The 72,089-nt window shown below is 45.2% G+C and overlaps 3 long non-coding RNA genes across 3 annotated transcripts; 2 read left to right on the forward strand and 1 right to left on the reverse strand.

Moving 5' to 3' along the window:
- Positions 1 to 33,701: 33,701 nt before the first annotated feature.
- On the forward strand, positions 33,702 to 38,370 carry LOC144123236 (uncharacterized). The gene is made up of 3 exons (XR_013313050.1): positions 33,702 to 33,746; positions 36,086 to 36,225; positions 38,321 to 38,370. It is a non-coding gene; the product is annotated as an uncharacterized LOC144123236 (long non-coding RNA).
- A 5,548-nt stretch (positions 38,371 to 43,918) lies between these two features.
- On the forward strand, positions 43,919 to 45,228 carry LOC144123237 (uncharacterized). The gene is made up of 2 exons (XR_013313051.1): positions 43,919 to 43,967; positions 45,046 to 45,228. It is a non-coding gene; the product is annotated as an uncharacterized LOC144123237 (long non-coding RNA).
- A 25,158-nt stretch (positions 45,229 to 70,386) lies between these two features.
- LOC144123238 (uncharacterized) lies at positions 70,387 to 71,027 on the reverse strand. The gene is made up of 3 exons (XR_013313052.1): positions 70,914 to 71,027; positions 70,687 to 70,740; positions 70,387 to 70,563 (listed from the first exon to the last, which is right to left on the reverse strand). It is a non-coding gene; the product is annotated as an uncharacterized LOC144123238 (long non-coding RNA).
- Positions 71,028 to 72,089: the final 1,062 nt, after the last annotated feature.

Raw genomic sequence — 72,089 nt, forward strand, 5'->3', positions numbered from 1 at the left:
GTGGGATGCGTCATTGACCATCTGCGGAGAATGTCGGAGGCAGCGAAGGGGTGAAGCTGTTGCAGTAGCGCACGCATACCTCTAACGATCCGCCAAATTTTGGTTCCTGGTTTGCGCGCATCCAGCGTAAAACAAAATCACGCCACCTTTGCCGAGTAAGATTATTAAGGTAGCGCCTTTTCTGACGTTGCGCCCGTTGGCAGCCACGAAGGTTTTCATGGTTTTTTGAGCGCCAAGATTTACTTTCAGCTTGCCGGCGAATAGCGTACAGTCTTTGATATTCCTCATCATTTGAAGGTTGCCTATCATCTTTAGCGGTAATTCGTTTACTCTCTCTCAAGCAACGAGCCATTGATGACACTAATTCCTCATTTCTGGTTGCGGCACAAATTCCTCTGCTTGCAGCCTAGTTGTATGCATCCCAATGTGCAAATTATACAAGGAATACTTTTGGCGCCGTCTCTTGCACAATACTAAGTGGTTGGTTTTTGTGGAAAGGAAAATTGCGCAGTAGTTTCTGTCTCACTTTTTAGTGAACGCCTCAACCGCGCCTTAAGGGAAGGCAGGAAGAGGGGAGGGAAAGAAAAAAGGGAGGAAGCGCTGCCATAGCGCAGAGCTCCGGAAAAAGTTCGACCACCAGTAAATCTTTAACGTGCAATGACATCACACAGCACACGGCCGCCTTATGGGCTTCACCTCCATTGGAACGCGGCCGCCGCGGTCGGGTTTGAGACCGGGTACTTGGTTATCTTTGAGTATTTGGTACTGCTGTGCGAAAAATTGGTTTCGACGGAAAAGAAAGGCGCAGTACGTAACTATCGCACTTTTATAATAATAATAATAATAATAATAATAATAATAATAATAATAATAATAATAATAATAATAATAATAATAATAATAATAATAATAATAATAATAATAATAATAATAATATAGATAATAATAATAATAATAATAATAATAATAATAATAATAATAATAATAATAATAATAGCTTTATTTCCATCAAAACGATGGAGGGGCCGTGGGTAAAAGCTGCTGAACAGCTTGACTAGAGCCCACGGTCCCCTCTACAAGGCAGTACAGGAGCATACATGAAACATACAGGAATACAAACATACAGAAACGCAAAATTGATTCGATTTAATGTATCACAAGGAAATCAATATTAGAATTGTTCAAAAACATGACATATCACGTGGCGCAGTTCACGAACTGTAGTGAGACCTAAATCAATTCCACATTTATTCAGATCATTAAGAAGTTTAGGCAAAATGTACGATAGTGTACCCATAGAATAGTTAGCACGGGGAGTGACCACCTTCCAGTATTCAGACTGACGTATAGTGTAGGATGTAGGCTTTATTTCTAGCTTGGCTAGGTTGCGAAAGAAATTTCGATTTTCTTTTAATTCGTACTTAAAGGCAACAATTAGTCTATAGCTAAACAATTTCCAGACAGGCATTATATCTGCTTTAATGAACAGAGCATGTGTATGAGAATTGTAGGGGACATCAAAAATAAGCCTAATTATCTTTTTTTGTAGGACGTACACCTTTGTTAAGTTTGTTACTGTGGTAGATCCCCATACCAAAAAGCAGTAAGAGGGGTGAGAGTAAAAAAGAGAATTATATATCAGCTTTTTTACGCTGAAAGGTAATATAGACCTACATCTGGATAAAATACCAACGACACTTGACAATTTAGTGCAAACAGAATCTACATGAATATCCCACAGCATATTTTGCGAAAACGTGACCCCAAGAATTTTAATACTACTTACTATTTCTATTTTTCTGGTGCCATAGATAAGATCTACGTTCATATTTACCTGCTTTGATTTCGGTCTAAATAGCACAGCCTTAGTTTTGTTGGTGTTAACTTCTAACTGATTTGCTACATACCATTCCAGAAGTTTTACAAGGGGGGAGTTTGCTATGTAGCTGATTTGCTCACAGTCTGTAGCGGAAAAAAATATGCTGGCATCGTCGGCGTACAATATATATTTGGCTTCAGCGCATGTATTTACCAGATCATTTATGTAGATATTAAAAAGAAAAGGTCCAAGAATGCTGCCTTGAGGCACTCCTCTTGCAATCGGTTTTTGGTCGGAACAGTGCTCACCTATTTGAACATACTGCCGCCGATAGCCAAGGTAAGATTTTATAAGATTCCAGCAATGGCCACGCACTCCATACAATTCAAGTTTTTTGAGTAAAATGGAATGAACAATGCAATCAAATGCTTTCGTGAAATCAATGTACAGGCCCAGTACAACCATCTTACTTGAAAACTGTAATAAAATAAACTCTTTTTGTTCTATCAAGGCTAGTTCCGTGGACCTATGCTTTCTAAATCCAAATTGAGGTGGGGTTAAAAGGTCATATTTCTGAAAAAAAAATTGAAAGGCGCTCATGAATAATCTTTTCTAAACCCTTTGAAAATATTGGCAACACTGAGATAGGGCGATAATTCTTGATGTCATTTCGATCACCTTTCTTGAACAATACCGTAACCTTAGCCACCTGCATTCTTTGTGGGAAAACGGCACTTGAAAAACAAAGATTAAATATATGGGTAAGAGTCGGTGCGATAAGATCCATAATATGTTTAAGCGGTCGAATTTGCATGCCTTCAACGTCACAACTAGAGCTGTTTTGAAGAGACATAAAAACAGACCGAACTTGTTCTTCGCTAACAGCCTCAAGAAAGAAAGTAGATTGGTTACTAGGGGGCATGAATCTTGAAAATTCAGACACTGGAAAATAATCACCACACTGCACAAAATAGTTGTTAAATAAGTTTGCCAGGGCGCAACCGGATATCTCGACTTCACCGATTTTAAGTTTATCTGTTTTTGGGGACGAGTTACTGCGATTTAAAACAGTGTTCAACCTTTTCCACAAAAGATCAGGCTTACGAGAGCAGGCGTCAAGTTCCGCATGAAAATAGTTTTGTCTGCTTAACTTTATTTCTTTATTTAGCTGATTTCGGTATATCTTAAACTCCTTAAGTTTTTGGGGATTTTTAGTTTTTATAAACTGATGGTACATAGTATTCTTCTCATTGATCTTTTTAATGAGCTCTGGCGTGATCCAAGGCTTGCGTATTTTCCTACCAAGTTTCAGTTGCTTAAGCGGAAAATGCCGTTTATATATTTCAGCGATGTGATCAACGAACATGTTACACGCCTTGTCAGCGCAATTAATCGCAAGAAGATATTCGAAATCAGAATTTAGCACGTCATTCCTGAAGGCATCTAGGCGAGTAGGATTTATTATTTGAACATTTATAAATTGTTTTTTACTATGATGATTGTGTCTATCTAATATTATGAAGGTGGGAAGGTGGTCACTCAAGTCGCAGGTCATCACAACCGCAATGTTATTTTCACTGACCGAGTTAGTAATAATTAGGTCTAACAAAGTTTCGCTATGTTCTGTGATCCTAGTAGGCAAACTGATTTGGTTTGAGCACCCGTTTGAAGTAATGAGCATATTCATAGTGGTTTTGGCTGCTGAATCTCCTAACAAATCAATATTAAAGTCGTCAGCAGATAGAACAAAGTAACCAGCCTCAGAAATAAACGATAAGAACTCTTCGTAGAACGCAAAAAAGTTTTCAACATTTCCATCGGGCGAGCGATAACATACAGAGAAAACAGAATTGTTCACTTTCGCAGTCAAAACCTCGTAATCACAGCAAGAAACAGAGAAACGAGAAAGCAGTTCACATTGCATCCCTTCCTTTAGAAGCATCATTACGCCTCCGCCACGACGATTTGGGCGATTTAAGGAGAATGACTGATAAGGTGTAAACCCGAAGTGACAATGATCATTTTTACACCACGTTTCAGTGAGCATTATCACATCAAACTGAAATGAAAAACTCGAAATAAAATGCTTGATAGAATCTTCTTTGTTACAAAGGGAACGAACATTTATGTGAAGGCATTTCAAAGCGCTTATTTGATAGCCCGAGACAACAGCATTCAATTCATGTGGCAGGAGAAAGTTGTGACGTGTTGATTCACACATAAAATATTAAAAGAAGCAATATGATCAAGATTGACTGTTCAGATAGATCATATCGGAAGGTCACGTTCACTGCGCACAATGACAAAAGAATCACCGTCTGCCTTACGCAGATAAATCTTGCCATTTCACTCCAATCTGCCTTACGCAGATAAATCTTGCCATTTCACTCCAATCGCTCCATGAGAGATGAACAAAATTGTTTTCTGAGGAAATCAAAGGCGCTGTAACTGTCCCATTTCTCCGTGGACACATCAAATGCGCCCTGAGGTAACGAAAGGAGGCTAGAGTGAATGAAGAAAGAGAGAAAGAGGCGCTCGTGCGGAGCGCTCCGGAATAGCTTAGACCAACGGTAGGGAGGATGATCTTCAACAGGCAATGACATTGGACAGCATACGCGCCCCCTCTGCGTTTCGCCGCCATCTCCTCTCAAACGCGGTAGCCGCGGTCAGATTCGAAGCGAGAAGAACATGTGCTCGAGAACAGATCGCTTTATCACGTGGTGCTCGGCCGTGGCGAAAGTCGTAGAGCTCGATGATCTTCGTTCTGGAGCTACACACCAAAAATGGGACGGGACACTTAACCTCCGCCTTAATGGTATGGTGCGGTAGCGTTGTTTTGTCAATGACGATATATACAGTATTGGTCATTCTCGACTTTGCATTCATAGATCTCTGGGAGTCCTCGTACCTCTGCAGGCGCAGTGGTGCAGCCGTTAAGCGATGCACCACTGCCCTGCGATGGAAGGGGCTGCCTCCGGTGGAGCTTGTGTTCTCCAGTTTTCTCTTCCCGAGCGACCTCTCGCGACCAATCATTAGTTTAATTTCTAACTGTCAGGGTGACCAGTTTGCTCGTTATCAGGTGGGAAGGTTGGGATGATGACACAAGGTTACGTGGCATGGGCGGCCCCCTTAAGTTGCATCACTGGGGATTTACAGCTCACGGTGAAAGACGCCGACAACAGCCGACGACGCAGCTTTTTTGCGACACGGGCTCCTTAACCCTAGCGTGCTAAAAAAGGAGATGGCCGAGCGTGCTGTTCAAATAAGAAAAGCGGCTGATGGCTTCACAAGACTAGTGAAGCTTTCAGCATTTTGTGAGAGGCCCTTTAATGAGGTACACCTTTCCTGCGAAGCATTTCATGCACATCAACTCCAATTGTCAGTAACCGAGTACCCTCTTTCGAACCCGACTGCAGCGGCCGCCTTTCGATGGAGGCAGAACGCAAAAGGCGCCCGTGTGCTATGCAATGTCAGTACAGGATGAAGATCCCCAGGTGGTCGAAATTATTCCAGAGCCCTCCACTACAGCAGCTCTTTCCCCTTTCACTCCTACCTTCCTCCCTTGCGTTAGGGCGCATCTGAGATGAACATACACCGAGAAGTGAGACATTTACTGCGCCATTTCCATTCTTCAAAAACAACTAATTTTATATTATGCGGCTGAGTAGCCCAGCTGCCTAAGCACTCACTCTTTTGTGTAACGCGCTAAATTGAGCAAAATTAGACCAGATGCTGCTGCACTGATGAAGCTGTTGACCGTCAGCAGATGCACGGCGATCTGCGGCTTCCTGTAACCATTTATCGCGCGAAGGTACGGCACATAGCCTTTGCGGTTCGTGCATGTAGCACGCGGCTCAAAAGGCGTTCAGATCCGCCATCGGGGAGCTCCGGTGCAAGTGTTCAAAGTACTCCGGTTGTAGGGGCACCAACTGCAGTACAAACATAGTTTCACACGCTGAGCACGATTGACCTAAGGTACTCGTATCCATTTCACGCTCGAACCTGCAGGTCGCATTGTCCCACATTGCACACCGTTGCTCACCGGCTGCGCCGGCGGCAGTGGCGCGTCGCTAGTGTCACTGACATGCGTCCACGGCGCTCCTTGTGAGCACTTTCGACGCTCTCACTGCTACAGAGCGTTGCGTACGCACTCACCGGCATCCGACGGCTTCCTACGCTTACCGTGGTACTTGGAAGCGGCTACCCATGGTGCGTGCACGGCAACTTGAAATCCAGGGAAGCCCCCAGCTACAGCGTTCGCCGCGCAGCGGCGGCTTACAACCAGCGGCGACATTCGCTCTGTTCCATACGTCAGTTAGCATCACGTTTGGCAGCGCGTTAGCTGGGACGTTTCCTACCGGCGCTCACAGCCTCTCTGCTCAGCGTTGCTGCGCGCGAGAGCTCGAAAAATAGTGACGGCTATACCGTTGGCCATTTATCGCGGATAACCTCAAATAGAAGGTTTGGTCTAAAAGGACAGTCATTGCCAACTACGCGGTCATTTTCCTTTTTTAGCAAAGAAGCAAAAGAACGTGCATGCCGTTGTGCAGGTTTCTCCAATCGGAAAGGGAACAAAGATTGAGCATGAAATTAATGATTGTTCCATACTACTGTGCATCAAGCACATGTTTTCCTGATTTTTGACTAGTTTTCTTCTCCTCGTACATTATCCAACAGTTTTAATCGTTAGTGCAACAAAATGTCGTTTTATGCTGACTCGTGTGTAAGAGTGAAGACAGTGCGAATTGGGGGCCGCAGGCATTGCCAAAGGTCCTTGCGTGGGGATGTTGCGTTTTTAGAGGAGTTTCTGCGCGTCTCTTCGGCTCAGTTCCAGTTTGGGGCTAAAAATGGCAGTTATCTCCATACCCAACAACCTAGGCATTCTAGATGCTTTAGATAACAGCTTTTCATTTTTTTGAAAAACCAGTAGGACATCAGCTTGTTATTTGCTACCAACTCGCAATTGGCACTAACCTCCACCTTGGTAATTAAAAGGATACCAGCAAAACGTTGGTAATTAACTCGATAATTAGCACTATTTATAATGTAAATGACGTCCGTCAGCCTTCTAGAACTTGTTCGCAGACACAGCCGGTCTATCTAGAAAATTAAATAGCCCCAGCTTAATTAACGGCAGAAAACGTATTTTGCAACAACGTATTTTTCAACAAAGAACCCGCCGCGGTGGATCAGTGGTTAGGGCGCTCGACTACTGATCCGGAGCTCCCGGGTTCGAACCCGACCGCGGCGGCTGCGTTTTTATGGAGGAGAAACGCTAAGGCGCCCCTGTGTTGTGCGATGTCAGCGCATGTTAAAAATCTCCAGGTGGTCAAAATTATTCCGCAGCCCACCACTACGGCACCGCTTTCTTCCTTTCTTCTTTCACTCCCTCCTTTATCTCTTCCCTTACGGTGAAGTTCAGGTGTCCATCGATATATGAGACAGATACTGCGCCATTTCCATTCCCCATAAAACCAATTATTATTATCAACAACAAAGAGTGATTTGATAAAGAAAGCGATGTTGGTACGAAATAAGGATAGTAGTAAGAAGCTCCTACATACAACCGTTATAAGATACGTGGGCGAGTTCCAGAACGGTGCAGTTGTTGTCGGAGTAGAGGGCCCTATACGCAGACTTGGGACGACCTGGTAAAATAAGATAATGTAAGATGGTGGCACAGTGCAGCTGTCGTAAACATAAAAACATGCAACGATATTCAGCATTGTAAACAAGAAACTATGCAAAAGAAATTTGCTGTTGTTACGGAACAAACAAATAAGTATGTCACTAAATACACAGGAACATAATGTGCCCGTAGACGTTCTCCGCAAAATATTACACCATATAACAACTCACACACGACCGACAATCTGCGAATAAAGAGCGGATATAGAGATTTCAGTGGTTTCACGAGGGCAGCATAAGCGTTACTAAAGCAACTGCGCTTAATGCTACGGTTTTTTCTAGCAGGATCGCTTAGTAAAAAATCAGCCTTAATGCGTGGTCAGAGATGCCTCACTACAGAACGTTTCGCCAAACAAGCGAGATATGCCGCGCGTTTCCGTAATGTAGCGCCTAATGAGATGATTTTTACACCAGATCAACGGAGCGCTGAAGCGGAACTCTGCACTATGCTCGACTATTATTCAATGGGAAATGGCCATGTTTACGGCCACTGCCAATATTGCTGGTATTTAGGAGAGAAAACTTTAAGAAATACGGCGCTGTGTTTTTTTAGAAATCTCACCTGGCATGTACTGCAGCTAAGGATGCTTTTTAAAGATTTTGTCGTCAGCACAAAGAAGTTAAATGACCCACTGACGGTATACACCTGTTCACGTTCAAATGGTGCTCCTGTCAGAAGGTCCGTTCGGGAACTCTTTTTTTCACTTTTGCACCACCATTAATTTCAGCGCTGGGCTTCTTACTAATATGACACTAACGCAACCTGAAGAGGACTTTTATGCGGTCAAAATATTCACGTAAATACAGAATGGCGTGCGGAAATTTCGTTGGCATTAATTCCCCCCCCCCCCTTTTCATTTCGCGGCATGTAAGAAAGGTGCGCCATACTGTACGTAATATGCGTACATTTTTCTTATAATTAACAGTGGTAGAAATTTTGTGGGCTCCGGATTTCAAAACACGGCAGTAAATGCGTTTGCATTCGAAAATATTTTCTTCCGTTAAGGTTGGTTTGTGGTCTATAGCTCATTATTACGTCCCTCCGCGTTTATCAATGAGAAAGCACCCACGCAGAAGGGGTTTATACATATCAGCACCACTGCTTAGGAAGGCGTTTGACCGGATAAGCGCTGCATGAAAAAGGTGCAGTAAATGTCATTCCACGCGTTCACCTGGGTTTTGTTCCTTATTATACAATATCTTTCTTTCTTTACAAATACGCAAATGACCGCTTCCTCCACCACCCACAAACCCCGCCCTTCGCACAATTTTTATCAGTAAGTTGCATAAAACGATTACGAACATATTACTTAACGTCAACGCGCAAAGGCTCTTAGCACAACGACGCTGGATCGCACGTGTCCACATGCAAATGCCCATAAAGTCCGCCAAAAGGAAGAGCATATACTTTTTTTAAGCACAAGGGACTTCGTATACAGTATGCCATTTATGCAACGCATCTCCCACCTCACTGTTCTAGGTAGTGGCGCTCAGCGGCAGTGCAAATGTGATTTATCTCGCAATAAAGCTGCAAACAACATGACTCACAAAAAAGTATTAACTTCTACCACAATATATAAAGCTGCACGAATGCTCTAAAAAACCTAAGAACAGCTTCTGAAGCAAAATTCGCTAAGTAATATTGGCAGTGGATCAACTAAACCTGTTTAAATGACAAAAATTAGTTCAGGCAAAAAGTTGGTGTTGCTCTTTGACAGCGCACTAACATTACGCATGTTATGAGGATAGTGCAGAAGAGAGTACTCTATTAACTGTGTGAACTAGTTAAGAGAGCAGCGCTGTTGCCGTCAAAATAACACATAAAGATTTCAAACCAGATTGCAAGTAATATGTTTCAATATAAAATCTTAATGTTACTGTCGCATGCACTTGCAGCTGCCTTCAGTAGTATTCATGAAGTTGTAACCATCACCGGTTTCTTTGTAGAATTGGAATGTTGAGTTGCACGTCATCCTGAGAAAAGAAAGAGTATTTATTTCGCCTGTATTTCCTACCTGAACGATCAATAGGAAAAAAGTGTCCTTTGCGTGACACCAGCATATACAGGTACGCAATCAAAAATTCATGAAAGCCTGAATTATGAATTTGTTGCTGGACTGATGGACCGATTCTTGGTGTTGTCTACTTCCATCAACGATTGTGAAAGCAAGGCAGAAGCTGCCACATCTCGCTTTTTTTTTCAAACTGTGAGGTATAGGTCACTGCAAAATGAAAGCGAACAACCAGTTCACACAAAAAGGCAAGTGTGTCATTATTTGCGCAGTAAATTTAAAAATGGCTTTCAGATATTGGTTGTGAATACAAAAACTGCTTTTAAAACACGACTAAGTGTTCTCGTCACGCATACTCATGAAATATTCATTGAATGAATGCAAAAATTGTGTTCCCTAACATACTAAAGCTACCTGTACCTGCAGCATGCAGTAGATGTAAAAGTAGAGACACGGGCGGCTCCTACAACGCGCGAAGCACGTAGCTAAGCACCGCCACATTCTTATTTTAAACGGGGAATTCACCTCTAGTGTAAGCCTATATGCGCAATAAGTACTCGCTTCATGTTAAAGGCACTGCAGAGGGTACATAAAATCAGATTACCTTTATTATTTTCTGAACGTAATAAGTGACGCCAGCCTAAAGGCTGCCTGTAAAAGTACCGTCCATACCTGATGATTCAATGGGAGTTATACAACCTGTTGCACTTTGCATGAGGGTTCTGCCTGTTCACGAAGTGGCGAAATAAGAATATGCACTTAGCAGCGCATGCCTCAGCCCTGCGCTAGTGCTCAAGCCCACAGCCTCATGCTCATAACCTAGAGGGCATTCAAGCGCTGCAGTCAAGCAATAATAATAGCCGATAGGTAGAACAGCAATCCTAACATATCTGGGTTCAAGTTTTCGTTGCGATTCGTGTGTTTCTAATTGATTTCTTTATCTTTGCGTACCACGGCGCTTCTGCGCGCCACGTTTATCCGTGCGTGCAACGCACGCACATACTCTTTTACACGTAATTAGCTTAATTATCAAAAAATTCTGTTTTGCCTCAAACGGCAGTAGGCAGTGAGCAGCTATTTTGCAAAACACTCTTTGTTAGGGCAGTGTTTCGAATTGTCCTGAAACCGAGGTTGCTTCTTAGTTTCTTCAAGCAGAAAGTATTATTTTTGTTGTTTTTTTGCTATAGAGAAGGAAACACCGCGCAGGAATTTAGTGACGCGAATTATTCATATATGTACTACTGCCCTCTATGGTTTGGTTAGTTTAGAATAAAAATCAGAAAAATAATTCCTAATAAGTATTTCCGTAAGAATTACAGTCGATTAAATGCAGTGCTGCAATTTTCAGAAAAGAGCGATAGACCCTCAAAATTGGGCTCAAAATCTCAGCCGACGGCCTATCAATAAAGGCACCACTCTCCCTCTTGTGCTCTTATTTCTGTGAAGTTGCACCTGCGTAGGAATATCATATACTTTGCACTCAACTTGTTCAAATATACAGGTATTCAGATTGAGTTTGAGGTAAAAACACGACTCGATAACATTCCTGCAAATCCAAGCATTAAAAAAGCAGAGTGGAATACAGGGCACAATCAACGGAAGAGATATCTTTTGGTATCCCATAGCAGAACATTCACTAGCAAGGCGAGGAAAATACTGCCATGATAAACAGAGGCAGAGCTGTGAAGGCCAGATTGGGAAACCCGCTGCGACAAATGCATTGCAGACGGCACATGACTACTAGGCGGTGATTTGTGGGGAAGCTTGCCTTTTTTAATCCATGAAAACTCGTCTGATAATGGTTGTTTTTAGCGCCACGCAGATATTTGACGCCAGCTGCACGTTCATATTTAAAGAAATCGGTGCGCTGTTTTCATGTCTTACCAGTGGCCTGAAGTTAGATCGTTGTAGTCGACATTTTCCGTCAACTGGTGGTTCCCACCATCCCGGTGCACAGTTGTAGCTCTCGGACAAGTTGTTGTGTGGTTGGTGTAGTCATAGTTTCGCCACATTTGTTGCAGTACAGTTCCATTTTGGAAGAACTTTAAAGTAAGCATAAAAATATCAAGCATTTTCAGTATTTGCTACCAGTAGGCGAGTCTTGAGGATGGAGTATGGTAATAGTGGGTGATTGTTATGAAGGGTAGAGGTGGATGGTTGCAGGCTCGTAGGTAGGGGTTGTATTTTAACCGGTGTTTGTAAAACACACACACACTTGTAAAAACACTTAAATCACATATTTTTGGAGGGGGTCTTTCCTGCTAATGCAGCAAAAGAGAAACCTAACAAGTAAAGCAAGAAATTGAGGCCACACATGCAAAAAACAAAATGCGACTTGATTTATAGATGGTATTCGTTCGTAAAAAACGCAAAAAAAATAGCGCTTCAAATTCCTCCGAATTTCTTCCTAACTAAAGAATATTCGCAAGCAGGGCGGCAATGCAGGCTAGTTGGTCGTACATTTGATGGAAATAAGGCGCTACACAAGGAAACAACGACAACTGAAACAACGGACACAGGACAAGCGTGTGTCGGTCGTTTCAGTTGTATTTTTCCTTGTGTAGCGCCTTATTCCTATCAAAAGAATATTCCTTGCCTGCTTTTGTGTGTTGACGGTTGCCCGTGACCAAAGACCCATTCATGGCTAGTAAAGGTATTTTAAAAATATCCCATCCCGCCATTCACTCTTGACGCCTCAATTGAAATGGGCTTTTTGCCACGGTTTTGAAGGAACACGTGGTACAAGTTCTCTGAGGTCCACGCCCAAAATCAGTGTCGACGGACGCGTTTAACTTGCTAAATCTACCCGCGATGGCGGCACCTCCATTTCGTTTTCTGGTCTTTTCGTACTTACAAAAGCTCCGTTCTTTGTAAGAGTGGATTCTTAGTGCTCTGAAAGGGATACTCCACAGGGATAGGCGAACTTTAAACTGTCTTCAGTCTTCCTTTAAAGAAGCAGTCGTTCGGCATACTCGCAAAATAAACTCTGCAAATGTTAACCCTCATTAACACTTCTTTTTGGGCGAGTTGGTGCATACTTGATTTGAAGAAAATAGCGCCAGAGCATGCAAACCACGAAAAGACAAGGACGAGTCTCGTCCTTGTCTTTTCGTGGTTTGCATGCTCTGGCGCTATTTTCTTCAAATCAAGTTAACCCTCGCATCCATTAGCACGCCTAATGTTCATAGTTTAGAATAGAGTTTGCAGGAAACTAGTGAGGAAGAGCAACGTAAACGTGTTAGCGCTAAAAGTGAAAGGAGAGGTTTCCACGATGTCACGCGGGAACACCTCTTCCACATTAACCGAGCGCGGTCACTTAAGCGTCGAGAGAACTGACGATAACTTTAGCAATAAAATAATTACCGGGGGCACTAAAGAAAGTTATTTCTGAGCAATGCGGGATCATGGCCACCGTATTCGAATTCCATTTTAATTGTATTCAAATTTTATGTCAAACCTATTCCAATAATATTCCAATCTTATTCTATTCATTAGAGGACGGTGCAGTTGTATTTCTACTTACCATTACTGGCTAAGATTTCATATTCTTTCGCCTTGAATGACGTCACAACGTTTCGACCAATCGCAAGTGCTGTAATGCCGCCACTTGCGTGACACCGGGTTTTTGTGCCTTTCATCCATTTATTTCTTTCGCATTAAAAACACGCATTGAGCAAAGAAGTAGTGGCCGTGGTAGCCAGGCAAGGCACTAGAAAGCTCTCCCTGGAGACAGATGTGGTTACTGAAGCCCAAGCGTGGAATTCAGGAATAGGTGTTCACACCAAACCCAGTAAGCTGACTTGATGCCGCGTGGCGAAGGCGTGGATTGAGGCGTGTGGCGCAAGTGCGCCGTTGGCCCTTATTGTGCACCCGAAGAAGTCGGAATGCTTCTGTGTGCTGTAGGTATAGGCGGCGGTGGTGGCTGTCCTCGTTGGTAATGGTTTGGAAACATGGCGTCGAACGCGGTCGTCGCTTCCTGGCCTTGTGCGACCTAAAAGGCGTTAGCGCACCGGTGTCCTGTTCTGCGCCGTTGAAGGCGAAGACGAAGTAATGGAGGACGATACCTTCAATCTTATGTTCTGATGATGATGGATTTTTATGGCGCCAGGGCATCTGTGGCCAAAGACCGCCTTTGCTCAAGGTTTTCTCTTTTTCTCAAGGTGGGGTCCCCCAAGACCCATTTCTAAAGCATTTCACCCTGAAAGCGAGCACCAGGCCAGTGGAAGCTTGTACCCAGTGTATCGCCGGTGGGTACCCGGTGGCACTGAGGATTGAACCCAGCACCTCCCGCATTTGAGACGGATGCTGACACGACTACGCATCGCTGCGGTTTTTGTGTTCTGAGTCGGCATACAAGGCAAGCATTTTTGCGACAACTTTGTTCGAGTGCTCTGTGACGCAGTTTTTCTGCGCATGATGCGCAGTTCTGCTCTGGTGGCTGGTCTCATTGTAGTGTAGGATGGCCCCCGTCAGCTCCGCCTTGACCGCTCTCTCCGGATTATGATCAGCATATCGGGGGAGCCGTGTCGCAGGAAGATATATGGCAAGAAAGATGCACAGCTACTTTTGCTGTGCCATCCGGCACGGTTTTCGCTTCGGCATAGTGGGTGAGCTAGTCGATCGTCACGATTATCCACTTGTTTCCAGATTTTGACATCGAAAAAAGGACAAGGTGGCCATCGCCGATCTGCTGGGAGAGCCTCGACGGAAGTACAGTTGAGTTCTGGAGTTAGGTCGGTGGCCTTTTTTGTCGCTGACAATCTCGGCAGGCTTACACATTACGTGCGAGAATGGTACATAATCCGCGGTAATATTATTTGTCTTCAATTGCGACTCTCGTTAATAATAATGATTCCTGGTACGAAGAGTTGTTGTTTGTGCGAAATCACCCCTCCGGGGGTTCAAAGCATAGCATAATCATCTATTGCTGATGCATATCCTCATAGAGAAACGTGGCACGAAAAACTAATCACATCAATATCCACGACTAGGAATCGAAACCAGGGCGGCACAAACAGAAAACTTCACAAACCGCTGCGCGTGCCCACTAGGCTATCGCCGCAGTTCTTTTTTTATTTAGTACATATAAATATTGCCGAGAAGAAAAATATGAGTGCGCTTATGCGACACCAGACTGCTGAATAATAGGAGCCCACCACACCCCCGGATGCCCCTAGCTGCAACCAGGGGCGCTGTGCATTTCAGAGTGCCGTATATATCAACTTCCATGCACTTCCTGCCTTTCATCGTCTTCCACGTGGTACAAATCCGTGTTTAGCACTGATTGGAATGTAGTAAACATTCTCTGTAGGTTTAATGCAGCTCCTGTTGAGAGCACACTTCATTACTTTCCGTGTTACGCTCGTATCATTGGTGTGCTGCTTGATTTCATTTGCGAAGCAGCGCTACTTAGCGATATAGATCAAATTATTCAGCAAATTTAGAGCCTTTACAGCATCCAAATAAAGCCGCCTTAAAACGGCCTTTTAATAAACTATACGCGTTGCTCTTGTGGTTGACAAATCATGAACTATCTTTGTTAACCAGTGCTTCCCGTAATAATTGGTCCTTTGTATTTCTTATAAGGTTCGCCTGGTCCTGTGTCGCCGCGATACATCTGAAGCAAGATTTTTATATTTTTATGTTCAGCTTCGGTTGGCCTGGTCAGATATACGTTCTTCCCTTGTTGTACCTTGAGGGAGCTGGAAATTTTGTCATAATTATAAAAAACCCGAGAACCTTACGACTTCGCAGCCGTTTTACAGAAGGTCACTAAAGCACCTATAGCTGACGGATCTCTGATATAACCTACGATTTTTCAGACCGCTACTTAAAAAGCGGGGTGGCTCAACAGCATAATATGATCCAAAAAGCTTTTTTGCATCAATTCCCGAGGTCGATTTTGCTGATTGCATTAGGCCGTGATGACCGAGTAAGTTGTAAGCGCTGTTTCTTCGATCACTTCCTGTGTCATCTATATTAACGTATCGAGCGTTATTCAGTTAATCGGTAAATTCCTGTACTTGCCAAGTAGATGTGCGATCTGGGCTAAGAAATGATCTTTATTGTGGGGTGATCTGTACATTACGCCTACTAAAGTTCTCGCTGTAATTTGGACCCAACGCTGTTCTTGGAGGATCGGCGGGAATTTCAATCAATAATGCTTCACACTATTCCACCGACACTTTGAAGTCCTGTGTAACCCAGTACTCCAGTGAAATTTTGGCAAAGTGCCACGCCTACATACGGGTTCCTATAAACTGTATCATTTGTTCATGCGTGGGATCGCTTCTTAATCTCGAGGTTATATCTTCGGGAGTCACTGTAGTGAAGCGTTGGGTTGATAAGCCATGTTTAGAATAAAGGGATAACACAGAAGTCATTTTCTTCAAATTAGCGCAAAGAAAAAAGAGCGTAACATAGTTTTTTCTGAGCTTTGATATTGAACCGCAGAACTGATAACTGGGATAATGTTCTCATTTCGCGGCCAGAGAGAACGGGCTCATAGGGCTTGAACATAGTGATGGGACCTAGATTATTGTAAAGAAGCATTATCAAGCATTATCAGAGTAGTATCAAGACTGAAGTTCTTGTACCTACTTTATCACGGACACCTCAGCATAAAAAAAGAAACATACCTTCAGGAACCATTCTACCACTCCTCAAGGACTAACAATACGAAAACACTTCGTCAACCCATAAGCCACATTAATGTTCACAAATATTCCTTGTTCCCTTCAGCAATCCATTACTGGAATAAACTACCATCCACTGTTGTGAACTGCAGCACAAGCGAATCTTTCTTAAAACATGTTAATCACCTTGATCCAACATTCTCACCGTGATGCTTCTGTAATGATGAAATTGTATTGTGTATTTATTTGTGCATTTACCTGTCTCTCTTCTTCGATCCGCCATTGTAATTTTTTTGTGATTTGTATCCACGCCTGCATGGGCTCGAGAAGGGCCAGCAGTATTCGGAAATAAATAAATAAATAAATAAATAAATAAATAAATAAATAAATTATCCGAAGATGCGTAGATCATCAAGGGTGGCTGTGTTTGAACAGCTCTTGGTGCGGTTTTCCCCGGCAATATTATTCGCTTACTTCAAGTTTCAGCCTTCCTTGAGAACGCGTGCATGGCGTGTGGACCAGTCCCTGCGGACGGCTTCCTGTCCGAGCACAAACAACTGCTCATGAAAGAAGCCCCGCAAAGTTTTTATCGGTTTTTATGCTGGGCAACGTCCAGTGGCAATGTCGTCACACTTGGTCGTTAACGAATTTTCAGTTCTCGACTCGACAAGGCTGATGGCGAGCTCAAAAAATCACCGCAAGGCCCCGCGCGCCCTCTTTATCCGCGGAGAGAAACTGCGCGAGACCAACACGCGACCAACGAGGTCACACAACGGTACTTCACGATGTTCAGTCCCTCAGGCCTGCCGTAGCCATGTAAATTTCCATGTACCCTTCACCAATCTACATACATATCGCTACGACCTCATGGCGCGCCCGAGCGGAATCAGTCAACAATATTCTTTGCACACAGGACGAATTGGGCATCCTCCATCGACGAGACGCCGTTGGCCACCAGAAAGCTGCTTAGATACGCACCATATTTCATTGCACACTAACATGACTAGCAGCTGCTACTTAAATGCAAGTTGAGTATAGAAATATTTTCTCAGGAGTTCTTATAATTAAACTCCACTCGCAAGCGCATTCATGCTATGCCGTGTGCTATCATGTTGCGAATTTATTCTTAAGTACCAAAGCTAAATTTGTTTTGGGGCGACATCGAGAAACGACTCACCATAAAGTTTAAGAGAGCTTGAAATTGGAGGGGACAAGTGGCTTAAGAAACCGGCTTCCCGGTCAACCACACCTAACAGCACAACTGTCCTTGGTGCGCCAAATGAGCAAACCAAGCGCTTCAAGAGCAATAATTCAGTGTTCGGATCAGGAGGTCTCTGCCTCTACGCATAGTCTGTATGCACGTAGAAAATCCCGTATTATCAGAAGATATACCAGAAAGAGGGCGCCAGACTGGTTTCTACAACAATGACAAACTCACAAACAAGGACAAGTTATTTCAAAGAGATGATCCGAGCGGCGCCAGTGCGGTAGGAAACGCTCACTGGTTTCTCGATTGTGAAACGTTTGTCCTAGTCTGTCCCCAGCTCTATTAAGAATACGTGTAGAGGGTAAACAGGACGTCGCTTTTAGGTTCAGTTCTATGAATATACGAAATCGCCGCGGTGTTAACTCTGCAGCGAACTAGGCTCTTCCCGTCCCAAGTGTAATCTCCAGTTCGTTTAAAAAATACAGCCGCTATTCAATTACCGGAAAAGCTGCAACGGTAAAGTCCGCGAGGCATCGGCGATTAAGAAATAAAAATTTTAATGCATCAGGGTATTTTGGCTATGAGCATCGTGAGGAAATTCGGCATTGCAGCCAGTGCAAATGTTATGCTATATCTTGGAATATTATGTGTTATTTACGCATAACTGCGAATGTTTCACTCAGCTGGTTTCTTTAATTGGGATACTCTGCATTCAAGCGGAAACAGGCGATATGTGCATTACTGCATGAAAATGGATACAATCCAGAATTTATTGATCGTCTAACATAGGTGCCTGAGGGTATAATAACACCTCCTTGAATAGTTTGCTCATTGCTTCTTAGAAACCAATATTTTGTATGTTATGGTGGATGAGAATCGTATATTTACTGCATATATACAGGAACCAAATATTTTAATTACGGGTTTATTGATTCGCGTAAGTATAATAATAGATGCTTCCTATCACCAATTTTACATTAACTGCGTCAAATTGCCTTATTTCCAATTGCTTTACTATTGTAGAGCCAACAGAACTGTTGTATAGTAAAGAGTGGTCCAACTTCAAACCCCTCACCCTAATTTCTGCATGTAAGTCTCAAATCATCAAAAACTCTTTCCTATTAGCATTTCAAGAGCATAGTAAAGTCATGCACAAACTCAGGTACAAACGCTGTGAGGCGATAACTACAAAAAGCGTAAACTCACAGTCCAAGCATCCATTTTTTCAGCAGAGGTCTCCGCTCCTCCGCCGAAAAAGAGCCAGGTCGAAATGAGAAGAGACGTGATAAGCTTGGCCATGCTGACAGTCAGTATACTGCTAAGAGCCTATAGGCAGGCGCATTTATAGCGCTGTTCCGCGAGTGTTCACGCCCCAAAAATAAAAGTTTCCTTTTCCTCCCTACATGTTGTTAACTGAGTTAAGAAACGAACTAGAGAAGAGTTTCCGTCGATCATTAATTAGCAGTCACTTGCAGAGAACACAAAGCTGTTTTAGGAATACTTCATGCACAAATCCTTTTGAGTGCATTGAGTGATTGCAAGCATAACATTCTTTTGCCGGTTATAAGGTGGTAGCTTTCTTGAAATCTATTTTAGCCATTGTACTCACATGTGGTTGGAACGCACTTCTTCTCTATTCTCATGCTGCAGTAGTCGTCTCATTGCGCGCTCTCAAACAAAACATAAAAAGTAGTCTGGAAACTACAGAATCTGCGCGAATGCTTTCTTGTCTCTTTTTTCTGCATGATATGAACAAATTTGTGGTCTCTTATCCTTTCCCTCAAGCGCAGTAATATTATTACCTCAATAACTAGCTTTATGTAGGAGGCACAGAACTGCTCGATCATACTTTATTCAAAAAATGTAAGCTCTCAGCATACATCATTAAGACAGATTCTGAAGCATGTAGCCGTGTATACCGCTTGAGCCTGCGATTTTCGATCTTTTTTAAGCAGTTATGCGTTTTACATGTTCTTGTTCTTTTCTGCGGAGCGGAAATTTTTCTCCACCCGACGCCTAATTCCACTAGGCTACCTCCGCAGAGATCGCGGTCACGTTTCTAACAACTTTCCCAAACCAGAAGGTGTTTACCACAATTTCTGCAGATGGAAGCACTACGCCTGTTGGACCAGGAATTTCGCTGGGGGTCTTTAAAAGGCGTAAAGTAGAACACACGCGACGCTCTCCTGCGCGTAGCAACGTGCGAACGCAACTATGGCGCCGAGGTGGATGCCTCTCCCGCCGAGGAGTTCACCTCCTGCAGGAAACGTTCGCTGCGGCGCGAGCTGCAAAGGCTGCCATCCGATCGCAGAGGCGGGTGCTGCTGTGTCCTCAGTTTGATAAGACGGTCGATTTTAAAAATAAATCGTTGCTTTGCCGACTGCACAGGCATACATGGGCGACATTTCAACACCTATTCGCTGACAGCGCCAGTCGTATGATCACGCTTGTCCCAGGGCAAACATTGCCTCACACTCTAGCGTTGCTCGGTTACTGGAGAGCGACTTATATGAATGGCAGTTCCCCATAGGTAACGCGGGATTATGAAGCAAGCGTTTTGTTGGCTTTGCGAAAGCAAATGAAGAAACAAACCTGTCTAGCTACCGCTCGACTGTGTTGTAAAAGCGGCACTTTGAGCTCTCCCTAGGTTATCGCTCTATTCGTACAAACTTTTCTTGAAGAAAATATTCCTTCGGAACTAGTTTGTTGTTGGATATCCAGGAAGTATAGGTAATAATATTATTTTAATGTGAATACTTATGCTTCAATGACACACCTCTGTAGGATACTTGATCACAGGCTTTCGCGAAATTAGTAAATACAGGATCAATCCTTAACACAGCATGGGCGGCAAAATGAAGATTAATTAATCACTAAAACAACAGTGTCATGATCACGATCAGTCCTACTGCAGGGCAAAGGCCTCTCAAATTACTTTAAGCCTCCCATTTAGCAGCTGCTGCCACCATATCAGCGCAAACCTCTTAAATTCATCCGCCCGCCAAATTTTCTGCCGCCCACTGCTAAGCTTGCCTTCTCTTGGAATCCACTCCCTTACCCTTAATGACCAATGGTTATTTTTCCTAAAAACATGGTAAGAAAGGAACAACCACGGAGAGAACTTTGTACGCTGACACGGAGAAAAAAAGGTGCTTGTTTGTGTATTTCTTTATAGCAGATGATATGATCAGATCTAGCAGTGCAGGGCACACTGGAAGAGAAGATAGCTCTGGTATTGGATAGTAGAGATGTGTTACTGAATTTAGAGTTAGGAGAAACATGGGCAAGTTTACACCACTCAAGCACGTACCTAGTGTCAAGAGATTGCTGAAAGACGGCAGAAAAAATGTGAGATATAAGCGCATTTGTTCATTCAGATAGTTTTGGGGTATATTCGCGGGACCAGGCGACGAGTTAATTGGCATGTACTCGGTCAAGCGCTTTTTATACCCCTTCATGACTGGATGATGGCACTAACAGAACTGGAGTTAAAATAAATAAGAATGGCATCTCCGCAGTAAATGCGGAAATAAAGAATAAATTAAATTCTGTGGCTCTTTGTCATCGCGAAATTCTGTCACCATCCTGAATAGTTGACGTGAAATTTACATAGGGAGGAACCGAAACCGAAGAGCTTAGAGGAATATTTCTGTTTTTGATTTGTGGTGTTCTCAACAGGAAAATAAATATCATTCAAGGCTAAAGGATAATTTGTTAGAAAGTAGAAGAAAAACAACCACATATTGCCGGTATGATACGATCCCCACCCTCCGATTTTCTCGCCCAGTGCTCTACCAACTGACTTACTGCGGCAGCTTTCGAATCTTATAATTTCGTGCCTATTCATGCTGCATGTAAGCTTGAGAAGGTTCTCCAGCGCCGCCGCTCTCCATAGCGGTGGACGTAGTGCGTTCTCTATTACCGAGTGTCATGTTGCATGTAGTCGAACGATGCGCAAGGTCGATTTACATAGGTCGCAGCGCCTGCGGCGCTAGTAAGGTTGCTGAATTGAACCGCCAAAATGAAGTGTGCCGAGAGACAAAAATGAAAGAAATCTAATTGCAGGCACAATTTTTAATGGTAACCATTGAAAACAATATAGCAGTCACTGGTTTTAAAAGTGCTTTTTGGTTGTGTAGAATTGGTTGGAAAGTAGACCGCTGTTTTTGTTTTAAAAAATTATTTTCTGCACCTTGGTTTCCGCTAGCTACCTGCGCCGGCCTTGGTTGACATGCTTCATCTCGTGAGCATCGCTGCGTGCAGATACTCGCATTTTATCAGCGTTGATTTCGAATGCTTGGTTACTTTTTGTCCTCGTGCTGCGTTTTCATGGCTATCTGAGGGGACTGTTTTTAGCAATACCAGCGAAAATTAGATATACTGCCACAATTAACATAACCGAGTGCCTTACCCTCATGAAAAGGGTCTATAGACTTCACAGACTTTAAAGCCATCGTTTAGACTTCTCCTTTCGTCTATAGACAGTCCATAGACTAAAGTCTGTAACTGTCCTAATTTCCTTTTGTGTATAGACAGTTTAGAGACTAATGTCTATGACATCTTTAATTTTCTTTTATTTATAGACAGTCTATAAGCCATATCGTCAGGTAGTAGTGACTGCAATCCGGAGAGCAGAAAAAAATCGAAAACGGCGTTTAAATACAGCTCTTCTATTTGGGCTGTGTTGCGCCCACAATGGACTGAATCACTTGGCGGCGGCCTAGCAACAAACGTGCTCGGCGGTCGTCGACTAGATTGCCCGCCGCTCTCAGCCGTGCTCAATTGAAAGGTGACAGCGAGCGTTCGAGACACGCCGTGCGAAGCTACTACAACACTCTGAAACAACGTAGAATCAGCTTCAACTGACTGTGATCAATGGAGATAAATGTGGTCGCGCAGTGTGCCGGAAGCTCTCAAGAATGAACTCATATTTTCTAGCGCTTTTCTAGCGCTAGAAAATATGAGTTCAAACAATATCCAACTAGCCCAAGTTTCTGCCTTACTCTCAAGAATGAACAAACACCGCAAAGATAATCGGCATTGCTCCCCACTCAAACGAAGCGTCGACCCGATGGTTTAAAACAAATAATGCGCTAGAAACAAATGAAACGAATCGTGCAAATATAAATACCTAGTGTTTAAGCATAGCCCCTATTAGCGCGCATAATATGGCTTTAGACGGACGATAAGGACAACTTCTGGTTGTATGCGTCATCGCTGGGATGCAATCATTTCGTCAGTGGCAACTTCGTAGTCCAGTTCACCTTGCCAACGAAAAACCTTGCACGGGCCGAAATAGCGCCGCAAAACCTTTTAACTAAATCCGCGGCAGCAAATGGGCGTCTAAACCCTAACTCGGTCTCCTGGCTTGTATTCCGCGCTGCATCTTCGTAAGTTGTAGCGTCTGGTGTAGCTTCACTGTTGGTCTTCGATCCGTAAACGGGGAAGTCTTAGGGCTTCTGCGCGCTGATGGTACTTGGCGACGGCTTTATCTTCTTCGGTAACGGTAGGTAGCATGGCGTCTAGCGTGTTCGTGACCTCCCTGCCATGGACGCGCCGATATGGCGTCATCTGGGAGGTATCCTGCACTGCTGTGCTTTAGCAGAAGGCGACGTAAGGCAGGATAACGACCCAGGTCTTGTGTTCGGCAACGACATACATGGCGAGCAGGTAAGCGATGGTTTTGTTCAGGCGTTCCTTGAGTTCGTTGTTGTGCGGATGGTATGCAGTTGTCCTCCGGAGGCTTGTTCGCCGGTACCGGAGAATGACTTTCGTCGCCATGAACGCTGTTCCTTTGCCCGTGATGAACTCATAGGGGGCGCCGTGTGAAAAATGCGACGAGTTCTGCTCCTGTTGCGTTCGGTTGCGCTTCTTCCTCGGAGTTGTGGGTCAGGTAGTCGCTATGATGACCCACTTATTTTCAGACGTTGACTTCGGGTACTTACATCGTAGTGCTCCCCACAGCCGGTAATGTGACTAGGGCGTTGACGATCTGTTGGAGGAGAATCGGGCGTGCTCAATCAACGACTTTTTTAGTGCTCGTCCCTGGCGCACGTCCGCGTCTTCAACTTTTGCCTTTCACTTGTTTTGCGCTGTAACACCCTCAAAGAATAAAACGTAACACACATAACCCGGACCATCACTGCTATGTGTGTTGCTTCTTCTTGTTCGCCCCCTTTTTTGCGCTGGTTTTCACGCTATAAGGCTGAATGAACTAAAAGTATCTGAAAGGCAGTAAATATTATATGCTGAGCTCATGGCTTCCACAATTAGTGGTTAAGGCTCACTAACTCTTCGCCACAGCCTATGAACACGGCAGAAGGCAGATCCTTCTTAACAGAGTCTCTCGAAATATTTTCAGTCTACTAAGATATTTTACTATGCGTTCTTTAATTAGTTGCGAAAGTGATTTCCTATGTAGAGATCTGCTTTGATTAACAGTGTCACTGCAACGATTTTAGCTACACAAGGCTACAGATTCATCACTTGCAATGAGGCTGCTTTGAAGGCAGAGCCATCGGGTATTGCATAGGTGATCAATATTTTGAAGAATAAGGTGAGACTAGCCATGTACCTTCGCAAACCGGCAGAGTTCAGAGAGGAATGCGGCCTTGTGATAACCATCAGTAATGTTCCTTGTCATGGCATGGTTTGACCCACGCCACAGTGATGTGCTCGCTAGAAAGGTTTGACTGACTGCCTGTCCTACGCTGAGAAAAAAAATTCCGTTTATCCACTCTACCAGATTTATACGTTTGCCGTCAGTACGTTTGTGTAGGGCGCTGGGCGCTGGAACCCTGTCGCACAAAACTAGCGACCTTTTTTAGGTAGCTACTTAGCCTCAGAGGCAATGGTTGAGCTGTAGCAAAGATGAAAATGCATGCACTTTGCCGTGGCTATAGCACTGTAGCATCAACAAGGCTAGAGAGCCAGAGTTTAACTTTCTCACTTGCAGAACCCACCACACCAGCGCTCTAGATAAGCGTGCTGAAATCTACTATCCTGCCCACCTCTAGACTTCTTTACTGACGCCTTTAAAGTTCAAATCGCACACAAGTATGTGAGGGCAAGCATCGGGAGGCATTGAGCGGTTTCTCATTGAAGATCAAACGATACGAGAACCAAAAAATCTAGAGCTTCAGTTATTTTCGAAGCAAGGTTCACGAGAATAAGCGCGGTTATGCTCGCTTTTACAAGTGACTACACAGATTGTTTATAAAACGATTCCTTTATTGCAAATCTGACGGCTTCTCTTCGTCAGTTGTAGGATTTCACCGACGGTTGTCTTCTTTGATAACCCGATTCGGCCCGACGATTGCGCTGAAGTACGGCCCAACCTGCGCACCACCCATGGAGAAATAAGGAGGGAGCGCCGCGATGCAGCTGTTATCCCCCCTAGAGCAAGTCACGTGGTAGCGTGGCGTGGCATCACTCACATCTGCGAGACTTTAAACTCCGAGCTTGCTCAAGGTCAGGGCGACGGAGATCTTAGGCTCTAAAAGTAGCAGATGGTTAAGCATGGCTACGCGTGGAATGTCGTGCAGTAGCATTAATTACGGTAGGCACATGAGGTCCTTAAGTCCAAAAGGCATTTCACCTAAACGCCTGCTACGTAAAGACATTTACTGAGAAGGCGTTAACCATGACGGTCCTCACCCTAAAACCTCAATACCATAAGATCTTTAGCCTAAAAACCTTTTACCTAAAGGCATTTACCACAAAGACGTTTGACCAAAAATCCTCTACCGTGAAGGCCTTCACCCAAGTGTACCCTTCAACCACGTGAACCCACCACTCTCTGGGCATGTGGGCCGCCTGCAACGAAGCAGTATTTAGACACGTCCTAATGACCTAAGTCGAAATATGCGCCTAGTAGTGCTACCGCACCTAAGGATAGAAGAACCATGCTACGACTGGTTGCTCCTACTTGAAACTGGCGGGATAGCCTAGTCACGACCTTCTAATTAGAATTTTATCGAGGCGTGTTGGTGTGTATACTGGGGAAACTAAAGCAGTTTTGAGTACTCCGGTTTATTCATGATGGCACCACCAGTTATTGTCAGTGCGAGCAAGATGCAAACTATGGCTACATGAACTCCGAACATAAAATAAATTTCTGATTATTGAAAGCAAAATTCAGTTCAAAAAATCGCTCTGAATAAACTGGTTAACTCTGGTGAGAACCGAAAGTTTCATTTGCATGGCTACGTTCACAAACACCACACATCCTGCCGAAGGGATTGTCTCTAAAGCGTCGATGAAATGCCCGATGGGGCAGTTGCCACCTGCCACGGTGGGCAGATGTTGATGACGTCGTAGATGGCATCCCTATCAAAAAATCTCATATGGATGCATATGTGTCTCGTATGAATTTATGTGTCTAGTATGTGGTCATCTGAGATGATATGTGTCTAGTATGTGGTCATACGAGTTGATTTGTGTCCAATATGTGTTTCGTATGGGCTGATATGTGTACCTGGTATCCCTCGTATGGGTTTATATGTGTCTTTCGTATCCCTCGTATGGGCTGATATGTGTCATTCGTATGCCTCGTATGGGCATATGTGTCCTTCGTATCCCTCGTATGGGCATATGTGTCCCTCGTATGCCTCTATGGGCTGATACGTGTCTATCGTATCAGTTGTTTGAGCCGAAATATAGATTTCGTATCACCCAAATGGGCCGATGTGTCTTTCATTCACTCATTTGAGGCAAATGCAGCTCTCGTATCACTCATATGGGTGAACTGCGTGTCTCAGTGAGCTGATATTGTCACGAACCCGAAGACGACAAAGTTGGCAATGGTGTGCACGGAGCGCTCGCGCTAGGCCCACCGCCATTAAATCATTCCATCGCCATCTGTTATGTAGTACTGTCTTCACCTGCTTGCCGTCGCGTAACATTTGGCGTGAGGTGCGGAGTTCATCCCCATCCTGGTCCTGGAGCTTCGGTGTCCTGCGTGTGCCGTGGTCGTCGGTCGTGTGTTCCTGCCCGCACCGCCCGGTTGTGCCCCAGCCCGCCAGACCAGAACCGACCATGTCGTTCACCCCAGCCCCACCCCCTGCCCCGGCCAGAAGACACGACAACTTGACGACGCCGCCGCTACTCGAACCTATGACCCCACCGACCCTAGAAGTCGCCAACATATTCGAACACAGCCCCTGCCCATGCCGTTCGGTGTGTTCATGGGCCTCGGCCGTCGGCTCAAGGTGACCTAGCTAGCTACGGCCCGGAAGCTTCTTGGACCAGCGCTCATCTGATTATCATCTGTTCACCTCTTTCATCGTGACGGCAAACCCTGCATCTTCTCTTCTGTGTTCATCCGTCCTGTCACGCTAATCGTCACGCACTGCGTTTCGTCTTCACTGCCGGTCTTTCAGTTCGCGCGATCGGGACGATCGCTCGGCAGCCCCGGGTAGTGTCACGGACTCGAAGACGACAAAGTGGGCAGTGGAGCGGCACGGAGCTCTCGCGCTAGGCCCACTGCCAATAAATCATTCCATCGCCATCTGTTATGTAGTACTCTTCACCATGCTTGCCGTCACGTAACAATATATGTCTTTTATAAGGCTCGACGTATGAAATTAAATGGATAACATTTCATCTTGTCTTTCACGCGGGGCACTTGAGCTCATAATTAAAGAACACAGGTGATCAAATTAGATCCCTCTAACGTGGTGGGATGTTAAATCCCAAGTATAGTACCATTTTACGCTGTATCAGCTTAGCACATGAATGGACAAGCATATGGCATTCCAATACTGTCCTGTTTCAAAGCTACATCTCAGCTGAAGTGCACACATTCAAAAAAAAGTTTAGAACACCCTCAGGAAAAGTAAAATTAAGCCAAGGACACCATCTAAAACATAATAGATAATGAGGCCACAAAACATTGGTCCATGGGATAAATGACTCAAGTAGCTTCCAATAATAAGGAAGTGACTATACAGATGCAAAAATTTCCCATACATATATCCCAAGCTTGAGAGGTGTGTTGAATAATTTGCCTCCTTGTCTATAACATGCTAATTACTGAAAGTGAAAGATATTATTATAAACGAAGCTTCAGATATCTTTTTTCACAGGTGTAATTCATTTTTTGATATCGTCCTCCACTTACACTGATGCCCTTGCATCATCGATGCATTATTCTTGTTTACATGCTCTCAGAGAAGAATGAGGCTGATGGCCCCAACTGGACACTAAAGATCTTCAAATGTTTCTTCAGCTACGGTATAGCCAGTAGCTACAAGGCACCAGGTCAGAACTATTGGTGGGTGATGCAGAACATCCCAAAACTGCAGCTTATTCAACACGGCGGTATTGCCACCTAACTTGTTGTCATGCCAAGCATTGTCACATTAAATGATGGATTTTTTTAGGACAAACTTTAAGAAAAAGTGCACGGTCCTTCAGCACCCTCAAGTTCAAGAATGCCCACAATAACCGTCTGCTTAATGTGACAATCATCACAAATAAATTCATCCACATGTGCCACGAGCTCAGATGCGAGATGCAGACAGTGGGCATCCACTGCACTCCTCGTCTTTCACACTCAACACAGCTGGATCTTGCATGTACGTACAGTTTGTACCCACCTTCTGACTGGAAACATAACATACCCATTACCATAAATTGGACTCATTCGATGGTGGATAATGATAGGAAGAACACCTTCTGCCATCCAAGATTTGGTTTCGAAAAGCTATTATAACCGTACACTGATGTATACTAACATTTTCCTTGTGACTACTTCAATATCAGTGGTGCCATGTGCAAAATGAAAATATGAAAAGTGGGAACATCAAACTTTCTTTTCATTGTAACGTCTTTCCCTTTCACGAGGTGATAAATGTGTTACAGACCAGGAGGTAAAAAATATACTGATCTCCCCTCGTAAAAACAGAATCCACCAATACCATCTGTTTAATGAAACAAACCTACATAATACACAAAAACACTACATATATACTATATCATGGAACAAGAGTAAGAGTTTTGTACACAGACCACACGAACAACTCAGCAGCAAGTGACATACAATATTAGTTACATTTCTCCATATTTACTATACTCAAATACAACTTAAGAATGAAGTGGCAGATGCCTCTCAAAGGACCAGGTATTGTAATGAGCATGGAGGAGGAGGACACAACCAGCAGTGCATGAGAGTTTTGATGATGACGATGAGATGTGAGCCCGTTAACAGGCCAATGTGATCCATTAAACGTCTGCGTATAGAAGCCGAGCACATCGAGCACTGCCACAATGAGATTAGCAATAATGAGAATGACAATGTCTCTAATGAGCTATTGTAGACGCCATGGTAGAGGGCTCCAGATTAACTTCAACTGCATATGCGCTGACAAAGCACAGCAAAGAGGCGTGTTTTCCACTTCACCTATATCAACATGTGGCTGCTCTCGCCTGGATTTGACTCAGCTTCCTTGGGCATAGACCACAATGGAGTGAATAAATGTCCATCCAAACAACTGTGACGTGACAACTAAAGAACTGAATATGGACAGGTAATGACAAAAAGAAAAGTGGGCCATATATGCCCTCTTCACTGTGTGAACATGTCGTCCATCTGAAAACAAACATAAAAATAAAAAGACATGAAGTGTCACCTGCTGAAGAAATAAACAGCCGAAACACTAGTACACCTTCATTCACAGAAATGGAGCTACCTGTCACAAGGCAACGGGTGTGGTAGGCACGCAGCAACCGAATTATATAGTGTGCGCCATCCTGATTGGCTCAGGTTGTCGTACCTTCCATGCAAACAACTTGCGAAGGGAATTATAGAGAAGCATTTGCCTCTTCATTCTTGAGTTGTATTCAACTATAGTTTACACAACACACAAAGGAAAATACTGCTTCTCAAAGGAACACTAAGGACATGTCCACATAATTTCTGTTCTTAGTAAAAATATGTTGCATTGGCCCTTTCTAACCATTCTGTTATTCTGTTAACCATTCTATTTACTAGGGCCGCCTACCCGTGTGTGTTTTTTTTCTTGCAGAAATGAAGGGTTTATTTGAGATATGTCAATAAAAGAATTCCAAAAAGTTCCTATAGTTAGACGAAAGCTATATATTCGGAAAAAAACAATCTGATATGCACTGCAAACTGCCTTCAAAAATCTTTCCTGACCGAATGCTTCGTCGGAGCGAACATCTCTCAGGACACCTCGGGCGTTTTAAACTTGTTTACCAATAGACATCGGCTTTGCGACCAATATCAGATATTCAATATGCAAGATATACCCACTCCAGCGGGCTGATCACGTATCTATAGGGCCGCCTACCCGTGTGTGTTTTTTTTCTTGCAGAAATGAATGTTTTATTTGAGATATGTCCATAAAAGAATTCCAAAAAGTTCCTATAGTTCGACGAAAGCTATATATTCGGAAAAAAACAATCCGGTATACACTGCGAACTGCCTTCAAATATCTTGCCTGACCGAATGCTTTGTCGGATCGAACATCTCTCAAAACACCTCGGACGTTTCAAACTTGTTTACCAATAGACATCGGCTGTGCGACCAATATCAGTTATACAATATGTGAGATATACCCACTCCAGCGGGCCGATCACGTATCTATAGGGCTGCTTACCCATGTGTTTTTTTTTTCTTGCAGAAGTGAAAGGTTTATTTGAGATATGTCAATAAAAGAATTCCAAAAAGTTCCTATAGTTCGACGAAAGCTATATATTCGGAAAAAAACAATCCGGTATACGCTGCGAACTGCCTTCAAAGATCTTGCCTGACCGAATGCTTCGTCGGATCGAACATCTCTCAGGACACCTCGGACGTTTCAAACTTGTTTACCAATAGACATCGGCTGTGCGACCAATATCAGATATACAATATGCAAGATATACCCACTCCAGCGGGCCGATCACGTATCTATAGGGCCGCATACCCGTGTGTTTTTTTTTCTTGCAGAAATGAAGGGTTTATTTGAGATATGTCAATAAAAGAATTCCAAAAAGTTCCTATAGTTCAACGAAAGCTATATATTCGGAAAAAAACAATCCGGTATACACTGCGAACTGCCTTCAAAGGTCTTTCCTGACCGAATGCTTCACTGGATCGAACATCTCTCAGAACACCTTGGATGTTTTAAACTTGTTTACCAATAGACATCGGCTTTGCGACCTATATCAGATATAAAATATGCGAGATATACCCACTCCAGTGGGCCGATCACGTACCTATAGGGCTGCCTACCCGAGTTCAGGTGGGGCTATACTCAAGAAGCACGGAACAGGGGGGTGGAAATGGGGAAGGTCGCCTCCCCCCCCCCCCCCACATTTTTCAGGGGGGATGTGCCCCCCCAATCTCCATTTGCTTCTACTTGGATCAGATTTCTGAAAATTGAAACACATATTAGTTCTAACCTCTTAATTCAAAGCACAGTGGGGCTGCATGAGCTGCTTGGCTTAGTAGCCAGTTGTAAAACATTTGGTATATGAGTAACCTGAACCGGTCATGTCCCTACAGAATTCGATCGACTATATATCGACCTGACCGTGTACATGATCACGATTAGCAGAATTTAAACAAACTATGCACAGGCTTTTTTAAAGGAATTGATCACTCCTCGTGCGTACAGCTTCCCACCTATAAGCTCCTCATTTCAATTAATTTTATATTGCCATAGATCTTTGCTCCGTTTGTTCGTTCGCACTCACAACCTCCGGCACGCGGCTTTATCATTTTGTTTTGGAATGCGAGGTGCGACCAGACTTATGCCGTTGATCATGGCCACGTGCAAATGATTCCACATTTTTCCAGATTCTTGCTGCTTTTGGTTCTCTATCTCGAAGGTTCCTTGCCAGCTTTAAATTCAGCACGACCAAGAACTGCATGGCATTCAGGTCGATGACCGCCGAGCACGCATGATTAAGCCTATTGCAGCCGCCGAGTAATTCAGTTCTTAGTGGGCGTGAGTCAGCCCCTTAAACAGTTAATTTTGGAAGCCTTTTCGTTGTCTTCCTGAGAGCTGGAGTGTCGTCACCGCATCGTGATACTTTGCATCAAGCTTGAATATATATATATATATATATATATATATATATATATATATATATATATATAATGTAAATGAGCATTAAAAAATAAATAAAATAAGCTCGAAGTCCTGCCCTCCCACTAAAAAAAAAGAGTTCCGGAGTCCCTGGCTATCATTAATTGTCTCGAGCATAGCCCAAACCTTCACCCGCTGCCATCACGACCCGGACGCGACAGCGGTGTGCCAGAGAACACTGCGAAACTATAATTATAGAGGTCCTCGATCACCTCGATCGAAGCACCTCGATCGAGGGCGCGGTTGTGCTACCCAGTTCCGTGTTCTAGCGCACACTAGCAGTTTATTTTTGAGAGCCTCTTCCTACTCGTACCTTGCACACTTCTGATTTCTTAACATAAATTCTTTCAGTGCATCAATTTACCTATTCAGCAATCTATATTTCCCCCTCTGCTGGTCCTAAGTTGCTGATTTCAGGTCAGTGGCAATATAGTACTTATGATATCTACCTCGCACCGTGCCAGAAAATACTTTTTTGCAGCAATTACAGACTTTTCAAGCACTTGCTGCATTTAGGGGTGTTCTAAAAGAAGTGTTTATTTTATCGTAGATAACACAGAAGTTGCTGTTTACAGCGCAGAGAACAGGGAAGGGCCCAGCGTTATTTATGATCAAGAGCCGCGCAACAGGACCTTTTATATTTCGAAACCGAAGCTGAAAATGTTCTAGCGTCGTCTGACGGCTAGGCCCAGACTTTATAGGTGCTTAATGTTTGTCGTAAGCCACACAAAACTTTCTGATTAAAGCACTAAGTAAAAAGCGCAAAGCACAATCAGGCACCGCGCGCCACTATAGCTTCCAGCTTTGAAACCGAAACCGAAAGCGATTTGTAACATAGCGACTACTTTGTTTAATGCAGTGGCGATCAAAAATCGCAGAACACTTCAAAGATTTAGGTTACAGCGGTACCATAAAGCTCATACATGATAGAGCACACAGAGTTACACTAAGCTACCCTATTCACACTCCATGGGCAGACACAGGTGCAAGACCGATTTGAGGGGCTAGTTGGTTCTGCTTATGTTGGACCAACGCTCTGTGGCACAGCTTGACACGGAACTCCTAACTATTTCCCCTTCAAAGTAGTATTTGTAACTTTTCAACTATAAGTATTTCATGGTGTGTAGAGCCCCGCGTCGTCTGCTACTACATGCGGTCAATCAGCAGTCAACTGGATGGCCGGATGCGCTGCACGAGGAGGCTGCGACATGGAGTGGTATAGAGATCACGGTCGGAGACGCAAGTTCTGCCGCAGGAAACAAACAGACGACATTGAACGAAAAAAACGTATTTATTATTCTGGTTTGTAAAGAAGAGGTCATCATCATCATCGTATGCAGTGCCCTGTGCGGTGCGCGTCGCCAAGCCAATCCAAGTATGCGGTCGTTTGCGTCCAACGTTTGCGTCGTCACTCGTGTCGGTGTGTGTGGTTGTTACAGTTATTAGATTGTGTGTTTTGCAGCCACATGTGACACTTCCACTATGGGTTCGTCAGCTGCGGCGAGCTATGCTACGTGAAATACTTCGACCGACGGCGCAAAAGCTATCGTACACGTCTCTATGTCGTCCTTGTTTCCTTTGCGCTACACCTATCCATGATGCCTCACCTACTGGCGTTGGCGACCTGGCAAAAAAAAGGACGCCTACTGGCGCGGCGGAAAAGATGAGAAGGCATTCTATTCCGCCCAAGTAATGGAGCTTGGAGGTGAGTTTTGTAGTTACTTCGCTACTTGGTCAGATTTCAGAAGTGCCAAACGTGTGATGCGTGTACAGTCAAGCCTAACGCTTTTAGCAAAGCTTGGTGGCGTTTTACATAAAGTCGATGCACATGCTTTTTTACTGTTGCGAGCACTTGCAGAACGCTTACCATACCACTTCCTCTGTGCTTGCGATCCGAGCACACAGCAGCCCAGCGCATGCTTCCCAAAGAAGGGAAAAACTGCCTCTTCGCGTTGTAGCAGGTCTCGACGTAAGCGTCACTCTGAGCGAAATAATATATTGTGATTTTTTTCATGAATTCAAGTAATTGCATGAGGCAGGGAGAAATCGGCTGTGTTCAGATCTGCTAATTTTTCGCATCATATGATTTTTAGAAAGCAATGAACGCGACACACTAACTGATCCGTTTCCGTAGCTTGCCCTGTGTTTGCTGTCGCTTTCATTATTTTATCTCTCATTTCTTGTTTTCCAGTAACAAAAGCGGAGCTTATCCAGAGGGTGTCGAAGAGAAAAATCACTGCAATGGGCCTTGAAAAGTCTGAGCCAGCAACAACAGTTGCACAGATACATGTATGTACTGGGCGAAGTTTTACTGCGGATGTCTCTGCTACTGCCACTCGCACGCTTACCAGTCGCGATATGTACACTACATAGCAGCATACTTCAGAGCCAGGCAGGCGTCTCTGTTTGTGTGTGTCTAAAATATTTATGGTTGCGGGAAGCAGCCAGGCTCCCGTCAGCAACAGAGAGCTTTGTAGCGGATCTTTGAATTGTAGTATAGAGATATTGCTTAAATGCTACCATTGTAAAAGATTGCGTAGGACACTAGAGAACCGCATGTGGAATGGAAGCATCGTTCTGTTTTTGTTCTCTCATATATTGTGTGCTTCATGTCAGGTCAAAGTTTCATTTTTCGTATTGCCTCCTCGCATTGTTGTCTAAAATATTTATTGTTTGGGGGAGCAGCAAGGCTGCCTTCAGCAACAGAGAGCTTTGTATCGAGCCTACCGATACGGCGTTGCGGGACAGCGCACTTCTCTCATTGCAGCACGTTGTCTTAGCTTCGGCTTGCAACTCGGCGGCCTGTTTTCTCAGTGCCATGATACTTTGTTAAATATATGTATTGCTGGAAATTTATAAGCCCTGCTATTCTTCGGTTATGCGGCATACCAAAGCGAATCGGGCCACGTGAGACACGGATAGGGCCTCTGATAATTATTATTCACGAGGGGTGATAATTATTATTCACGTGTCTATCGAAAACACCGGTGCTGCGCTGTGGGCTACAACTGCGGTGGGCTCTCTGCGGTCGGGGCGGCTCTTGTCAAGACACGATTAATTACTGGAAGGCACCGTTCCCCTCTTCCCGTCATCTGTCCATCGTCGGTCGCTTCTTGCAGGGAACCAGTCAAAGGGGGAAGGTCATTTGCATCGAGCCCGAGCGTGAGAAGAACAGGCTCCTTCCCAGCTAGTCATCCTTTCTTTTTGAGCAGTCGTCGGCCACCTGATGACGCTGTCGAAATTGCCGCTGCTGTTGCTGCGCCACCGTGGTCATCCCTGTCGATGGGATCTGCACCTTAATCCTCTTCGGCTGGTGTGCATTCCGTTCATAATAGGCCCAACGCCGACGCCACCGAAAGCTCCCCATTTGACTTTCAAACAAAAGGGGTGCTGTCTACTCTTGTAAACGGAAGGGCAGCCACACAGAACAAGCAGGGATGGAGGACTAAAGCTAGTGGACCAAGCGGAAGGGAGAAAAACCTCTGAGAGGGAATGGAAGGAGAGGAGCATGGAAAAGTAGCTAGTTTGCCATATATGTAACTCCAATATAATGTCTTTTATTAAAGATTGTTTGCCGTTGTGTGTTCCGGGGACGGTGCCTCACAACAACCTTGGTAGAGGACATTTTCAGCCAGAGGGTGGTCGGGACCCTTTAAGTAGTGGCTGCCGGCTGGCGTGCATGTGTGCTCTGCCAAATTTGTTGTTCAAAATTTTTGTTCTCTACGGAGGTCATTTTCATTTCACAGCTGAAGATGAAGCATAACCTTGCGTGTGCCGATTCGGTTGTTGCCATAAAGCTTGGTGCTCGGGTCTTCTGCCACAAGTGCTTAAAATACCTGAGAAATACCGTATGCATACTTCACCTTGCATTTGACTCATCAAAAAGAAAAATTTCCCAGTGTGGATCATCATGCCTGCACACACAGTGCGGGGCCGACATGCAAGGCCAGATTGTAATGCCTTTCATTCGAGTGCTAGCTCTGCAGTAAAAGCGATAGCATACAGACACGACGTGCAGCTGAATTTGTACAGTGCACGCACTTCAGAAAAATGTTCAACCAGCTGATATGCACGCTTGTCAAAATAATGCGTGCATTACTTGCTGGCAGCAATATTAACAGCTGGAGGGCGGCAGACTACGGTTGAGGGGAACATATCCTGATTGTTTTCTGCTTACAGCCCACAGAAATTAGTTTACAAACAGAAATTGCAACTACCACAGGAGAGTCAGTATAGGCAGGGTCGATCATTGGCGCCCAAGTAATTAGTGTGTAGTTAACAAATATGCAATAATCTGAGACTACAGCATGTTTGAGCAGTGCATGCGCAGTTTTTCCCTCCTCCTCGTCATCAGCCTCACTACACCTACAGGGCAAAAGCCTCACCCATGTCTTTCTAATTAACGCTGTCCATTTAACCCTCCATGGTGGTTTCAAATGCAAGTCTTTAGAGTGCGACTGCCCGTCACAGACGCTTTTCAGGATATCTCGAAGCTTACATGCAGACTTCACAACAGCACACAACGCACTGAAGGACATATACTTGCGTTGTTGCCGCCGATGTATGCATCTGAGTGCATGAGTCCGCGGCTGCCCTGAATAACTAACGTCCTTTCTTTCGCTCCCAAGGATCAGATTTCTACCGTACGCATGCGAGCAATGAGACGCAACAGCAAGCAAAGCAGCAGAGGGCACTCGCCTTCCGTGATCCATGGACGGCCTTGGCGCCATGATTGCCAGCAGGCTGGTTCTGGCGGCGACTAGTTCATGTGAGCATGATGCACCTTCCTGTCAGGAGTGAATTTTCTGGCAGCGAACAGGCTCTCCGAGCACGGCAATTTGAAAAAGCCCAATGATAATTTAAAGATTTAAAGATGTATAGACACCTTATTTTGGTGGCATGTTTTCTTCCCTACAATGATTCAGAAGACACTGCTATGAATGAATCATCATGTGGTGTTTGCCTGGGACCTATAAATAATTTGTAATCGAATTTTTCTGCCATGCTGTCTCGGTTTCAACAGCCGAGTGAAGACTGTGACATCAGAGAGGTTATATGTAACGTGAAGCATGGAAAAAATGCGATATAATTGCTGCTTGATCGTTTTAATTCACTACAGTGTTGAAGCCAGCCTTCCTCAATAGTCGGAATGACAAATGTAGCAGCACCGATTATATTGCAGTTTTTCATGCCTCGCATGACCTATAAGCTCACTTTGACGTCATAGTCCCCATTCAGCTCTTGAAACTGAAACGGCGCGAGAAAGAAATTCGATTATAAATTATTTAGTAGTCATGGGAGAATCTTCATCATCAGCCTGATTGCACCCAATGCAGGGTGAAGGCCTCTCCCATGTCTCTCCAATTAACCATGTCTTGCCAGCTGCGCCCACCTTATGCCTGCAAACTTCTCAATTTCATACGCCCACCTAACCTTCTGCCGCCCCCTGCTATGTTTTCTTTCTCTTGGAATCCCTTAGGGACCAACAGCTATCTTACCTTCGCATTACATTCCCCGCTCAAGCCAATTTCTTCCTCTTGATTTTGGCTAGGATGTCATTAACCCGCGTGTGTTCCCTCAACCACTCTTCCTGCTTCCGGTCTCTTAAAGGAGTATAGACACCTAATTTTGGTGGCATGTTTTCTTTTCTTCAATGATGCAGAAGACGCTACTAGGCATGAATCACCATGTGATGTTTGCCTACGACCGCTAAATAATTTATAATTGTTTTTTTCTGGCATGCTGTTTCAGTTTTGGAACAGCCGAACGATGGCTCTGACGTCAAAGAGGGCTTTTCCTTCACGTGAGCCATGGAAAAATGTCCATAGAATCGCTGCTTTATTGTTCTAATTTACTGCAGTGTTGAAATCAGCCTTCCTCAATTGCTGGAATGACAACAAATGTGCAAGCAGTGATTATATTGCTGTGTTTTCATGTCTCGTGACGTGTAAGCACACATTGACGTCACTGTCCTTGTTCAAGTGTTGAAGCCGAAACTGGACGAAAAATAAATACTATTATAAATTATTAAGCGGTCGTAAGAGATTACTAGCTGCTACTCCATGTATAATAATGCCTTATGCATCGTTACAAGCAAGAAATCACGCACCCAAACGGTAGGTGTTATACTGCTTTACCGTTACGCCTATCATTTTTCTTTCCGTGGCTCACTGCGTTGTCCTCAGCTTAAGCTGAACCCTTTTTGTTAGCCTCCACGTTTCTGCCCCATAGGTGGATACTGGTAAGATGCAGCTGTTGTACACATTTCTTTTGAGGAATATTGGTAAACTGCCATTCATTACCTGAGAGACCCTGCCATATGCGTTCCATCGCAATCTTATCCTTCTAGTTATTCCCTCATGATCCGGATCAGTTGTCAGTATTGATACCTGCCTTAAATAAACGTATTCCTTTACCTTTTCCCTTACCTCGCTACCAATTGTGAACTGCTGTTCTCTTGCTAGACTTGAGAATAGGAAAATACCACAAGGTAATCCATGTATAATAATACCTGATGCCTCATTAGAAAGCAAAAACTCACACCCAAAAGATGGGTGTTTATACTCCTTTAAAGCTAGTTGGTGCATTACAGAATGTGAGTCACCAGTGTTACCAGTAAAACCCTTTAACATCATATTTTGATCTGTTGATTGAAATCAAGTTTTTTTGTGTTCTAGTTAATGGTATTTCATTATTTCTTTGCTCCTTATTTGGAAAAATTATTTCTCGGGACTCTGACCAGGCTCAAGAAGTGTAATGTGATAGTAAACAGAATATGTTTGAAAATCCTCTGAAGTTGCCGTTTAATTTACCTTGTACATTAGTCTTTTGTAGCAAATATGAACACTTTTCATACTTTGCAGTCTTCCACTAGCATGGATCCTGCTGCACCACAGAGCCCGGATATCTTGCTGAGGTCAGCAGCCAGGTATGAAGATGTCGCATATTTAGAATGTAAGACAAGTGGGCTTTGATGCCCCATCGGCCAGTGCTGATAAAGGAGCAAAACACAGACGGAAGACGAGGCTGACAAAGTTCAGTTTGGCGCTCAGGAACGCTTGGCTACCGGGGTGCGCCGTGCTAACAAAGATTGTGGCCGTCCACACTTCTTGTTTGATTTGCGTCTTTACACTTGTGGAGGGGCTGGGTGCGCAGTGCTAACAAGAAGTGTCGACGGCTACAATCTTTGCTAGTACAGCGCACCTCGGTAGCCAAGCGTTTTCTGTGTGCCAAACAGAACTTTGTCAGCCTCGTCTTCCGCCTGTGTTTTGCTCCTTCTTCAGCACGGGGCGCTGGGGCATCAAAGCCCAATTGTCGATCTTACAAGAATGATTTTGTAAGCTTGAAATGCTTTTAGCTCTCATCCTTGATAAATGCAGGCAAACAATCTAGAAACCGGAAACATGGGGATGAGCATCACTGCACACCTCTTGGAAATGGGAAATTTTCTGTCCGAATAATATGAAGCAGAAAAAAAATTGCCTGCAGAGCAGCCCTAGGCACAATTTTAACCTGTGGCAGCTCGGAGCAGTATTGCTTAGCGATGGCTTTGTGGTTGAAATGCAGTTTTTGTTTGTGTTCTAGTTGTTGACATTTCATTATTTTGCAGAATTATTTCTTGCAACTGAGACAAGGTTCAAGAAGTGTAATGTGATAGTAAACTCAAAGTGCTTTAAAATCTCCTGGAGATGCCAATTAAAGGAACACTGAGGAGAAATTGAAGTTGGCTTGTATCGATAGAATATATAAGCTCCTGATCACAAAAACGCAACTCTTACTGAAAAACAAAGCTCTTGTAAAGTAGAAAATAGCAAGAACCAAAATACAGGTATCGCCGCCACAGGGCAATCTCGCAAGTACAAGCTTGATAACGTCATAGGACAAGAGACGCCACCTTGGAGGAATGTTCCTTTTTACATGGAAGCTGCTAAATCTCTGAGGCTGACAAAAGAAGGTTGCGCGGTTCAATATTGAAGTAAGTTTTGTCTTAAAACCGAGAGTGCACTTTTATCACACAAGGAAGACAGACAAAAGACAACCTGAATGTTGGAAGCAAAAAAAGCCGATGCTTGGCGGCTCCACAGGCGGCCAGGAAAGTTTCGACTTGTTATGGCGCTTCGCGTCTATGAGCTTTGTGTGCCTCATGGTTTTGTTTTTAACGCGTCTCGATTTACAAGTGCCGAACAGCAGAGGAACTCCGTGCCGCTTCAAGTGCTAGTTAACCTTTGAAGGAGCCTGTTAAGGCTGGTCAGATGATTGCCGCGGTCGATGAAAAACCATGATGGCACGATGGTCGGTGATCATACAAGGCAGTTAGCAGTATAAAGAGCACTTGTGTCGTCGTACGCTCGCTTGGCGAAACATTCCCGGCTGTGCCAGTCAACTTCAAACTACTTAATGGAAATCATTTATTAGGGACGGGAGACAAGGTACAAGGCAGTTAAAAAAAATTGATGGCCTAGCTGTGTTAGGCCAGCATATACGTAGCGAAAGCGCGGAGACTTCTGCAGCGGAAGATTGCACTCACTAGATGCGCCTTTATTCATGGTTAAATCTTGAACCGTCGTGGCGGAGTGGTAGAGTCCGCCTCAAACTACAATGGCCCTGGTTCGATTCCGAGCCTCGGCACAGGTTTTTTTTTTTTTTATTCAGTGAGTGGGTGGGGGGTTTCAGTGGCGCGCATAGATGCCGCCACCGAATACGTTGGTTAGCGGATAAGCGCAGGCTCTGTTAAAGGGGCAGTTAGGAGAACTCTATCAAATTATTTTTGTTAGCAAAATCTGATAGTTCGGCATTTCAAGGCATTGTTGCCGCCTGTCCGGGAGTGAAAGATGCATTTATTTCAAAGAAATTTGGATTCAAAGTTGAAAAAGATTTTCTCGCCACTCCGATTCAAAATCGGGAACTTTATGACATCACGGCGCACTCTTATGACGCTACAGGACGCAGTGACGTGAAACGTGACGTACGCGCAGACGTGATTTCTCGCGGCTAGCAGTGTGGTCTAGCAGCCGAAATGAAAGCTACTGCCGCCGCACGTTGAAGGCATCTATCGGGGGTCGCTACTGTCGCTTCGTTTACGTTTGCACCGGCGTCTTGTCTGCGTTATGATCGATCCCGTTCCCGAACCTGACGACGAAGTTCTCGCAAAAACTCCGGCCTGCATTTCAGCGACCTCAGCCCCACAGAGCGGGCGATGCTTTTGAGGGAGCACGGTTAGGTTAGGTGCCGGCGGGTTGTTTCCCCCTTCCGCCATGAGCAGCCGTTGCAAATCATATCATAACCCCAGTGCGGGGAGTCACAAGGGGCCAGGACAAGGTCGGTGAGTCGCGCCCATTGGAGGCTGGCCGGGGCTTAGGGGCGAACGGATTGCCATTCCTTGAATGGCGCGGTTGCACGGTGCAGCAGGCGGCATCAAGGTCTCCCACGGTTGCAAGGGCCAGGTTATTTATTTTATTTTTGCCAAAAAAACGAATGGATACTCAAGGGCGCTTGCGTTTAAAGTTGGCGGCTTGAATGTAAAGCCCACGCTTCATCGGCTTCCGCGCGTTTCCGGCGGTACGGGGTCTACTGGATCGGGCTCTCTCGCCCACTTGCATGTACCTTCAGATGTGTACTGTGAATGGATTAAATTAGCCGAGAGCTCGAAAACAACAGCTGCGTCCAACTGCCGAAGCTATTGAATGACGGCACAACACGTACCTCGCTGCAGAGCTGAATCGGTCTGGACGGGCCGGCGGTGGCTGGCGCACCCTCCGCAAAATAGAGACATGCTTAAAGTCTCCGCCAGTGCGGTAAGAGTGCGCCGAAACTGCCAAACGCGTTGGCGGTCAAGCACAGTTGGAGCATAGAGGGTCTCGGTTTGGCCGACGTGACGTCGCCATGCAGCGCGCGCGCGCATTACTCCGGAGTGTAAACGCACCTTAACAGAGCCTGCGCTTAACAGCTAACCAACGTATTCAGTGGCGGCACCTATGGTAGCCACTGAAACCCCCCGCCCACTCACTGAAAAAAAAACCTGTGCCAAGGCTCAGAATCGAACAAGGGCCTTTGTAGTTTTAGGCGGAGACTCTACCACTCCGCCACGACGGCTCAAGATTTAATCATGAATAAAGGCGCATCTAGTGATTGCACTCTTCCGATGCAGAAGTCTCCGCGCTTTCGCTACGTATATCCTGGCCTAACACAGCTAGGCCATCCATTTTTTTTTAACTGCCTTGTACATTGTCTCCCGTCCCTAATAAATGATTTCCGTTAAGTAGTTTGAAGTTGACTGGCACAGCCAAGAATGTTTCGCCGGGCGAGCATGTGAAGACACAAGTGCTCTTTATACTGCGAACTGCCTTGTACGATCACCGACCATCGTGCCATGATAGTTTTTCATCGACCGTGGCGATCATTTGACCAGCCTTAACAGGCTCCTTCAAAGGTTAACTAGCACTTGAAGCGGCACTTGGAGTTCCTCTGCTGTTCGGCACTTGTAAATAGAGGTGCGTCAAAAACAAAACCTCGGGGCACGCAAAGCTCATAGACGCGAAGCGCCATAACAAATCGAAACTCTCGTGGCTGCCTGTGGCGCCCCCAAGCATTGGTTTTCTTTGCTTCCAACATTCAGGTTGTGTTTTGTCTGTGTTCCTGGTGTGATAAAAGTGCGGTATCGGTTTTAAAACAAAACTTACTTCAATATTGAACCGCGCAACCTTCTTTTGTCAGCCTCAGAGATTTAGCAGCTTCCATGTAAAAAGGAACATTCCTCCAAGGTGGCGTCTCTTGTCCTATGACATCATCAGGCTTGTACTTGCGAGATTGCCCTGTGGCGGCGATACCTGTGTTTTGGTCCTTGCTATTTTCTACCTTACAAGAGCTTTGTTTTCTGTAAGAGTTGCGTTTTTGTGATCAGGAGCTTGTATTCTATCGATACAAGGCAACCTCAATTTCTCCTCAGTGTCCCTTTAATGCGCGTTTATAGCCTGGCGTAACGCATGCGCGCGCACTGCACACCAATGTCACGTCGGCCAAAGCGAGACCCTCTATACTCCAACTGCGCTTGACCGGTGACGCGTTCGGCATCTTAGGCGCACTCTGACCACATTGGCGGAGACTTAGAGCATGTCTCTATTTCGCGCCGAGTGCGCCAGCTGTGCCAGCCAGACCAGACTGATACGGTTCCGCGGCGAGGTGCGCGTTGTGACATCATTCAATAGCTTCGGTCGTTAAGCGGTGCTGTTCTTTTCGAACTCTCAGCTAATTTAATCCATTCACAGTACACATCTGAAGGTACATGCAAGTGGGCGAGAGAACCCGATCCAGTGGACCCTGTACCTCCGGAAATGCGGAGAAGCCGTTGAAGCGTCGGCCTTACTTTCAAGCCGCCTACTTTAAATGCGAGCGCCCTTGAGTACCCATCCGTTTTTGTGGCAAAAAAATAAATAAATAACCTCGCCCTTGCAACCGTGGGAGACCTGGACGCAGTCTTCTGCACCGTGCAACCGCGCCGTTCAAGGAATCACAATCTGTTGACCCCAAAGCCCCGGCCAGCCTCCGATGGGCGCGACGCACTGACCTTGTCCTGGCCCCTCGCGACTCCCCGCACTGGGGTTATGATATTTAATTTGCAACGGCTGCTCATGGCGGAAGGGGGAATGACCCGCCAGCGCCTAACTAACCGTGCTCCCTCAAAGGCATCGCACGTTCTGTGGGGCAGAGGTCGCTGAAATGCAGGCCGGAGTTTTTGCGAGAACTTTGTCATCGGGCTCGGGAACGGGATCCATCGTAACGCTGGCAAGATGCTGGTGCAAACATAAACGAAGCAATGGTAGCGACCCCCGATAGATGCCTTCAACGTGTGGCGGCGGTAGCTTTCATTTTGGCTGCTGCTAGACCGCACCGCTAGCCGCGAGAAATCACGGAGTCTGCGTTTACGTCATGTTTCTTGTCACTGCGTCCTGTAACGTCATAAGAGTGCGCCGTGATGTCATAAGAGTTCCCGAGTTTGAATCGGAGTGGCGGGAAAAACTTTTTCAACTTCGAATGCAAATTTCTTTGAAATAAATGCATCTTTCGCTCTCGGACAAGCGGCAACAAAGCCATGAAATGCTTAACTATCAGATTTTGCTTACAAAAGAAATTTGATTGAGTTCTCCTCACTGTCCCTTTAATGTACCATGTACAGTCTAGGTCAAAAGTGTTAAGGCTACAGCATTCAGCTGCAGTGAAATCAATGTTCCTAGAATAATTCATGTAGCGGATCATTCAAAACAGTAGTCAAGCAGGAAGCTTCTGTATCGCAAGAAGAAACCTGCTAGCACTTCAAGGTCACTTGGTCTTTAATATTGCTGTAATGGCTCTGTTATGCGGCTGAAGCGAAAAGCCTTTGGCCTTAAGACTTCACCGACACTGTACATTACTCTTGTTGCAAATGCGAACACTTTGCACACTTTCCAGGCTTCCACTAGCATGAATCCTGCTGCACCATGGAATCCAGGTGTTCTTGCTGAGGTCAATGGCCAGGTACGATGGCTTCTCATATTTAGAACTAGTTTGTAAGCTTGAAATGCTTTTAGCTCTCGTTCTTGGTAACTGCAGGCAAACAATCTAGAAACTGTGGAAACGTATAGGGCTGAGGATCAGTGCACACCTCTCGGACACGTGGAATTTTCCATCCAAATGGCGTGGAGCGGAAAAATATTGCCTGCGCAGGAGCCCCAGGCACAATTTGAACCTGTGACAGCTCAGGGCAGCTTTGCTTAATGAACTCTTAGATCACTAAGCCATGACCACAACCTTTCACCTTTCATGTTCTAATTAGCACAGCCTCTAGTGCTAAGATTTAATTGCTGTGTTTTAAATATTCATAATCTTTCATCTGTTGGTTCTGTGTTTCCGAATATTTGGCAGCATTACTGTTGCCAGGGTGCAGTGGAGCCTGAAGTAAAGATAAAAAGGCTCATCTATGTTGTCAAAGGCAGCTTATATGATTGCACATGAACGTGACCTGGTGGCCCATCGTGCTGCTCACTCCGAAGAAGAGAGCGATGTGTCATGTTTTATCATTAGTAGCGTTTGCAAGGAAAACTGCCATTTTCTTAATGTTACATATAGGAGTCCTGAGGAATAGGATTTTAGCAGTTTTAATGTTGCAAATACTTCTCTCCCCAATCTGTTATAGGGCTTTATACAAAGCATATGTGCAGCTGTTTTATTGCAGATCCACCTCGGGAGCGGAATTTGTCAGTGCAGAGCGGTGGCGCTGGGTTCTTTCCCACGGTCGAGACTTCCTGTTTTGCAAGGACGCCACAAAAGTGACGCTCCTTCCTGGTGATGCTCCTTCCCCGAAGAGCCTTAGGGGAAAGAGCATTCAGGGAAGGAGCATCACCGGCTCAGTATGCCGGCAATCGCTTAAGGCTGGTGGCATGCAGAAGCCTCGGATGAGCTCAGAAAAACTAGCAGCTGTGGGCAGTAAGCCTCTTATTTAGGTACATTTCCTGACTGACAAAGGCATTTGTTTATTTAAGTGTGCATGACTTAAATACCTTTATTTTACAGCACCTGCATGTCTTCAATTTTGTCATGATTAATACTCTTTCAGATGCATTTGATGCATACATCAAAGCTGCACAAGCTGCCGAGGATGAGAAAATGCGCAGAGCAGTTGAATTGCTACCTGGCGGACATGCTGAGGGACATCAAGTAATCATCGCCTGCACCTGCCCCTGTAGTCAATGGCTGTAGTCAGATAAAAATGATAAAATAAAGGCAGCAAGAAAAATTATTTCATTGACTGCAGCCTGGTATTTACTGCTGGGATGCAGCATTTGCTGCACTGAAGGGTTGCAAGTTCATTCAGGTAGCCTACATATTCAGAGCTATTAACTGTACACCAGAGTACGTGTTGCAAGGCCATTGTATCCCCATGTCGAGGCCCTCGTATCTGTACGAAGGTTACGTGGCCCTCGTATATACGAGGGACCGGAGTGACACGTATCTAATAGCGTATATATGAGGCACGTATCACCCGTATATATGTGTTTCGCCATTTGTGGAGAGAACGCGTATGCCATACGAGCACGTATTCATACGACCATATATGTGGACACATATCCAATAATTGCGTGTATATGAGACATATTTAACACATATATACGAGATTTTTCAATAGGGATGACCTACCACGTGACACCACGTGACACCTCTTACGGGACTGCACTGATGCTACTCTCTTGAAAACATAGCATAGTGAAGCTTTCGCATCAAGAAAAGAACGAAGCATTTTGTTCGATAGCCTATTGCTTAAGGTGCATTTTCTCAGGAAACTTTAAGCATTGCGTCTAAGCCAAGCTTATGAATACTGCTCTTACAATTTTCTGGTAAGCATGCACTCAAGACTTTTTTACGGGACGGCACCGGATCGAACGATACCCCTCGGCAACGGGACGGGGTGACATACAGCGTTTGTTGGCACAGGCGATGCCGACAGCGGCGGCGAGGCGTTGCGGTAGCCATCAGCTGATCTATGCGGTGACAGAGCTGATCGATAGATGAAGACCAGACCATATGCTTCGGGTGAGGTGTGTGGCGGAGGGACAGGGGCTGTGCTAGAGCGGACGTGGCAGGTTGTGGACAGGATGTTCCTACCTCCACAGCCTTTCGGCTGATTGGGCGAGTGTGGAGAGGTTCTAGTCGATGCAGCGGATAAGAACATCTGTACAACCACCGGAAGCCGTTGGATGAAGAGCGCACTTAAAACAGTATCATCCGCCTTTGGGGCTCGTGCGCTGAGAAGCTGCAGCATACGACAGAGCAGTTGACTAGAGCGACATGCTCCGAGGTCCTCAGCGAACAGAAGCTGTCGAATGCGCGTTCGCTCCGAAGGGAGGGGGGGGGGGGGCGGTGTCACAGGGATCCCCGGAGGCTTAAACCGGAACTGGTCCAGGATGTCGCTACCTCCTCAGCCGCAGTTGGAGGTAGTGAGGAGGTGACGTGTAAATACCGCGTGGCTTGCGATGTCATTCGGGCCATGTCGATGTGCGCCTCGATCTGGACAAACCAGTGTGCTGGTTTCCTTTCCAAGTTGGGCGGCAGGCGGACCGCAACAGTTGAGAGGGGTTCAGGGGCCTGAGGCGTAGGATTCGAAACCGAGCTGTGTTGCGCGTTCTGCATGAAGAGCCGGTCCTATCGGTGCTCCTTAGCTTTATCTCGCCTCAACAAAGGCCGCAGGAGTCACGTCCGGGTCACCAGCTCTAGAGCGCAGGTGGAAACAGGACCCCTAATTCAGCCTTCTTCTGGACTCCAGAACAAGTTTATTCTGATCTCCTCAAATAGGCCGAGAGGAAGGAAGGAAGGAAGGCCTCGGACGTTGCTGGCACATACCCACTACGGGGGAGTGGCCAAGACACTGGCGGTTAAATACTGGATACAGGAAAGTTTTGACGGGAAAAGGAGTGGTAATAGTGGTGGTGGTAGTGACCGAGAGCCCGATCCTTACAGGCACGCGGCTTGTGTGATTTCATCTTCCTCGCGCAGTCCGCCCTAAAGAGGTGACGCTGCTACACGCTCAACCGTAGTGTCTTTCTTCGACGCCGAAAGAGCTTACGACAGGACAACTCGTCTTTCGGACGCTGTGGAAGGTGACGAAACTGGCGGGTGTGTAATTGTGCTGGATGCATAGTTGAGTATGAGACATATTTTTTTCTTTGGACACGCTGCGAATTGCCGGCCGCCCTCTGATTATACGTCGTTCGGGTTCATATATCATTGAGTACTCATATAAGTTTCAAAATTTTCCGCACTGCTTTCTTCGGCCCACTTTTACAGTTTGAAAAAATTTGAGCACGCTTGGGTGGCATGTTCGCTGACCTTTAAATATGACCCTGCGCTAATTTGTACGAGACATCAAAAAGAGCAACGACCATATATTACACTTTCCGATAATACGCGATACGCTTGTCTCGTGTGATACTTCTTTCTTGTCCTGTCCTTTTTGCGCAGTTATTCATTGTTTCCATAATGTCGCACCAACTACCACTCACCGCACTCTTCTGGAGATTTCTACCAAGGAATAATTTGCGTGGAGTATGCTTGGTGGCAGTTCGATTTTTAGGGCATGTGGGATAGCTGTTCTGACAGGCCTAATCGACATGCGCACAACGGCAATGTAAGCTCAGTGTAAGAACCACTCCACACCACTAGTTAACTAATGATTTGTGCACCTCCATGCCATTTCTGTTTTGTTTTTCTTATTTAAATTTGTGTGGATTCCGTCAGAACTAGAATTCCAGCCAGGTTAGGTTGTTTCAAAATACAGCTCATTTGTAGCGATCACCACCTAAAATATAAACAACGTGCTCTGGAGTTGATACTTAAGAAGTTACGGTGATTGGGTTACCGGGACAAATATACATTGGTCAAGCGCTCAAATCAAAATGCAAAAGAACAAAGATAAGTCTGATTCCCTACGTCCAGTCAAAACCTGAACCAGCAATTAAAGTGAACATGAGGAGATCATCATTTCACTATTCGCCGCTGCAGGCGACGAAAGCTATTACTACGCATAGCCCGCATTCAGTCGGAACTCCGTTTTTCATGCTTGCCGTCACACGCGATGCTAACGTGAGACATAAATTTTGCTTTCCATGTTCCACTAATAGACTTGAGAGCTTCTAACATTCATATTGCACTTTTGGTTAAACCACCAATCCCCGTTATACAACTTCAGTTAAACAACGCGTTGCACCGTCGTTTTCTTTCACGTCTCGTGTTTCTGCGCTCTTTTCCTTCTTAAGTATTGTACAAACTTGCCCAAGTCTCCGTCTTAACGCAACTATTGAGAGTAAGCAGAAAACATTTACAGTTGTAACATTCTTTGAAACGTTTACATTCGGGAGCAAAGAAAAGAAGCGCAGTTTAAAATACCTTCCGCTCTACGAAACTTGCTCGCAGCAATCCAGATGAAGAAACAAGAAATAAAATACGCCACATGCGCTAGAGGCATTTGGGTCGGAGTGCGTAAAACTACACCAAGAAAAGCATTGCACTCATCTGCCGCCCATACTGATCAGTGAGGGCTTTGACCCTGACTTCTCTTTCCTTCCACTTGTTTCAGTTCATTGGAGGAGAAGGTACCGAAACTTTGAAAGCGACCCCCGGAACCGAAACATTGCGAAGTGCACTATGGCCACCCGAGGTTCCATGAATGACAGAGCTCTAACTGCAACTCACAGGACGAAATGGTACTATACGAGTTCTGAGAAGGGGTAAGTTAGATTGGCTTCAAAATGGGTGAGATTCTAAAATTTTCCACTGGTAAGCGTTATGCTCTAGGCGGAAATTATGCAATGGTTGAATGATGTGATGGAAAGGCTCACTTTTTTGGGGGGGCCAGCGATATTCTGCCAACAGTGGCAGCAGATACGTTAACCCTCCTTTAACGCAGGCTTTTCAGTAGTTTATTGTAAAGGAAAGTCGCACCAGAGATAAAAAACGAATGCTGATAGAAAGGAACCACTAGACAGGTCAGCGCGTTTTTCATGTTAACGAAAACCGCTCGAGGCTGGATATGAAAAGAATATGGCAGGCACAAAAGAGCAGCTAAGCAGAGGAATTCATTCATGCGCCTACTCGTTCATCAAAGCTCTAAAAAGCATGAGTTCCAGCCCCCAATGACTGACAATGGAGTGGGGAATCTAGAACAGCGTGTTACTGGCAGCCCACAGGTTTACTGTACTTCTGCACGGTCTTCAAAATATATTTCTCTCCAGGCAGCTCTTATATTCCGCTGGTTAACTTTGGCCACATAGATTGAGGAGGGCGACAATCTTGCTCCTGTCGTTCGCGACTACGATTACCAGCTTTAAATTTTATGTAGCGCATGCTTACTTGCTCACTCCCTGGCACGTTCCGAAGCAGCATCCTCTGCAGTGAGCTTTTTTTTTCTGCCCCTCCACCTATATCTTCCAGACGTGCAACTACTCTGGCTGGCCCTTCTTTGCTACGGCAGAGAATGAGAGGCCAGGGCTTCCTTATGTATCGCCTTCTTCCAGAGCATTATGTGCACAGTGATAAGCAGTGCAGGTGCGTAGCAAGTAATGTAAAGTAGAAAGTTCGCCTATCTAAAACGCGCTCCTCTCTATGGCGAAATTCCGAGGTCGTGGATTCCACCGGCGGCATGTGGCGGTTTTTTCATCTGCTTTTGTTAAACTCTCATTGATAAAAACTGCAAAACTGAAAAAGACATTTTCATGCTCCTAGGTTTTGGTGACTGTTGGCTTCCGTCATTTATGTCATAACCAGTACCTCTTCCCATTCCCTTGTAAGGATTCTGGCGACAGCTCGAATAGTTTAGCTGTGTAGTCGGCCCGGGACGCCTGCAGCCGGCGTCCCTACACGGCAATAGGCCTCTTCGTTCCCACGGCCTGTCCCCGGTTGGGTTATTGGAATCGCGGCGGAGGACTCTGCCGCCGTTTGTAAACAACATTGTTCCCGGCAGATCAACCCGTGTGGTACTGAGGCAGTTAGCGACCGCCAACCCGAGCAGGGGTGGCTCACCCATTCTACTGTGCCGGTTCACACGCGCTTCGCCCATTCGGACTTCTCGGAAGATGTGTCCGGCTTGACAGTGTGAGAACTGCCACTCGGACGCAAAGACAACGCTCGCTCTGGGGAGGGGGGGGGGGAGGCCGTGGTCCAGCGGCACCCTCTCTCTCCGGCGAGACATGTGACGGGGGCGTGTCCCTATGTGATGTGGTGTGTGTGTGTGTGTGTGTGTGTGTGTACGACAGCACAAGTTTTAGGACACGCCCAACCTGGCGAAGACCTCCTCGAACCTGGGGAATCCTAGAGACCGGACCCTTTTTAAACCGGATGATAAGTGCCGTGACCAAAGAATTCTCGGTCGTCCTCAGATCTTCTAAGATTCTCCGACCTTCCCCATCACCCTCCAATGGGTTCCTAAATCTTGTAAATAATCTAAATAAACCCCCTGTACCGTTTCCTCCATAACCAAGTCCGACAACGTTATCCGTAGCAGGGAGCTGCGGCGCTGGAAGAGTCAGCTCACTCAAGGACCCCTTATCTCTAATAACTGGTTGGCAGCAGCTAGGACGGATCGTGCGACATCGTGCTTTCTCAACCGGTAAGCGTTTCGGCATTTTGCTATAGGATTCGCCAGGCTTCAGATTTTGATAAAATAATCTAGAATCACTGGGAAGTGTATGTCAATTGAGAAAAAGTAATCTCACGACATTTTGAAGATAGCATTGCCAAAGCGGAGAAAGCGTTGTCATGGACGTTATAAAATTATCAAAGGCGGACTTGCTGTTGTTATACGAGGAACTGTCTTTAGAAGTACAGAGCAAAATTACAAAACCTGAAATATGCAGGGCAATTCAAAAACACGTAGAGGACGATCAGCTGGTAGATACGTGGAATTTGGTACGTGAAGAAAAAGCACGTAAAGAGAAAGCCGATCAGGAAGAAAAAGAAAAAGGGAAGCGGAATGGGAAAAATAAAAGGAACGGCAAAAGAGGGAAGCTGAGAAAGAAGAAAGAAATCTAAAGCGATTGCAGATTCAAAACGAAAATCGGAAAAAAAGGCGACAGTACGAGAGCCGAGTCTTCTGAAAGAGCAAGCGATGTACAGTCATATAGAATGAACAGATTCATGCAGCCCTATGAAAGTACAAGGGACATAGGATTGTACCTGGGAAACTTTGAGAGAACTTGCGAAAGGGAGAAATTTGCTCGAAGTACATGGCCGCAACGGCTTCTGACACTCTTGTCTTGTGAAGTAGCTGAAGTCATAACGAGACTTTGCAGACAAGACGCAGCTGACTACGAAAAAGCCAAAGCCAGCCTGCTAAAAAGGTACCGGCTGTCAGCCGAAGCTTTCCGACAGCGCTTCAGGAGCACAATGAAAAAAGATAGCGAGGGCTATCCGGATTTCGCGTATGGCCTAAATACGAATCTGCTAGAGTGGCTAAAAGGAGCCGAGGTGTACGAAAGCCGAGACAAAATCATCGAGTGTTTTTGCCTTGGGCAATTTTACCGAACCATTCCCCAAGTGGCGAAACTGTGGGTTCAAGACAGGGAAAAAGTCGACACAGTTGCAAGGGCCGCTGAGCTGGCAGAGGAGTACGTTTCGCGCAGAAGGTTGAGCACTGAAGAGTGTGCGTCACACGCTCGAAACGCGATGCGAGATAAAGGGCCTAGCAGAAAGACGCGAAGTGCTAGAAGTTCGGAGCAATCAGAGGCAACGAAGGTAGCGCCAGAAAAGCGTGAACAGGTGAAGAGACAGGGAGCAGACAAAGCCGCGAAAAAAGAGTTTGAGGCTAGTAGGCCATTTCGTTGCTACAACTGCAATGGTGTTTTGCAGCCAAGTGTACAAAGCAACGTTTGGTGTTCTCGTGCGTCGAGGATAACGACGAGAATCCAGAGCTCCTTAAGCCATACTGCACGAGCTGCACGTTAACTGGAAACCGTGCAGGGTGCTTCGTGATAGCGCCGCGACGATGGACGTTGTCCACCCGTCTTACGTATCAGTGGACGATTTTACGGGAGAAGTCTCGTGGATAAAACAGGCAGTAGAAGATCACAGTGTGTGCCTTCCAATAGCTAGAGTGAGAATTTGTGGACCGTTTGGAGAGCTAATCACTGAGGGCGCAGTTTCGAAGGCCGTGTCACTTAAATATCCTTACCTCTTCTCGAATCGATCAGATCAATTGCTACGCGAGAGGGGCCAGAAGCTCGGAAGCGTGGTGATACAGGCTTTGACGAGGTCGAAAACTCGCCAGCTCGCATCTCAACTAAGTCAGATTCCCGAACCTCAGGTAGCCAGAGACGCACCAGCCAGCATATAGTTCCAAACAAATGAGGAGGGAAGGGAACTGACGTGAAATGAAAGCCAGACAGCTGACCGAGCAGATGAGAGACCAGGGACTTGAGCCACTAAGTCGGTAGAGGAGGCCGAAAACGCTGAAGGATTCGTTTTATCTCCAACATCGCGTAGTTTTGATCGCCTTCTGCAGGTGAACAGGGAGTCCCTAATAAAAGAGCAGAAGCAGGACCCCACTTTGGAAACACTGCACCTTACAGCCTAAGAGGGCATCGCGAGACGCAACATAACGATGCATGAGAAGGGAGGCTTACTGTACGGACACTACCAGGACAGAAAGGGCAAAACATTTGATCAGCTTGTCGTGCCCGAAAATTACAGAGCGGACATTCTGAGTCTCTCACACGGAAATGGCTCGGCAGGACATCTGGGAATCAATAAAACAAAGGAGCGGCTATTAATGGAATATTATTGACCGGGTTGTTTCAAAGATGCCGAACGCTACGTGAAATCTTGCAATGCGTGCCTGCGCGTGGGCAAGCCGGGAGAGACATGGAAGGCACCACTGAAAATTGTTCCGTTGATCTCGGCACCCTTCCGCCGGCTTGTAATAGACACAGTAGGTCCTTTACCTAAAACGAAATCAGGCTATAAGTACTTGCTTACCATGCTATGTCCGCCCACAAAATTTCCAGAAGCAATTCCGTTGAAGGACTTGAGCTCCACAGAATAGCTGACGCCCTTTTGTCAGTGTACGCGAGAATAGGATTTCCGGCCGAAATCCAAGCCGATCAGGCGAAGGCCTTTAAAAGCTCCTTGAAGACCACGTTCCTAGGAAGATGCGAAATAAAACTGCTACACAGCTCGGTGTATCATCCACAGTCCAACAGTGTAGAGAAATGGCATTCGGTGCTGAAGCGGGTGCTACGCGCTCTTTGTTATGAGCATAAGGCAGACTGGGAGGATTGTCTGCCGGCCACACTTTTCGCTTTACGAACAGTCAGTCCCCCACGAAGCTACGGGATTTACACCAGCAGAACTCGTGTACGGAAGAGCCCTCCGCTCTCCCCTCCAAATGCTGAGAGAAATGTGGGAGGAGACAGGAGAGAACCAGACAGTGGTTGAGTACGTGCTTCAGCTACTGGACCGCCTTAACAACACGAGGGAATTAGTAAACCGAAATGTGAAAGCTGCTCAGGAGGCCGCCAAGGTCTACTATGACAAAAACGTGCGCCTTCAAGGTTTCACCGCGGGCGATCGCGTGATGATCCTCCGGCCATCGAGAAAAAACAAGCTGGAAGTTCACTGGGATGGTTCAGTGGAAATGTTGGATTAACTTTCCGAGACTAATTACGCGCTAACGGTTTCAGGCAGGGGAAAGCAGGTGAGAATCTATCACTGCAATCTGATGAAGCCGTTCGTGGAACGCAGCGGGATCGTCAATATTACTCTAAATGATCCAGAAGAGCTGGAATGCAAGAGTCAGGGTTGGAAGGGAGGTGCGGACGCTAGTGACAACGTGGAGGCCATTCTGGCTCTCTCCATGAATGCAGATTTCCTAAGTGGGACCCAGGTCGACACGCTAAAGCAGTTGTTGAGCGAATTCGCTGACCTATTTAGCAGTCGCCCGGGAAAGACACATCTCCTGACGCATGAAATCGAGCTCGCATCGGATGAGCCGTTATGGTCGAAACCCTACAGGGTATCACCGCGGCAAAAAGGAATAATGGACGCGGAAATTCAGCGCATGTTGGAGTTAGGGGTTGTAGCGCCAGCGGAAAGTGACTATACCTCACCGTTTAGTCTTGTTGAGGCCCCAGGGAAAGATCGTCGTCCCTTCGTGGTTTATAGAAAGCTGAAAGCAATTACCAGGGATCAGCTATAGCCGATTCTCAACATAGAGGAAACGACAGAAAGGGTGAGCGGCGCGAAATTCATTTCCACCGTCGCTCTCGTACGGGGATATTGCCAAGTACCCCTCTCAGAAAGCGCGAGCAGGTATGCCGCTTTCATCTCCCCAGCGGGCACCTTTGGACCCTTAATGCTTAGTTTTGGGTTGAAGAATGCCCCCTACAGCTTCTCGAAACTCATGGGCATCGTACTGAATGACATGCAGTGCTTTGCACTCCCTTATTTAGACGATGTCGCTATTTTTTCGGAAACCTGGCAAAAGCATCTAGAACACCTAAAGACCGTGTTTTCTAGTTTACGATAGGCCGGGCTAACATTGGAGGCGGAAAAGTGTCGATTTGGTTGCGCTCAGGTGACGTACTTGTGCCACGTTGTAGGCCAGGGAACTAGGAGCCCATCCGAGTTAAAGATTGCCCCGATCGCAGCATTTCCGCAACCACGAACGAAAACGGACATTCAATCCTTTCTGGGATTAGTTGGGTACTACCAGCGATATATTTCTAGCTACTCACAGTGGGCTAGTCCCTTAACTGACGCCTTGCGAAAGGGAGCACCAACTAACGTAAGTTGGGATAACGATAAACAAAACGCCTTCAAAAGCCTGAAGGAAGCACTCGTGTCCCGACCCTTGCTCAGGACCCCTGACTACGTGAAAGAGTTTATAGTCCAGTGTGATGCCAGCGATAAAGGACTGGGTGCTGTATTAAGCCAAGTTGGCTACGACCATGAAGAACACCCAATTCTGTACATCAGCCGCAAGTTGACCAGTAGAAAGGAAGCGTACAGCGCTTCCGAAAAAGAGTGCGCATGTTTAGTTTGGGAAGCGCAGAAGCTGTCGTGTTACCTGTACGGAGCAAAGTTTGTATTTGAGACTGACCATTGCCCTTTAACGTGGCTGCGACAGATGTCCCCCCAAATGGTCGCTTGCTCAGATGAAGTCTGGCTCTCCAACAGTACAATTTATCGGTGCGTTATAAGAAGGGGAAACTGCACGGAAATGCTGATGGCTTGAGCAGACTGATGTAAGCGGGAGAACTTAGAGGAATCTCCTCCTGTGTGAGTGTTTCTTTTTTACTTTGTTCCGAGTAATCCGGCTGTGGCAATTTAAAAAAATGTTTCGCGCTCTGTCGGAACAAAATTAACCCAAATTTAAACACAATTTTTTTAAGTGTATTTTTGTCAATGGAAGAAGCCTGGTGATTCTTTGGCGAATTTCGAGCGCTTGCGTGTGGGGCAGTGCTTTGCCATTTGAAACATCCAACCTGCGCTTTCCTTTGTTGGTGGTGCTTTGGGTTCTGCCTTGGGGGCGCTGATACTGCAATCCAAGAGGCCAACACGGACGCCATCTCATCTGTTCCTGCCCAGCTGTTGTCAACGCTGAACATTCGAGATTTTTCGGGCCGCGTAGGAGCTGTAAGGATTCTGGCGACAGCCCGTCTGGTTTAGCTGCGTAGTCGGCCCCGGACGCCTGCAACCGGGGTCCCTGCACGGCGATAGGCATCTTGATTCCCACGGCCTGTCCCCGCTTGGGTTATTGGAATCGCGACGGAGGACTCTGCCGCCGTTTCTAAACAACATTGTTCCCGGCAGATCAAACCGTGCGGTACGCATGTAGTTAGCGACCGTCAACCCGAGCAGGGGTGGCTCACCCATTCTACTCTGCCTGCTCACCGGCGCCTCGCCCCTTCGGACTTCCCGGAAGACGTGTCCGGCTTGACAGCGTGAGAACTGCCGTTCGGATGCAGACAACGCTCTCTCTGGGGGGGGGGGGGGGAGGCTGTGGTCCAGCGGCACCCTCTCTCTCCGGCGAGACATGTGACGGGGGCGTGTCCCTATGTGATGTGGTGTGTGTGTACGACAGCACAAGTTTTAGGCCACGCCCAACCTGGCGAAGACCTCGTCGAACCTGTGGAATCCTAGAGACCAGACCCTTTTTCAACCGGACGAGTGTCGTGACCAAGGAATCCTCGATCATCCTCAGATCTTCTCAGATCCTTCGACTTTCCCCCATCACCCTCCAATGGGTTCCTAACTCTTGTAAATAATGTAAATAAACCCCCTGTACTGTTTCCTTCATAACAATGTCCGACAACGTTATTCGTAGAAGGGAGCTGCGGCGCTAAATGTCAGCTCACTCAAGGACCCCTCATCTCTAACACCCTTGTCTTCAGATAGTGCATTGAGAGTCTTGAATCTGGCAGTCTTCATGCCGTAGATCGCATAAGAGGGTTCTCGCACAGCTCCCGCCCTCACCGTTCGATCACGTTCCTACGTGGCACTCGCGACAATACAGGGTGCAGTACGTCCGCCGCTATGGACGAGGGTAGCACTGGTGAACTCTCCAAAGGTTCGCTCACACCACAGATAAATACCCTCGAAAGCAGAAGATTGTACAGCTGTCGACGGCTGCGTTGGTAAAGCACCGGATGCGAAAGTCGGAGGCCGCGGGTTAGAATTTCATCGATGCCATATGGTTTTTTTTTGGTCTTGTTAATGTCCCATTGATAAAAACTGCAAAAATAAATAGACAACCCCAATACTCTTTTGGTTTCGGTAACTGTTGTGTTCCATTATTTATGGGAGAAAGAGCACCTCTTTCCATTCTCTTCTCTTCTCTATGGCTCTACGTAGCATCATACTTCATGTCAAGGTAAGAATTAGCTTGAACAACGCCATTCTTTGTGGCGGAGTCAACTGCTGCATCGCATTGAGGAATATTTCCGCTGCGCTAATCACTCTACTGGCGCCGTCATGCGGATTCGATTAAGTTACTTTTCATCTGAAAAGTCCCTCGATATACGTAACCGCCCCTGGCCCCTTGTAGCCTCTATCGTAAGCGATAAAAATTCCGTGCTAGCAATTTATTGCGAACAAATGTATTCATTTTTTATCAGTTTTGCAATTTTTTATCTATGCTTGAATTGCAATACGAATGCTTTCTAAGTATAGTATGGTAGGAGTAATATATTGAACATCCTAATAAATGCATCAAAAATACAACTTCTGTCTGGCTGGTATATTTATTAGAGATAAAAAGTATAATGAAATATACATTAGATAGATTCCATTACATTAAAAATACAATAAAAAACAGTTAGTACATAAAACTTACATTCACTTCGGCTTTAAAAAGTTGCACAAGCTCAACTAATGACTGAATCGGCTATAAGCGTAAGGAGCCAATCCACCATAAAGAAGTCTGACAAAGCAAGTTTACGAGAAGGGACTTGAACGAGCAAGCACCGCCAGACATTGATGTCTGCAAAGAGGAACTGCCTCGACAAGCGAGACCCGTAGCTTGACTTATATATACCGCCCGAGAGACAACACATTAACATGCCCGGTGAGGCGTTTTTTGCACAACGATTGCCCCCCCCCCCCATTGTCGCACAAGCGTCGCAGTGGTCGGGTTCGAATCCGGGGCTATCTAGAACCGAATTGCTAGTTGTAACTTCCGTCAGGCATCGGTCAAGAGTAAAATTGTGAACCAACAAATACATGGGCGTCTATGGCAGTAGGTCAGCCTTGACAGTACGGGTACCTTTCGCTGGATTGTTGGGGCCCAGAGGTGCGCAGGGCGCCCTTGCTAGTATAATGCTATCACGCTCTCCACACATAACTTAAATAGGTGATGACTGCCTTCCCGCTAGAAGTTAACATAAACGAAAGGCCGACAGAAAAGGTAAAGTTCTAATGGTTTCCCAAAGCGTGATTTCGACCACTAGGTTGTTCCACGATAGCTTGAAGTGTGCTGCAAATAAGTTCATGCAGACTGCCCACTTGTTAGAATTCGAGTATACTTTGGACGATTTAATTTCGTATATATAAAAAAATAATTTAAATACAATGTCAACATGCAAATGCGGTTTCGTGAAATGCAATTTCCAGCACTGCATTGTTCTACGGCAGATTGAAGTGTGCTGCAAATATGTTTACGCGGACAGCTCACTCGTTATAATTGAAGAATACTTTGGACGAATTAATTTCGTGTTTACGAAAGCACACTATAACTACCACATTTGTCCGTAAAGTTCCAGGATTTAGTGCATAAAGAAAGGGTTTAACATTGAAATCATTTGTGCAGCATCCCTTCTGAATAGTGTCGCTTGCACTTTATACACAGTTTCCGATGCTTCTGAAGTCATGAAAACAGTTGGAAAACGCTTCTTTTGGCGAGGCGCTGAGATCCTTTGTCGTGGCGTCTTGAATGGTCTTCACGCTCCCCATCCAGGCACCTTTTGGGGCTCTCATCACACGAGGAAACAGGAACAAATAGCATGAGGAGAGGTCAGGCGAGTGTCGCGGATGAGGAAGCACAGTAATGCTGTGCTTTGCGAGAAATTTTGTCACACTGAGAGCAGTGAGCGGCCTTGCGTTATCGTGGAGAAGGCTCCATTGTCCAGATGCCATAACTCAGGGCGACGGCGTCGTCGTGCATCACGCCTGTGTTGGAGCCGTTGTGGGATGAACTCGTGGTTTATCACACCTATGGCATCGAAAAAAACTATCAGCATCGTCTTTGTTTTGGTCTTCTGCCGCCGCACCTTTCTCGACGCCAGAGAGCGTGTGGACCGCCGTTCGGCGCTCTGCCTCTTTCTTTGAGGATCATATTGAAAGCACCATGTTTCGTCTTCAGCAATGATGTTGTCGGCGAATGCAGCATCCTTCTTTGCTTCGGAGAGAAAATCAGCGCTCACTGATGCACGGGTGTCCTTATGGTCCTGTGTAAGTATTTGCGGCACACGTCTGGCATTCAGCTTTCGTTTCCCTAAGTCCTCGCGCTAAATTTGGTGGCATGTGTTCCTTCTAATGTCGAGAGCATCTCATAGCATGCGGACTGTAATGGTGTGGTCTTGCTGTACGATTTCCCTGATCCGAGCCACGTTGTTTTCATTCTGTGAGGTTGAAGGGCACCCCGGCCTTGTGTCGCCTTCTACCTACGTTCTCCCCAAAACGAACCTCTTGTGGCACTCGAAAACTCCCGCCCGCTATAATGTCTCTTTGCCGTAAGCGTCACGAAGGAGCTCATACGTCTGTGAGGCTGTCTTGCCAATCTTCACACAGAATTTTATGTTTACACGCTGTTCGAGGTGGGCGCCTATCTCTGCACATTCACTCACAGTAGAATGCGCACACGACTAGCGACAAAGTATTTTTCTACATGTAGTGCTTCTAGCGGCTGCCACAGGAATTCATATAAATAGCCCAGGTTAGCTGGAAAAGTTGGTGCTACACATACGCACCAACATTTGTTTTGTGGAATCATTTCTAGAGAAGAAAATAAATCAGCCTCGAAACTTTATGGACAAAGTTTGTACATTTCCAACATGTAAATGCGATTTGTCTTAACGGGATTTGGAGCACAAGATTTTTCAACGGTAGATTGAAGTGTGCTGAAAACATGTTTAAGCGGACAGCTCGTTCGTTAGAATTGGAGTACACTTTAGACAAATTAAATTACTGTTTACGAAAGTACGTTCTAAATGCTTTGCCACCACGCAAGTGCAGTTTCCCGAAATGTGATTTAGAACACTAGACAGTTTAGCGGCAGCTCGAAGTGTGCTGAAAATATGTTTACGTGGACAGCTGATTCGTCAGAATTTCACTCTACTTTGGACGAATTAATGTTGTATTTACATTGGTACACTTTAAATACATTGCCCACATGCAAATGCCATATCCCAAAACACGATTTTAAGCTCTAGATTGTTCTAAGGGAGCTAACAGTGTGCTTGAAATATGTTTAAAAGGCTTGCCTGTTTCTTAAAATTCAAGTGTACTTCAGACGAACCAATTTCGGTTTGGCTTGGTTTATGTGGGTTTAACGTCTGAAAGCGACTCAGGCTATGAGGGATGCTGTAGTGAAGGGTTCCGGAAATTTCGACCACCTGGGGTTCTTTAACGTGCACTGACATCGCACCGTACACGGGCCTCTAGAATTTCGCCTTCATAGAAATTCTGCCGCCGCGGCCGGGATCGAACCCGCGTCTTTCGGGTCAACAGTCGAGCGCCGTAACTAGTGAGCCACCGCGGCGGGTAGGCGAATGAATTTCATATTTACGAAAGTGCACTTTTAGTACATTTGCAAGATGCTAAAACCACATACATATTTCTTCACGTATTTGAAACGTGCTCGAAGCATTCCTTAAGTGACCCATTTTTGGAAAATTTGAGGAATATATTTCGAATACAAAGCCTAAATGTTCAGGAACCTATTTCCTGCATATTTGTAGTGCATTCATGAATACAAATTATGTTTCGAATACAATATATACCTCAGTCTATTCAAGTCGCAATGGTTTTATCTAACAATATATTGCTATATGTATGCAGTATTTGTCTTGCCATAAATGTTTCCGGTTCAAAATCTACCGCTATACTTCTAGTTTTGTACTACTACGGCAGCGCTCAAAATATGTACTGAATGTTTCAGAGAACACTCGAAAATTTCTAGAATATGAAGATCAAAACAGAAAGGAGTGCCTTTTCAGGAGCAAACTCTAAGGCACGACGGATGTCAGTAATAAAAATAGCAAGGCTATATAGTGACACATTTACTTTATCTTTATGGGGCGACCACATTTCGCCGCCTAACCAGTGTTATCGCACAGCGCGGGACGCGCCTGCATCTATCCGAAGTTTCTGGCAAGTCATCGATGCTTCTATTCGCTGTCTGTTGTAGCCGAACCTTATGTTATCTGATTTCATCGCCTGACGTGAATGGTGTAGAACTTTGTGGAAGGCACGCGGGTCCCAACGATTAGTCTAGAACATTCGACGACTGCTATATAACAGCCGACGCGCTTGACCCGCGGATCAGATTTTCGACGATCGCCGACCGTGTTCGCCGCTACCGTTGTGCTGTAAGTGTAGCCTCTTTTTGTGGGCACAGGTTCGCCCCAATAAAAGTTAGTTTTGTCTTTCACAGTATTGCTACTGTGTTCTTCAACGTCACCACCACGTTACAATAGGTAGTTAATCATGTAAACTGCACTAATTAAAATTCCAATTAGCAGAGTTTAGCGCTTAGCGTGAACGGTGAGTTTGAAGCTGCAGGGAAGACTGTGGAGTATCGGAATTTGAAACTAAACACGTCATTCTGTAAAGCCCTGAAGCACTAGCAAACACACTGATTTTTTTCTGCACTGAGTCATATCTCACGGAATGAGGCGCGCAACTTGATCAGGGCAAATGCAACATCACCTGGCGCCGTGTCCAGTGGATGCGGCGCTTCTAAATGCGCGTTATATTACGCCACAACGAGTAGTTGTGCTTACTTCTTCGCGTAATTGCAAAAATAGGAATTGTAATCGACACCTGAATGGCCGTTACATTTGAGATTGACAGAGAAATGAAAGTACATGCCCTGCTACAATACGCTTGTTTACATGAACCCGACAGCGCGGGTTGAGTCAGGGGATCGAGCTTGTAGACTCGATCCTGACCGGGTTTATGTTAACCCGCTCCTGACCCGCGAGCGGCAACAGCGGCGGCGCCTCTCGTCGAGAACATCAACTACCAGACGCCATCCGGTTCCGGTTTTCCTTCCTATTTGCTCGCGCTCCGTTCTTTTCACTGCGCCTGTTTTGGTTGAGTGTGAGATTAATGCGACGCGGGCCATGTTCCTCTGTATCCGCCAGGTGCATTTCATGGCTGCACTGACGGCGGGATAACATTGCACAACGCATGACTTGCGTTCGCGCTTTCGCGTCACCAAGCTCGCAGCAGGCGTATAGACCTCCTGCATGTTTGCAAACAAACGAGGTGGCGCCGCAGTCGCTAGCGGGCTCGCAGTAGGCAGAAGGCCAGGGAGTGGCGTCGCGGAGAGGAGTTGAGCGCGGGTTTTCAAGTAGGTGCGTTTCCAGTTTCTGCGAATCACAGGTTGGTGATGCTTCTAACATAGCAATTTCTCGAAGTAAAAGAGCTCGCATTGGCCACGTGCGGCGTATTCAGAGAAATAGTTTGCCACTGTGTATTTTATATATGGTTAGTAGTAAACAAGCACAAAGCGTTTCTATCGTTGATTTATACGCCACGCATTGCATAAAATAAGTTTTGACACTCTGCACTATCCGGAATGATTTTACTTCGGGACAGTAGGGAGGGGAAGTGCTGGCGTTGTTTCGGCGGAGCAAACGTACGCTCACCGTTTCTTTACATACGTGTTAAGCTGTGCGAAAAGTGGGGACAGCGTCGTGTCCCCGATCTCTTCTGTCTCGCTTAATCGCTGCTTTTAGCCGCATGATCATGCACTAGCCAGGCCGACTTCTCCACTTGTTGAAACTGGTCGATTTAGTAAAAATCTTTGATTTCTGAAATTATTTTCTTTCTTAGCCCTGGAGTCTTGTTTCGTGACGAAAAATTATAGCAAAATATTCAGTACAAATTTACAATTTACGCTTTTTAGATATGTGGTCGTCGAAATTGTGAGATAATTTCTTTGATTTCAGTGCCGCATTTCTATGGCCAAAGCGACAGCGAAGAGGTCACAAACGAGGGAATAAACTTTAAGGTTTGTTTTTTGACCTATCACATTTTCTGCGACTGGCATCACTCACACCTTCGTAATTCAGTAACGCACGAAAATAAAATGATTCCATTTGTCGCTAACTTTTCCTGAGATGTTGAGGAGCGTAATAAATCTCTCGATTTTTTTCCCTACACATGCAGTACTATGTTGATTATTTTTGTAACAAACATTTTCATGGAAATATGCATACATAAGTACTGATCATCTAAAGAAAGGACTAATCGCGTCATCATACAGAATAGGGCTTTGTTTACTTGTTGGCATAAAAAATTCGCGCACTTTCTATTCAATTATTTAAGACGCTATGGTGACTTGACGAGGACATTAATTATAATTAACCAGAACGGCACCAGGTATACCTAAAAATAAAAGTCGTTACTGAAACTAGCATAGCAGTTTCATATTTGCACCAAGTTTAGTTACATATCGCATGCATAAATAACGAAAACACTTTTCATTGCCGCGCCCTCTCTCAATCTCGCCACGTGTCTGTTGGTAGCACGCCTGCGGCTGCTTCTTTCCAAACATGCTTCGCGATCGGCATCGTTTATAGATCCCCCCGAAGCCCAGTGTCCTTCATCGCAAAACTGACTAATCATCTTGAAGGCTTAATAAGACCTAATAAAAAATTTGTGCTAGCCGGTGATTTAAACTTGTCCGGTATAAACTTGAACTCTTTAAAGTAACAGAATCTCATGATGCCGAGAGTGCACGTCTTCTCCTTGATGCAGTTTTTTCTCATGACCTAACACAGCTGGTTACTGCTCCCACACGTGTGACGGAAACAACTGCAACGACCCTTGGTCTCATATTTCTTAAAAATTTTGCAGAAGATTGTAATGTGTCCATCACGGAAGGCATCGCTGATCATAAGTCAGTCCATATAAATTTAAACGCACATGGGAGCAAAGTACTGCCTTCTCTGAAAACGTTTCGTGATATTTCAGCTGGAGAGGACGAATCGGCTCTTGATACCTTGCACATTAATTTTCCCAAGTTTGAACACGGAGGTGACGTCTCCCTTCTTTAGAACAGGTTCAAGACTATAGTCATGGAATGCATTCACAGATATATTCCTGTCCGGCGTAAGAAAACGAGGCATCACAATCCTTGGATCAGCCATGATGTCATCCACCTGAAACGGCGCTTAGCACGAAAACGAAAATCAAAGGGTTGTGAGGCTAACCTGCATACTCTCAAAGAAGATCTGCGAAATGCGCGCAAGAACTTCTATAAGAATACCCTTGCTTCTTTTATGAAAGATTCTTCTGGCAAAGTTTGGCGCTTTCTGTCCGGTAGTAAGCAGAGTGTCGATCAGCTACGTATTAATGCTAATGCATGTTAATTCAGGTTTTAAAGACATTGCTAATGAATTCAATATTACGTTTCAAAGGGCATTCACTCATATTTCTACCTCATCATATCGTCCCAGTGTTAATGCAATTCTTCCCTGACTTAAGATGCCGAATTTAGTTCTAAGCCGCGAGGGCATACATGCACATTTATTAAATATAAAAACAAAAAAGTAAAATGGCACCGATGGCATTCCTAATGCTTTTCTCCATCGGTACTCTGAGATCATTTCCTACCACCTTTAGGTGATTTTTAATGCCTCACTTGATCAAAGTTGCCTGCGTGGTGACTGGTTAGTCGCAAGAGTAGTGCCAGTCTACAAGTCCGGTGGAAAGTTAAATTCTAGAAACTACTGGCCTATTTCACTTATATATACGTGTTGCAAGTTACTTTAGCTCATAATAGCTCATCATATATCCAACTATCATGAATCGGTCAACTTCTTTGTAGAATTTCAGCATGGGTTCCGCAAAAACGCGTCCACTTCAACGCAGCTATTACCCGTAATTCTTGACTTATCTCTGGCCATTGATAATCGCGAACAAATAGATGCCATTTTCCTGGATTTATCTAAGGCATTTGATTGTGTGCTGCACAACTTGCTTATTGACAGGCTAAAAGAAATCGGGATGCCAGACGTTCTTATCAGTTGGTTGCAAGCGTACCTACAGAACTGCAGACAGTTTGTTGAATGTGGTGGAATGAGGTCTGAGTGCCTGCATATTCTGTCCGGTATACCGCAGGGATCGGTGCTGGGGCCGCTTTTGTTCCTCTTAAATATTAATGATATTGCTCAGAATTTTGATGAAGCTATCACTATAAAATTGTTTGCCGATGATTGTGTCATTTATTCCGTCATCAAGAATTCTTTCTGTCAGCAACTACTAAATACCAATTTATGTAAACTCGCGGACTGGTGTGAACAAAGAGCGATGAAAATCAATTTTTTCAAAACTGCGTCAATGACAATTACAACCAAGAAATATCCCCTACAATACGCTTACAAAATTGGAGGTCAATGCATAAATGCAGTCACATCCATTAAATATCTAGGCCTGACAATTACTACCAATCATAAATGGGATATGCATCTCAATGATATATGCTCGAAATCATTCAGGAAATTATGCTGCCTACGCAAGGAATTAAAAGGGTCCCCATCGAGCGTAAAATTTGTAGCATATCCCACAATTATTCGACCAGCCCTTTAGTACGCCTCTATTGTGAGAGATCCGTATCATGTAAAAAACGTCGAGCAGGTGGAGCGCATCTAACGTCAAGAAGCCAGGTTCATCTCATCCGATTACCGGAAACGTTCTTCCGTTACTAATATGCTGAGGCGGCATAAGTTGGAGCCGCTCCAGATGCGCAGACAGATTGCCAGGTTAAAATTTTTGCACTTAATATGTCATAACAAAACAGGATTGCCAGTTGATTCGTATTTACTCTGTGCACCACAAAGATCATCAAGGCTGAACCACACAAAAGTGATAAGGTCATACAATGCCAGGAATAAGCAGCTCCACAAATCTTTTTTCCCATGCACAATCGAACAATGGAATTGCCTGCCTGCTTCTGTTGTTGAATTTACTAACACTAATACCTTTGAGCGTTCTTTGCAAGCTTACCTTTTGTAACCGTCTCCTGCCTGGGCAGCACTGCTGCCTGCAGTATTTTGAAATAAATAAATAAATAATAAAAAATGCTACGTCATGAAACGTGACACATGCATGATGCAGTGAAGAAGCATGTGGCGTTAGCACGCTTAAGGTACGCTACTCTAAGCATGCCAATGCGACCTCGCAAGATTGACGCAACTTCCCAGACTTCTTCTTACTTGAATCAAATAATTCCATCGGTCATATTAAGAAACACTTTCAAGTAAATATTAAATGCCATAAAACGTGCAATTGGAACATTCTGTGCTATTAAAAAAAGAACGTATGCCTTGGAGGGCGAGTAAATCTGCTGGCGCCTCGTTCACACCGACTCAAGGTGATAAATACGTGTGGAGCTACATGTGTGCTTCTTTCCTTGCGCAATTATCAGCCTACTATGCTGATTTTCAGGTGAATGAACGCAGTAACTTGCATGCTATTAAGTGCATTGAGTGGCAGTCCCGATCGACACCCAGACTTCGCAGCTTTACTACCGTGGCCCATATTGCCTGTTAGCCAGTTTCCACATGCGGTATTTATGTGCGAGAAACCTATCAAGGCTAATTTAAATTTTATTTTATGCTACTACGCGGATCCAACAGTGAAGCAGCTGGTCAATACATGCTGCTTCTGCAGTGCGCAGGCATGATGCAGCCGCCGGTATAGCTGCGGCAGCTGCGGCAAGCACGGGCAGGCGGAACCTGCTTTGCCTACCATGCGAAAGTCGCTGCTGACATCAGCGCCACTACATATTAGTGACGTCGCGGGGTGAAGGAGGTCTATACGCAGCATTACGACCCACAGCCGGTCAGTCCAGAGCGCCGGCTGGTCCCTCCATGAAATCGCACTCATGCACGATAAGTTAGCGCATTTACACTTACATTTCCGAATAGAAACATACTCCACGAGCGCTAATATTACACGACCGGTGGTCTGCTCTGAACCTATCCATGTTGAGGCTCTAATCGCGAAAACATCGTCCGAGAATGTTAAGGCGGAGCTTAAGCGTTCGCGATTCACTCGAAGAGAGAGAGATGACTTTCGCATCCACCGGACATATCTGGTCTCATTTCGTGTGTGTTTAATGTATATTATGTATCAATGTTCCAGGACTAGACTGCTTGGCGCAGCCACAAAAATTGAGAGCCTGTTGGATGAAGTGGTGCTCCAGCGACTGGTGGGACAACGTTGTCTGCAGCAGCTTTGACGATTCACATTGGTGTGTGAACTTCAGTTATTCACGGTCAAGCTTCTGTGACCTTGTGATTTCTGTCATGCCCTTCCTGTCACCTGCTGATAATTAGGTCAGGACATGTGTGCCAGGGAACAAACGTCTTGCTATCGCACTTTACAAATTGACCAGTTGCTGCGACTAGCGTGTGGTTCTAAACTAGTTTCGACTGCATAACAGCACTGAAAGGAAGTGTGTCCACTTATTCTGCAAGACTGTGATGGAACATATGGCCAAAAAAAATGCCCCCCTCACAGCAGGCTGCTAAGATTGCAGAACGCTTTGAAGCAAAGTGCAACCTGCCACAGATTTAACGCATCTTCCCATCACAGCGCCCAAGAGAGGATATAAAGACTTCCTCAAGCGGAAGGTTTGGACGTCATACAATGTGCAGGCAGTCGTGGATGTTCAAAGATGGTAAGTTTCCTTCACAGCTATTAAAGCTCACTATGCTTCTATACATATAACAATACGTGTTATTACATTTGTGTTTTTGTACAGCACTTTTTCAAAGAAAAGATTAAGGAAACTACACTTCACTTTTCACTATATAAATTGCCTCGTTATTACATCATTTGTTGCAAAGTATGTGTTAGTTAATACCACATTTGGCAAGAATTTATTGAGCAACAGACGGGTCTCACTTATTTTATTTTTGGCTTTATTCACTTTATGACCAAACATATAATGGTTTCATTTATGCAGGTATTGTTTTGTTACCATGCTGGTTCTAAATTATGCTGCGATGGCTGGAAATGACGATACTTAATAATTTTATTGGAGTTCAGTGATGTATCTGAGGAACGGTGCAGTTCTGAATTGGCTTGATTGATTCCATCTTAAAGTATTACAGTGCAATACAGAGCAATAAAGCACATATATGGAGTCCTGTGGATCAGTTTCTTTGTTTTTTAAACTGCACTATCTGCATACCAGAGTACTCGGTAAAGAAACATTTTGTGCGTTTCTGGTGGAGCAATTCCTTTCAAGGCCTTCACTAATCAGTGTATGTTGCAATATAAGCACAAGAGCTGTATAGACATAGCTTTCATTATGTGCTGTTCTGTTTCATGCAGGCTTCTAGATGTGTCATGTCTTTCACCCGGCAGTGGTCATGATGCCACAGCTCTGAAGATGTCGGAATTATGCTGGAACAGTGATGACTTGCTGGCCCAAGGTACCCGCATGCTTGAAGGAGAGGCGCTACCTTTCATGCTGTTAGCAGGTCCCGCATACCCTCAGCGACTATGGATTCAAAAAAGCTACACAGGCAGCCTTTCCACGGAGCAAGAATCGTTCAATGTCTATCACAGCACTAAGCGGAATGTTGTCGAGCAGGCTTTCGGCAGGCTGAAAGGTCCCTGGCGTGTGCTTTCGAAACGAGCGGATATTAACTACAAGTTCATGCCAACTGTTGTTGTTACTGCCTACATGTTGCACAACTTTTGTGAACTGTCTTCGAAAGTATTAAGCGAATTATGAGCCGGTGCTGCGTAAGAATGTGAACGAACAATATTTCCACAACCGACAAGTCTGCCACATAACAGTGGACCACCAGTCATCAGAGGCGTGCTTAAGGAGTACCTAGCTAGGGAGCTTCCGATGCGTTCAAACACTTTTCGCGTATGACTTAGTGCAGAATATGTGATAATGTCAGCTGCACTGACAACCACCCAAGATATTGTCATAATTCCTCATCTCCCATTCTTCCAAACTGTAATTTATCACTCTTTCTACTGTGGATTTGGATGCCGTAGAGTTCCTATCAATATTTCCCTTGGCACTTTCCTTATTTTACCTCCATACGTAGTCTGCCTTACACCTATCAATTGGATTTCGCAGTTCTACTTCTTTTTATGAGCTTTGAGGCCAACGATACGGTGTTTCATAATCGGTTTCTTTTTCTCCTGGGAAAACTTTCCAGCACACTGTTTCCGACTTTCCAGCACACTGTTTCCACTTTCCGACTTGTTTTCAGCACTGTGTGCTTGCACTGGCAGGATCGCCATTCACTGCTTTTTCATTGCATGTACACTAACGTTGAAATGCTTTGATAAGGTTGAATTTCTTTTCTTCAGCAAGGTGATGAAACCTCTACTTCTGCTCTTACTACTAACTAGTTTATGTGCTTCTTCCTCACCTGTTATACACTTTCCATTTTAAAATGTTGACAAATTCGATACCTCACTAAGCTATGATCGCTGCATTTTGTACTGCCTAGCAGCTCCATATTCTGCACAGTGCCAGCATGGCTTCACATTGTGTAGCATATTTAATATTTAGTATCAATATAAAGCCATATCAAGCCAACTTGTTGGCAACACTAAGCGTTCATTGTTTGTGAACTATATACGTTTTCCACTTGATATTTTTTTAATGAGCATCATACTCGTTTGAAACAAGATGTTCATGTTGAGTGAAAATTTCAGGAAAGTTAGCACAATTGTTCACCTCACAATTTTATACTTCGTCTCACGGTGTCTACATTACACTTGACTTCAAGCTTTACATAGGCTCATGCAACCCTTTTCTGGCGCCAACAAAGGTGTAAATAAACCCTGCATTTATGTAGCTTTTATTCCACCACTGTCCTGGGGGTGTTTATGTGGAACACAGTGATGATGCTGCATCATTGAGTGTGTGATACCAATACTAACACAGACGGAGTACTAGGGCTTGTGGAAATTTTTCTAATTGTGACAACTTTCTGTATTGGTTTTACTCATGTGAGATATGATCACTTGTTCCCCACATATTGTGACTGATCTGAAGAGGTATTTTTCAAGCTTTGTTTCTGAAAAGTAGGCTTGTTGAGTGTGATATATGTTTAGTAAGGATACTGGTCTGCCATGCAGAAAATGATTCAGGCAGAAGTGCAAAAGTGTTGCTGTATTTTCACCGCTTGCTACATTCGTCAGTTGGTACAATGTTGAGCTGTAATGCAATTCTTGTGTGGCTATGAGCGGCGAATATCTTGCCAGTGAATAGTTCAAACGTTCTGTATTTTGTCCTTCGGTTTCCATTGCAAAATTTGCGGAGATGTGAAATCTGCTGTATGTGCTGCTAATTAGGTAATATGGCTGCAGTGATCACAACAAAGAAACGTGTCAAACTTTTGTTTATTTTCTGCATTCTGATTGAACGAGATGGAAGAGTGTATTTTTAGGGCTGGCTTGATAAGCTGTGAAGAATGTAGCCCCATCAGTGGGCACGTTCAGTGAAAATATAGGAGTCTGTCAGATTCCTGACTGCGGGGCTAGCTGAAGATTGAATGGTATATGTGGTTGATGTCGCGCTTGTGTTTGCAGTGGCGTAATCGCTTGCATGGGCACTGCTGCCTGTAGGGTGCTAATCTGCATCGATTGCTCACTGGAAAAATGGGCCGAGAATGCTTGCGTACCCTGGAAGAAAAATTGGCCATTGATGTCATCAATTTATTCATGTTTTCGTGCTCTTTTGTGGGCAACTCTTCATGGTTTGCAAGTAAGCGCTCAGTCTGCTGTTCTCCACATTTGAGGTCTGCGTTCTGCATCTCTTTCATTAAATTCGCCATTGTGCTTGGGCGCTTCTGTTTTGAAGGTGGTGACAACTGCTCCTCTGAAAAACAAAGAAGGTCACAAGCTTCTCAATGCAGGTTTGGAGTGAACCTAGGAAAACATACATGCTAGCTATCAAACATTTTGTACTATGGAACTGTGCTGACGGCTCAAATAGTCTTACATTTGGTCAGGGTCAGGTTTGCGGATGAGCCTTAATCATTGTCATTGCTGGCATCTGGAAAAATAAGGTGCTCTTCAGGAACAAGCCAAGCAGTCACGAAGTACGCAATGCATGCATAATAGCAGATAACTTGTTTTGGCTGACTAGAAACATACAGAGGCTTTGACATTTATAGCCAGTAGTCTAATCTACAGGCGAATAGGCTAATATTCAACGATGTGCGTGACCTTAGATATGCTGATGTTGTGGTTTCTGCCGTGAACTGTAGGCACACGAAGTCGACCGTAAGTCAGATTCTGAGCGAGTGTTTTCTACCCAAAAATGTCTCATTCGCAGCGTGCCTGAGTACCTCTACCTGTGATCACAAAAATGGGGTAAGAGGGGAGGCGTGGCAGTGCACACTTTCATTACAATATTTTGCAAGCTCGTGTAGCAAAGATAGCAGGAAATGTGCCAGAGTTGTTTGTTTTCTATTTATCCGCGATAGGCGAAGTTGGTGTTTGGGAATACGGGAACGGCAAACCACTGCTCCCAGCGACTGCAGATAGCGACCCTACGCAGTTCAGATAGTGTGTGCGAGCTGGTCACCATGGTATATAAGATTTTCATTATTATTCGGATTTACTATGCCACGAATGGCAACTATTTACATTTTGACCGTTTTAAACCACAACCCACACAACTGTCTCAATCAAAGGCATGCGAAATGCGCATGGCAAGCTGGCTTTAAAGAGTCGAATTATCTAAAAATACGACCGACATAGGCAGTCGATTTTTATTAATAGTACGACGGACGTCGCTATAGGCGCACGGCTAAATTCGCATACAACGTGCGCCCGTCAGGCTGCTTAGTACGCACTCTTCCTCACAAAGCGTACGCAAATTACAAGCTACATTCGCGACTTTCAAGGAGCTGCAAAAAGAACTTCCCCATTCTTATTCTTGCATTTATGCTCTCCCACTACGACACATTGGAGTCTTCAGTCCCGGTTACGCCCGGCGAGCACCTCAGTGGCTGGTCCCAGGTTGCATGCAAGCGATACGGCAGGCGACGCGACGGACGACAGCAGAGATACGCATTTGCTCGGTGCCTTCGCTTCGCACTAAGTGAACAGTCTCGTCACCTCGATCTGCTCTTAAGTTAAGCACGCTATCACTCGAATTTACCCTGCCTGCGATTGTGCAGCGAGCCTCCAGAAATAGAGACGTACTGCAGCTCGGTGCACGGGTGAGCAGCCGGAAAGCCACAGATGTGAATGATCTGCTGCAGAGTAAACATCAGCGTAGTCTGGGAAAAACTAGGCATGCTCCTCACCCTCAGCTTCGCTTTCTCGCGAAAATTCGAGTTCTTACAACTATAAAAATTCTTGACACACAGGATTAAGGAAGCAATCACGCAAAAC

Source organism: Amblyomma americanum, chromosome 3, assembly GCF_052857255.1.
Source record: "Amblyomma americanum isolate KBUSLIRL-KWMA chromosome 3, ASM5285725v1, whole genome shotgun sequence".
Lineage (NCBI taxonomy): Eukaryota > Metazoa > Arthropoda > Arachnida > Ixodida > Ixodidae > Amblyomma > Amblyomma americanum.